General features: G+C 37.8%; 1 protein-coding gene across 1 annotated transcript; it reads right to left on the bottom strand.

Annotated features, from left to right (window-relative positions):
* Positions 1-29706: 29706 nt before the first annotated feature.
* On the bottom strand, positions 29707-66192 carry muc13b (mucin 13b, cell surface associated). The gene is made up of 24 exons (XM_036571841.1): positions 65912-66192; positions 61415-63334; positions 59938-60057; positions 59617-59723; positions 59403-59461; positions 58990-59120; positions 58671-58799; positions 58433-58478; positions 58276-58313; positions 57654-57741; positions 56643-56832; positions 56209-56557; positions 39081-39473; positions 36438-36467; positions 36185-36304; positions 35852-35958; positions 35632-35690; positions 32498-32625; positions 30985-31113; positions 30800-30845; positions 30631-30668; positions 30254-30341; positions 29966-30158; positions 29707-29865 (listed from the first exon to the last, which is right to left on the bottom strand). The coding sequence occupies exons 1-24, from the start codon at positions 65982-65984 to the stop codon at positions 29707-29709; spliced, it is 4740 nt and encodes a 1579-aa protein (XP_036427734.1). The 5' UTR covers positions 65985-66192.
* Positions 66193-72089: the final 5897 nt, after the last annotated feature.

Genomic DNA, 72089 nt, shown 5'->3' with positions numbered 1-72089 from the left:
GTGCTGATAGTCAACCACTCTATCAAAAACACCACATTTGGATACAAAGTTGGGGCTGCACAGACTTTTGCTGCCTTTGGGAGCATCGAGACCCCAGTCCACGCTTTTGCTGTCCTGGATCCCTGATCTTCTGCTGTGTTTGGCAAAAGGATGTGATCCCTTCAGGATACTAAACATTCTCTGTTGCTGCTGTAGTTTAGTGCACAACTCCTTGTCATTGTTGCTTTCTGCTATAAAGAGTGCTGGTTTATGTCACTTTCTAACCTGTGTGCGCATCTCTGTGATCACAGAAACACGTCTGTACGAAGCCAAAATCATCAGGGTTGGTATAGTTACTGAAAAATTAGTAGTTAACTACTTTGTAGCTACTTTCCCAAAAGTTGTAGCTGACTACAATTTAGCTACTTTTCCAGAAAAAGTAGTGGCTACTTTCTAGTTACTTTTTGAAAAAAAACTTTCAACGCACAACTGTCAGAATGTTTGTGAACCTCCACCTGACAAATAAGCCCAACTGAAAATGTGAACAAGACACATTTAATCATGTGACAAAGAGACAAACAATTGAAAAACTGCAAATATACAAAAAGATCACCAAAAAGTAAGTTTAAGTGTAACCAATAATCAAACTTACACAACCAAAGGCGTGATATCCAACAGAAATTTAGACTAAATTCAAAATCAATCATTCCAGGTTTTTCCTTACAAAAAAAAAAGATAACCGAATATAAACCATTTCATTTTAAACATTTCAGCAAGATGTACAGACAGACATGACATTCAGAGTCCTTTGTTAAACTTCAGCAACGCTTTAGCCTCAAAATTCTCATCAGTGACCCTGGCTCTGTTTGGGGTGAGAATAAGGCCTGAATAATCTCTTCACGGCTGCAGAGCTGTTGCGGCTCCACAGCAGAACTAGATCTTTAGGTAAAATAATACAATCCTCCTTTACTGTAAAATCATTATAACACACAGTTTTAACACAGTTTTCACAATAAATGGTCTTAAACGCTGGAGTTAACACATAAGTGCCAATTCACCAACCTTTAACGCTGAAGACTGACGTGCAGACTGCTGGACACACAGCAACACAGATAACGAAACGGTAAATAGAACGTTTAAAGACGAACATCGATCATTTGGAGATGAATGGACTTATTCACATTTATAAGCACTCAGCTGGTTTCCTGATACGTTTAATCTGCAGCAACTGGCAAAGCTGATGTCGGCTTCTCATTCTCCAGCTTCTCGTTGAATTGTCCCGTTCCACTTTAAATGGCGCAGCAGTACAATCTGGCACCTCTGGCACCATTTAAGGTGGAATGAGACAATTTGAATGAGAAGCTGGTGAATGAGAAGCGACTGAAAAGTCGAACATGGATTACCCCAATAAAGGCTTTAATTTACCACAATAAATGCATATTTAATCAACAAATACCTTTAACGTTCTCTTGGAAATGTTCACAGTTAATGAGCAGCACAGCAACTGTTAAATGAGCATCACTGGCCGATGTAATGCTGTGGTTCAAACCACACACTTCTGTACTTTACCTACTACACAAATGAGTGCACTTCTAATGGTATATGCACTATTTTTACACACTGTTTAGTGCGCTAGTATGTGGTTTGGGACAGGGCGCTAGTAACGCAGCGGAAAATCTCCACAATTTGAATTTCAGCTTTCGTTATTCATTACTATAGCAACAAATCAAATAAACTCAAGGCAATAAACTCAAATATATCAGTTAGTATGGTTTAAAAATGAGATTTAAAAAGTGATCCAAAAACGTGTTTCACTGTCTTTGCTGGATCAGTTATGCTTTGCTCTGCTGAATGAACTTGATGTTGCCTACCGAAGTGGTGGCAACGCGATTGTGAACGTCATCCGCTGTCGCGTTCGGACAGACGTCAGGTAGGCTGCTCTTCTTTTACCTTTCAGAATGAGATTCACTTCACCTGGTAAATGTGGACATTTTCAAATCTACAGACTGAATATGTGATGTAGCTCTGTTTGCTCTCAGGACGATCATAGGCTAAAACAGAGGAAAAGCCTTTTAGTTCTTCTGCGGGCAGTTAATGCTGGAACACTGTATATTTTCAGATCCATGCAGATTCTCAGTCTTTACTGACTCGCTGTTAGTTTAACTTAGGCGTTAAAGCTCATGTGGAAAAAAGAAACGGATTTTTCAGATACATTTGAAAATGTGTGTTTTTAGCTTAATGTACTTGTATTTGTTGTATTGAAAATGTATCTCACGTATAAAAATACATGCTCATATATTTATTTTCCAAAAAGCATTTAATAGGCAAATCTATTTTTGTAATTTATTTCATACATTAAATGCAATCCAATGAAGGACGACATTAAATAATCATCCTAAATTTGTGTGAATTAACGTACATTAGAAATATGAGGGAAGTGTGATGAAATTATGGAATAATGAACTGAGATTTGTAGATTTAAAGGAAACCATTCTCTACTACAAGTGATGTGATCTTTCCTTCTTTAAACCAATACGTGGAAAATAAAACTCAGAAAAGCGTAATGCAGTTTGTAGACAGAGTCTTATTGCCTAACGCTGCAGTGATCTGCGTTTTCAAGCTTTTATGTTCAGAGAAATTTAAACACGGACAGTTTTTAAATATATTGGATTGTATATGATGAACAAACGAGCCAATATAATCAACAAATGAATGTATAATTGATTAATTTATCAAAACAGTAATAGATAAACAAATCAATGAGTAGTAGGAAAGTAACATAATAATAATAATAATAATAATAATAATAATAATATATTTGAGACAAAGATCCATAAAGAAGTAAATACATTTTTTACTTATTTATAAATTTCTGTAGTTCTACATTTTCTTATTTATGCATATATTTATTTCTGTATCTGATCTGAACCGAGTTTATTTATCTATTTCTTTATTTATGGTGTTCTCATGTTTCATCCTCCTTAATTACAGTATGTTCTCCGTCTTCTCATTGTTAGAAGTTCGTTTCGTGAGAAATTGAGGAGAGAAAGTCGAATATCTAAAGAAAATGACAGAGCCATAAATGTGTGAATGTGAGGTTGAGCTCAGCTTTTTCAGTCCTTCAGTTCTCCAGATGAAGCTGATGGTCATCTTGTTCAGTCAGTCTGTAAAACAGTTCACGGTCCGTTCTGTTCGTTTCTGCTCAGTTCGGTTTGTTCAGTTGTTCTGTCGTCACAGTAGATTGGTATAAACGTAGTAATGGTCACTGCAAAGGAGCCGTTACTTAGCAACCCAGCGAAACATCCAGTTACTGTGAAAGCGTCTAGAACCTTCTCAGCCAATCAGATACTTATTATAAATGTTCGTTTTATGCAACTCACGGTTGTATAAAACAAATATTTATTTATTTATTCATTCATTTTTCTATTGTATAATATTATATTCCAATTAGAAATGAACATTTATAGTCTAAATACTGCAAGGCCGACTGATCATAAACATTGGGCTCAGTGTATTTTCGGCTCATTTCCAGATCTAAGAATGGAAAATACTTCACTGTGTGATAATTTGCAAAATATCTGCTAATATTACATCTTTTATATCCTCACACATCCACCGAATGAATGAAAGTCGGAAGTTAGAAAAATTTAGCTGTAAACTTCTCTTTAGTCTCCATAATTAATTGAATAATGAAAATGAGAATATTAGTGTTGTGTAGACCAACAACAGTCAGGCAGTGATCTATATAGTATAGTATCTATATAGGTCATCAGCGGACCAGTCTAACATCATATGTGACAACCTTGAGAACATCTTCAACAAGGTTAAAATGGCAATGTGAGAGGCTATCTGCAGGGTGGCCTCAGGAAAAGCATCCTCCTCAGGATCCAGCATGGGAAACGCTATATTCAGTCCTTTGGCTAATGATTTTCTGAAAGCCCTGTCAGCCAGACGTGAATGTTCTCCCTCTGTAGAGATTTCAGAGAGTAAAATGTTTGATCTGAGGAAGACAAAAATACCAGACACAGAAGCTGTCACTGGTAAGATTGTGATGATTGTTCTTGACTTCATGGAGGGCAACAGTGCTGAGAGTTTTGATCTTAAAGTGATCTGCTGATTACTGCTGCTGAGAGAATCAAACTAATCACCTCAGCAGTGACCTCAGTGGAAGACCTGACCAATAAGACAGGCTCTCAGAAGAAAGCTTACCTGAGTCGTGAAGACTAAATCTTCCATGGCTGTGAGTCTAGTGCTTCTTAGCAGCACTGGAAACAGAATGATGAATGGAAGGTCCTGCAAGTCCTCCAGCAGCCCTGCTAGTGAGCTAGATCAGGACACCATGTTGAAGAAGATACAGCCATCAGAATCTACAAATGAGTCCTTAATATCTCATCTGGACTCCCCAGTTACTGAAATTGTGGACATTATTGTGGAAAACATGGATGCCTTGTCCGCATACAGCATGTCTTGCCCCTCTTTTGACTCTGACCACTCCTTGACCAGTGGCATCTGCAAAGACTGTGGAATTTGCTCAGTCACTAATGCCATGCTCCACACTGTTCATCAGAAGGTGAAGGACTTCTTCAGCATGTCTAGAACTATGATGGACAGCGTCACAGAGAGACTGACTAAAATAAGTGTCCCTAAACAGAGTGGACCAGAAGATCTACTCTCACTACTGGATGAATCCTCATCAAGCAAGAGTGCATCAAAGACCTCAGAGCTGTCAGTGGATGAACAGGTCTCCACTTTGATTCAACCTGCACGTGCTTCCCAGCTAGATCATCTCACGCTAACCTGCACAAATGACATAGTCGGTGGAATCATACAGCTTTATCATGCAGATGTGTCCCAACCTAAACCCTGCACATCTGCAGGAAGTTCAGAAATTTCCCTAGCCTCCCATCAGGAGATTCATGAGGTGATGCAAGAGCTGGAGAAACGTGTCATCATTAGCAGAAGCCCATCCGAGAAGAGTTTACCAGGTAGAGATTAGGAGGACATTGTGTCAGTCCCAGCCGAGTCAGTGTCTGTTAATGAAGAGGCTGCATTAAATCATTGTCCTTCTTCTGAGCTCACTGAGAGACTATTGAGCAATCAGTTTCAGAACAATGCAACAGAATTTGTCAGTGATATCCTGACCAAAACAGAAGAAAAGCTGTCACTGCAGACATTTAGGGATGTTAAGACACAAAGTCCAACTGCTTCAGGCTCATCATCATCATCAGCAGCAGCAACAGCAGCAGCCTTGCCATCATCATTACCATCACTGTCATCGTCCATGCATGTTCATGAAACAACGTCATGCATTATTACAATCTTTCTGAAATGGTTTAAGAAGCTTTTTTCATCTGACCATTCAGTTACTGATGATTTTAGGAAACCTCCTCTATCAAAAAGGTACAGTCTCTCTGCTCGTAGGATGTACAGAGGTGTGCATAAAAGGGTGTTTGAATTCCTCTCGAGGCTCCAACAGTCAAATTTTAAAGAGCCTGACAGTGAGAGTCAGTGTCTGCTAAAAGCCTCGCCCCAATTAACTGAGGATAAAACACCTCCAACAGTGCAGGAGGATGTTGACGCTTGTAGCGATGAGGCCACATACAAGATCCGGGAATTATATAAGGATCAAGAAGTGTTGGCTAAAGCTGTTGATGTTGTTAGTGACACTGAACACCAGAAGGCATCATTTCTACAAAGTGATCCATCCAGTCAGATACATTTTGATCTTGACATGCAGACGTCTTCTTCATCTACGTCTTTAGAGAGTATGATTGCAGTTCTCAATGCTATGGACAGTCTTGATAAGTCATCAGTGTTGTGTAGTGACTCTCCTACTCTCCTGATTGCTCGTGATGAGTTTTCGGCAGTCTCAAGTAAAGAGGGTAAGAGTCATTCGTCCTACTTTAGCATGTATAAAAAGATGCAAACTTATTTTCATGCCTTTTTCACGAGCTATTTACGACAGCATTGCTCTCTGAAATTCAAAGGTAAGAAAGTTTTTCCAGTTCTGGATGGCTCCACATCTAGAGAGAGTGCTCCACTGATTTTAGAGGCTGCATCGCTGATAAATGAAACAGGCCTCAGTGCTAGTTTGACCTCAGCTGTCAGTGATGGTGTTTCTCAGATAGAAAGACCAGCCTCCTCAAAACATTTATGTTTAGCTGATAGTAATGTGTCAAAACTAGTAAGAGATGCAGCTGTTTCTACAACACAGTCCTCTGCTAAGTCAGAGAAAATCAATGACCGAGTTGTGGAAATCTCTATCAGTGAAGATCGCTCCATTTCTAAAAGACCAGCTACAACAGCTGGAACTGTGGAAGCCACCAAACCACTTTATCAGGAAGAATCTGACTTAACACACCTGGAAAATCTGATTCCTACAGATTTCACAGCCAATGTCCTTCAGACCAAGACAAGTGGACCATTAGATGTTTGTTTGAGCTCTTCTGGTTCAGCTCTAGATTCGTCACAGAAGAGAAACATTCTGTTGAGCGACTCAGTCTACTTATTTACAGAGGAGTCTATTAAAGACTTCTTGCTGCGTTTGTCCAGTGATAACCTAACACTGTCACCTGGAGCAGGGTAAAGTCAAGTGACGTCAACTGCTTTCTCTGACCAAAACATGCCACACTCAAGTGCAGAAACTCAGCTTCAGAACCTTATCACAGTCCAGTCAGCTGACCATCAACACGTTTTTACTGATGCAGTTTTACTCAAACCCTCATAGACGAAGTGATGATGGAGGCCTTTCATTCAAAAACTAGCTCCAGTCAATCTAACAGTTCCATATCTAGAAAGAGTGATCCACTGATTTTGGAGGCTGCATCATCATCAAACACACCAGACCACTGTACTGGTTTGCATTCAACTGCTGCTGATGGTGTTTCTCAGATAGAAAGACCAGCTTCCTCAACACATTCAGTATCAGCTGTCAGTAATGTCTCAAAACTACTAAGAGATGCAGCTGCTCATACAACACAGTCCTCTGCTGAGTCCGAGAATATCAAGACAGTGTTGTGAATCTCTATCAGTGAAGATGCACCATTTCTGAAAGATCAGCTTCAACAGCTGAAACTGTGGAAGCCACCAAACCTCTGTTTCAAACAGACTCCAAAATAGCACAGCTGGAATATATGATTTCTGATGAATCCATACACAGTTGTGCACCTGCTGTAAAAGATTTCACAGCCATCATCCTTCAGACCAAGACAAGTGGACCTGTTACTGTTATTGTTTGCTACCCGGTGTCAACCAGAGGAGGAGGGGTTCCCCTTTTGAGTCTTGGTTCCTCTCAAGGTTTCTTCCTCTCACTCTTAGGGAGTTTTTCCTTGCCACTGTCGCCATTGGCTTGCTCATGGGGGCTCGGACCCCGGGTTTTTTTCTGTAAAGCTGCTTTGTGACAACGTCTGTTGAAAAAAGTGCTATATAAATAATCTTTGACTTGTCTTGACTTGCCTATCTGGTGCTCAGTCCATAGTATCTGGTGCTGACACCTTCATATCTGGTGATCAATCTATAATACCTGGTTCTCACTCAGTAGAAGCTGGTAATCAGCTGGTAATACCATATGGTATTCAGTGCTCACCTGATAGTATCTGGTTCTCATCTGACAGTACCTGTTGTGCACCAGTTTTTAGCTTAAAAAAAGTTCACCACATTCTTTCAGAGGCTCTGCACTAACAGCCTGAACATCAATAAAACTTTTAAAATTTTTAAAATGTTTTGAGTCTTCATTTGAGGCATTCCAGCAGTGATTGATATTTCGCTATGCATTCAGTCAATCAATAAGTAATAAAAATTATTAAAATTAAATGATTATTTAAATTTAAACACTTATCAAACATTCTCATCCTCATAATTACAGTTTATGCACACTTAGACAGACACCTCCAGCCCTATAATGCACAAAGTCATTATAGGGCTGGATCTGTGAAGGTTTTGGTGCTGTTTTTCTTCCAAAAACCCCTTAAATCTTGTTAGAATATTCAGCATCATGGACTCCAGGAAGTAACAGTAAATTTTAAATGACCGTCTGACTGTCTCTGCCAAAAAGCTAAAACTGGATCATGTTTGAATCTTCCAGCAGGACAGTAATCTGAAGCATAAGTCCAAATCCACACAAAAGTGGTTTGGTTACCACAATCAAGCTTCTGAGATGGTCATCCCAGTCCCACCGATATCCTGTGGAGTCAGCTGAAGAGGAGACTCCAATAGGGAGGATCCAGGATCCTAGAGTATCTGATGAGATTCAGTATTGAGGAATATTTATCAAGCATTGTAGGAAAAGACTCAGTGCTATTCTATTGGCAAAGGTAGATTTCACAAAGTACTGAATGGAGGGGTGCCTATAATTATGACACCTATGGTTTCATAATTACATAAAGAAATAAATCTCTATCTAGGTTGAAAGATTGAGCTAATTGACCATAGACATTTTTCATGGGACCTTTTATTCACCTTCTCCAAGGGTGCCAAACCTTATGGAGTTGCCTGTATTCATTGTATTCAATTGTGTCATTAAAAAGACCAAGTCACCATGGTGGTAGGTGAGCTGTGTATTCTGATAGAGCTCATCTCATCACAAAGAGAAGTTTAACTAGATTAGTGGACCTGATCCATATAGCCTGCGTATCTCAGAACAATTCAAGCCATGAGATTTTACAAAAACTAATAAAAGTGGTGACCAAAACTGCCAAAGCTCTTCAACAGTAAACTTACTTACATACATAAAGCTTCTTCACCAGCATCTCATTTACGTTCCACCTTAAATGGTGCTGCAGATACACTGAGGTGCCTTAAATGTAGAATGAATTACAGAGGCTGCTGAATAGACCACCAACATTACTGGGTGTGCAGCCAGGGGGCAAAACCTAACTAGCTAATGTTAACTAACAAAAACATACCAGTGTTCTGATGAATTGTGCTGATTTGTTGAAATGTCCTACTGTAGTGCATATTTATTTATTAGAGCTCTACATGGTCAAGCTGATCTGAAGCTGGTTTAGCTGATTGAGTATCAAGGTCAAGCTGGTCAGAGCTGGATGACCAGCATGGCCAGCTGGTTAGAACTCGTAGGCCAGGTTGTCTAAGCTGATGGGAATGACAGACTTGACTGGAGGACTGAAAATAGTTGTGCTGGTTGTTTTATGTGTATTTATATTTACTTTAAATACACCAAACAGCCACTTCATTAAAACTTCCATCTTGTATCTACTTTATTTGTTCATTTTATCAGCTCCACTTACCATATAGGTGCACTTTGTAGTTCTACAATTATAGACTGTAGTCCATCTGTTTCTCTGCATACTTTGTTAACCCTCTTTCACTGGACCACCACAGAGCAGGTATAATTTGGGTGATGGATCCTTCTCAGCACTGAAGTGACACTGATGTGGTGGTGGTGTGTTAGTGTGTGTTGCGCTGGTCTGAGTGGAGCAGAAGCAGCAGTGCACAGGAGTTTTTAAACACCTCAGTGTCACTGCTGGACTGAATAGTCCTCCAACCAAAAATATCCAGCCAACACTGTCCTGTGAGGAGTGTCCTGGGACCACTGATGAAGGACTAGAGGATGACCAACACAAACTGTGCAGGAACAGATGAGCTACTGACTCCGACTTTACATCTACAAGGTGGACTGACAAGATAGGAGTGTCTAATAGAGTGGACAGTGAGTGGACACAGTGTTTAAAAACTCCAGCAGCACTGCTGTGTCTGATCCACTTGTGCCAGCACAACACACACTAACACACCACCACCACGTCAGTGTCACTGTAGTGCTGAGAATGATCTACCACCCAAATTACAAAGTGACATAAGTAATCATAACTAAACATAGGAAGTGTATGAGGTGAATTTGTACCACTGAAAGCTGTGTGTTATGGCATTTCTGATTTGGCCTGACTGCAGTATGAGTTCGTTTGGCGACTATAGACTCGGTTCCCTGTGATCCCATTCACAGTGATTCATACAGGCGCGTGTCTGGGCCTCGTTCTGAAGACGGAGCTGCCCCGTCTTTTAAACTGTTTTTCAGTTAAAGCTCCGTAACTGACATCCTGCTGGCAACAGGTTTTGTCTTTATGTGCCTTTATGGGCCTTGCTGTGTGCACTGGGGTACAGTCATGCTGGAATAGAAAAGCATCTTCCCCAAACTGTTCTCACAAAGTTAGACATGTACAATTGTCCAAAATGTCTTAGTAGGCTAAAGCATTTTTCCTTCACTGGAACTAAGGGTCCTAGGCCAACCTCTGAAAACAGCTCCATAGCATTATCCCTCCTCCACCAAACTTTACACATGGGACATTGCAGTCAGGCAGGTAATGTTCTCCTGGCATTCACAAAACCCAGACTCATCCATCAGACTGCCAGATAGAGAAGTGTGATTCGTCACTTCACAGAATACGTTTCCACTGCTCCAGAGTCCAGTGGCGGCATGCTTTCCACCATACCATCCGACACTTGGTATTGTGTATTTTGATCTTGGGCTTGTGTGTAGCTGCTCAGCCAAGGAAACCCGTTTTCGTGCAGATCCTGATGCGCAGTTCTTCCTGATGTTGCTTCCAGAGGCAATTTGGAACTCTAGTGATTCAACAGAGGATAGGCATTGTGCACTTCTGCACTCAGCGGCATTGGTCTATGAGTCTGCATGGTCCACTGCTTCGTGGCTGAGCTGTTGTTGCTCCTAGTTGCTTCCATTTCACCATAATAGCACTTACAGTTGACGGGGCAGATCTAGCAGGACAGATATTTCACAAACTGACTTGTAGCAGAGGTGGCATTCTATGACAGTGCCGTGTTTAAAGTCACTGAGCTCATCAGTACGACCCACTCTACTGCCAGTGTTTGTTTATCGAGATTATAAGGTTATGTACTAATATCACACTTGCTTGCACACACACACACACATGTTTTAATACTTTTAATATCAATGTAATACTTGATTACTCTTTCTCATTATTATTGCTAACCAGCTATCTGGGTAGTTAGGTTATGTTTAGCAAACAGTAAAATTAAGAAAAGTGATTTTTTAAGGATGTATGACAACATTAACAAATACCTAACTGCTCCACTTATGAGCTTATCTAGTTAGCACACTAGCAAACTTAATAGTCTTTTGCACTGCATGATATGCTGCTTGTTCTAGGTGGGCAATAGCTGCTGATCCTGGATAGTCAACTGGACATTGTTCATCACTGTATTTCTTCTGGAACCTGCATGAAATCCTTTTAATTACTGTGGTAATCTAATTTAGATCTAGTTAATTAATTCTGCTATTATATTAATCCTTGACAGCCAGTTAATCCTAGCAATGACGCTGTTGATTGTGGATAGTTAGTTAATCCAGTTAATGACTGTATTGATCGTGAATAGTCAGTTAATCTTATTACAGACTGCATTGACCCTGGATATTCACTTAATCCAGTTCATGACTATTTTGGTCCTGGATAGTCATTCCATCCAGTTCATCACTGCATTGATCCTGGAAAATAAAAAAAAAAAAATCCAGTATCTGACTATACTGATTCTGGATAGTCAATTAGTCTAGTTCATGACTGTATTGATCCTGGATAATCAATTAATCTAGTTCATGATTGTATTTATCCTTGCATAATCAATTAATATAGTTCATGACTGTATTGACCTCTGGATAGTTAGTTAATCCTGTTCATGACTGTAGTGATCCTGGATAGACAGTTAGACTATACTGATCTTGGATAACTAGTTAACAGATTTCATGACCTTATTAATCCTGGATAGTCATTTAATCCAGTTTATGACAGTATTGATCCTGGACAGAGAGTTAACCCAATTTATGTGTGTAGTGATTCTGGATACCCAGTAAATCCAGTTCGTAACTGTATTGGTTCTAGTTAGCCAGTTAATCCAGTTCATGACTGTATTGATCCTGGATGTTCAGTTAATCCAGTTCATGACTATATCAATCCTGGATAGTCTATTAATCCAGTTCATGAATGTTCAAGGCACCCATTTGGTTTTACCATTATGTAAGCATTACCTATAAAATTTCAGAAGATGTGTTCACTGGTGTTGAATAGTAAATAATGTGACTATATCTACATTGTAGACATTGTGACCCCTGGTTCCTGTCACCACGGCTGTAAAGAGTCTGTAAGTTTCTCTACAATGAACTATATAACATCAAACCAAGATCAAAACAGTTAATAATATGACTAACTGGTCATCCTGGATCAATACAGTCATGAACTGGATTACCTACATATCAAGGATCAGTACAGTCATGAGCTGTATTAAATGACTATCCAGGATCAACAAAGTCAATAAAGCAAGTAACTTGCTATCCAGGATCAATACCATCAGTAACAGGATTAAATTTCTATCCAGAATCAATACTTTTCTAAATTAGATGAATTGGCTGTCCAGGATCAATACAGTGAACAATATGACTAGCTGGCTATCTAGAATCGATATAGTCATTAACTGAATCATGACAGTTTATGACTGTGTTGACCTTCCAATTAATCTAGTCATCACCTAGTTTAATTGACAATTTAGGTTTAATACCATCAGTAATATGATGAATGACTTTCCAGGATCAATACCGTCAATAAAAAGATGAATTTTCTATCTCAGATTAACGCAGTCATTAATTGACTATCCAAGATCAGCAGCTATTGGCTACCCAGGACAAGCAGCTCATCATGCTGTGCAAAGTACTACTAGGTTTGCTAGCATGATAACTAGATAAGCTTTAGTTAGTTCATAAGTTGACCTGTTAGGTATATGTTGTCAAACATATCTGTAAAAAATCACACTAGTTTTACTGTTTGTTAAACATAACTTAACCTAACTAGCCAGATAGCCAGTAAGCAATGCTACTTGGTAAGATAACTGACTAGCCTGTATGAGAGACTCAGCATTATATATCCACACTGTCAGTTGATAAAATTACTTTAGTACAATTTTGTACCCATTTGTTTTATGCTAATACATTTCAATATGGAAAAAGCTCATAAACAGTGTATCTATGGAGTTACCTGTTCCTCTGCATGAGCAGGAGGCGCACTGCAAGGAATTTGAAAAACGGCAAAGGTGCAGGCTGATGACGTCACAAAACATTGACTGGACGACAGTAGTGTTTATCCAGGAAAAAGAAAATAAATGATGATCCAGGATGAGGCGCCACTTATGAAAATCACATTGTGCGGCATCAGGCAGTGTATTTTGTGTAATAATTTTCTGTGAGGGAGCTTTTAGAGACATTACGAGGCGTTTAGAGGATGTTTGATTCCTATCGGCACCACTGTGAACAAATCTGACATGGTAAGTTTCTCTATAGTCTTAAAAAAAAGCATGGTTCTTCAAAGGTTCTTTAGTAAAGACAATGGTTTAATATAGAACCATGAACACTTACATGCTTAAATGGTTCTTTGCATGGTGAAATGGTTTTTCAGATTGATGGAGAGTGTTTTGTATGTGATTCTATATGGAACCTTCTTGAAAATGGTTCTATGTGGCACTAAAAGAGTCCTTTTATTGTAATAAGATTGACTTCATAACAATAGAAAAAAAAGATCAAAAATGATCTATACAACACGTTTTCCATCAATCTGAAAAACCATTTTACCACACAAAGAACCATTTAAGCATGCAAATCGTTCTTTGGGTTTTCATGGTTCTACACAGAACAATTGTCTTTCCTAAAGAACCTTTGAAGCACCATCTTTTTAAGAGTGTAGCATGGAGCATTTCACACCATAGCTATTTAGTTATGCAGAAATTATGAAGAAATTGGTAGAATTCCCTTTTAACATAAGGACAAAGAGCACAGAACCTTTAGACAGCCATTGTGAGTTCAAAATAAGCTTTGTCATTTTCAAAGAAAAATAAATCTGATTTGTATCAGTGTCAGCTGATACTCAAGATTACAGTATCAATATCAGAAAAGAACTGACCAGAGTTCAGGTAATCAGGTAAGATGCCACACTAATGTCACCACACAGGATTCTTAAAGTTCTCCTAAAAGACAGAGGAGTTCAAGGAATGTTTAAAGTACAAGTTCTAAAGTAGGAACTCAAAGCATATTTGCAGAGGCATGTTAACTGCAGACTGAACCCTCTGTGAAGTGCACAGTTATCCCTCCAGGGGGCAGTGCTGGACATGCTCCAGCAGGCAGGCTGAGGGAAGTGTTCCCAGTGTTAAAGGCACCTAAAGTAACCTCTGCCTTAGCTATATGCAGGCTTGCTGTCTGCATCACTCTGCTTCCTTGAAAATACACAGTCCTTATCAGTGAGTTAGTGCTGTAACTATTGCAAGAGCAGGTGGTGCAATTGCTCAGGCCCCATACTGAGGGGTGGGGCATGGCAATTGGTCCCCCTAATATCTTTATTAGACCTCATATATCACTGCTCACACAATTTTGCACCCATGACTCATGGGGTAGTTTTTGATCATTTAATAATATATTTAAAACATAAGCAAACATTAGATCACCAGCTTGGTTGAGACAAAGCAATAGCAAGTAAACAAGTAAATAACACTGTCATTATTTGTTTCATTAAAGGTCATTTTCATATCAAGTGTCCATTCAGTTTTGCAGTATTGCAGTCAATCGATTTTTCTTTCACACCTGCTTAAAAAGGCTGGTTAAGTTTGTTGACAACACAGAACATTAAACTTTAGCCATACGGAGCCAACAATGAGTAAAAACAAACCAGAGATAAACATCTTTGGACAGTACTGTAGTCCTTCTGCTCTTCCTTGGCCTAATTAGGATTAAGGTAAATGAACTCATTTGTTCCTCAGGTGAGCACCACAGTACAGTTCATCAAACCCAAACCAGGGTTCTTACTGTTTGGATTTATAACGTTACAGAATTAGAACTAAATGAACTAGTGTGAACAGGGTAGAACATTCTTGAACTGCATGAATGGGAGAACATTCTTAAATTGTGTGAATAAGAAGAATATTCTAGAACAGTGTGAATAAGGGGAGAACACCAGAACAGTGTGAATTGGGTTGAATATTCTTGAACAGTGTGAAAAGGGGAAAACATCCTAGAACAGTGTGAATGGGGGGAACATGCTAGAACAGCATGAATTGTGAAAATTATACTAGAACAGTGTGAATAAGAAGAACATTTTAGAACATTGTAAATAAGGGGAGAACACTAGAACAGTGTGAATAGGGGAAAACATCCTAGAACAATGTGACTTGGGGGAACGTGCTTGGATTGGGGAAAGTTTACTAGAACAGTGTGAATAGGGGGAACATTCTGTAAAAGTGTGAATGGGGAAAGCATTCTAGAACAGTTAGAACAAGGAAGAAGATTCTTGCGTGGTGTGAAATGGGAGAGAACTATCTAGAACAGTCTGAAAGGGGGAAAACAATGTAGAACAGTTTAAATGGGGAGGACATACTAGATCAGTTAGAATGAGGGAGACCATTCTGGAATAGTCTGAATGGGGGGAAAACATTCTGGAATAGTGTGAATCGGGAGAACCTTGTAGAACATGTTGAATGGAGGAGAACATTCTAGAACAGTCTGAACGTGGGAAAGCATTCTAGAACAGACTGAATGGGTGGATTCTAGATCTGCATAAATAGTGGCCAACATATAAGAATAATGAGAATCATGGGAAACAGGTGCATATTGAGGCCCATGAAATTACAGTACTCCTCTACTTCAACCTCAGCACCTGCATCAGGAAACAAATGTACACTGGAAACATTCCAAGAGTGTAATCCAGCTGTGCAAGTCTTTCTGTCCATTTGTGCCTCTCCATCAAGATTTGTCAGACTGCACCTGAACTCTTGGGCTGGGCCTCACCCTTTCAGCCTGAGCTTTCTATCCTATAGCCAGAGGCACCCTCCCAACCATAGCATCCTCCAGTGGTCTTGCAGCCCTGTGGGCAGACTGCCTGCTGCTCACACTCATCAACTTCAGCAGGAAGAGAGGCAGAGGTGCTGTTAGACCTGACAGACAGTGCAGCTAGAGTGAGAAACTGGGTCAGACACAACTCAACATCTGTCAGCCAGCATAATTTTTCTAACCTTCAGCAGTCTTTGCTTTCATCTGATTCGTCAAAAGTTATGAAAAGATCAAATGGACAAAAATCTGCTTTATAAAACAAACAGCTCCAGATATAAATTATGACCGGCTGAGCCACTGTCAAAGCAACTGTAGAATAAAGCCATCATTGTATATTGCAAATTTTTAACATTTTGCCACATAATAGTGAATATATAACATAACAGTGTTTAATGCAAAAACCTTTGCTTTATGAGCAGTTTGTGCTACCAAATTCCCCACATAGCAGACAGTGCTAATTTCCTTCAGCACCTCTATGTGATTTCCGGGCTTCTATTAGTAACAAGCTAACCACACTGTACGTCTCTTTTCTCCATCCTGGGGGTAAATCCCAAATGGCTACTGCCCACATAGTGCACCACATAGGGATTAAAGTACAGGTTCCTGTAACCAAACAGTGCATGTCTAACAAATAGCCATTTGGGGTTTAGACAGATGTACACAATTCCATACTGGACAAACGGTTTAGAACCATCGTATAGGAAGGAGAGAGCCGTTTGACATTCTGCCTGGGTTTGATGCTGCTGAAGGCAGATCTGCTTAAAACACAGACATTTGAAGCATGTATGACATTGACATATTCTTTAGTCTTTTAGATTGTGTTGTATAGTGAATTATATTGTAAGTACTATAATTCAAAGCCTCCGATATCACTGGAAGAGTTGTTTAGCCAGTTAGCTATGCTTTAGCCTGTCAGCTAGCTGGTTTAGTTAAGTTCAATTGTGTAATTCTGGTAAAGAAAATAAGTTGTCAGTCATTCAGTTTAAACAAACCAGGTTCCCACTTCATCAGCTTTAAATGTCTGTGCTAGTTCTGCCTTAGGTACTATTAAACCCAGTCTGGGTCTAAAATGGCTCCATACTGCCTACATAGGTGCATTATGTGAGTTATAAAATTTTGGAGTCTTCACCCAAATAGTGAACTTTATATCAAGAAGGGAATTGTGCTGAATTGTGGCTGAATCCCAGTTTATTCTTAGACATATTGTTAACTGTTTGGGTGAAGGAGCTATTATTTTAAGACTTACGTAGCACACTACATTTTTGGTGGAAGAATTCTTTATTGTGATAAGAAAATTTTGTAGATGTTATTATGTTTTATGTTGCTGTTTTATAAAAAGACCCTGACTGTTCTTAGGCACAGAGTATTAAACATAATGGACAAATCCCGGTAACACAGTAATGCACAGCCTCTCATGGCTTATTGCTTTAATTACCATATTGTCGCTGTTGACAGTTACTTTATTCTCTTTTGGAAGTGTGGTGTTCCATTCCGCTTGTTTTATAAGTGAACTACTCTGTAGTGAAACACAGGCCAGTCAACTGTAGTCAACTTTTAACATGGGAAAGATCATAGAATAAAGAAGTTGTTGACATTTATAATCAGGTCATGGCTATAAAAAATGCTTCACGTTAGACGCCTGTGTATTTTGCCCCCACATAAGGAAGACATGTTCAAAATCTTCCAGAAGGATTACAGTTGGACAATTACAGGAATCAGTTACATCCTGTGGACACCAAGCCTCCAAAACTACAAATAGACACCACCTACGCGCCGACAGACTATGTGGACGGCTTGTTAGACCAAAGCCGCTGGTGTCTTTAAACCAGACATGTAAATGCCTGGAGTTAATAGATCACTGGAATCACATTCCATGGTTAGATAAGACAAAAACAGAGCTTAATGGCAAACAGGGCCATAACTAGGATCAAAATTTTAGCAAGATCTGTTCTTCAGAAAGGTGACCTACATCAGATTGTGAATATACTAATTGCAGCTTGTGGGAAGGTAGGCTACTCATACAGTAAACCATAAGTAACAAAGCTTAATGTACCTGTTGATTTTTTAATGCCACAAGTTTGAATGTTTACAGTTCATTGTATGTTATGAGTAGGTAACGAAAAACAACTTTAAACTGCCATTCATTTTTCATCTAATTGCTAATATAAGCTAACTACAGAGATTGTAGTCTAAAGCAAGCAGCTACAGGAGCTATGCTAATGTGTGCTGATTTTGCTAGCGATGTTAAAAGTGGTCCAAATAAAAAATGAACTATGGAGTTTGCATTTTACAAGCATAACATGTTAATTCCCCTCATGAACTCTCACATTTTTACTACAGCTATATTGTACATTAGTCTTTAGAATGTGTGCTACATACCTGATCATTTCAAGAAGTCAAAGTCACTCTGGGTAATGTTAGCATAGCGTCTTGCACAGTGATAAACAGAGCAGGTGGTTACAGCTGTTCTGTGAGAGACTAAAAACCAGGCATTGTTAATTGAATAGTTTCATTGCTGTTTCCACACTAAATCTCACAAAACTCTTCCAAATCTACATTCACCTCAGACCTTGGTGTCCGTATGCTAGTTACAAACATAATGGGCACTGATAACGAACTAGCTTGAGGCAGTAGCAGATAGCAACAGTTGCTAAGCAGTGACTGAAGGGCTGAGAAAACTGAGAGGGCTGAGAGGAGCTTGGTGGAGAGTGTAATGATTTTGATCGGCCTTAATACAAATAAAAAATCAAAACAAAACAAATTGAATGCAGCTTAATTAATATTCCATCCCTATTTGATTGGGGTGATCAATCAAGCCTAGCTGTGGCTACGCCCCTGAGCAGGCTGCTGTGTTATCAAAACAGCACTGTTCCAACATCAAATATCATGAATTGAGATATGTGTGAAAAAACCTGTCTGGAACTACTGAGCAACTGAGGTCTGGACTTCAGTGTCCTCATAGCTAGTCACGACCATGATGGCGACAAACATCACAGACTGGTTTGGCAAAAAAAAAGTTTGGTCAAATAGAAAAGAGCTTCATCCCCACTGGTGAAGTATGTTCTTTCTCTGAGGTTCTGTGAGCTTTCAAATGTCCTTAAAAATTAGGATTCATGGCATTATGGACAAATACCATATTTTAAATCTCCCTCTGCCACAAAGCAGACGGCATAGAGGTTGGCTCTTCCATCTTGTTGGTGGTGTAGTCAAAGGTTCAAGAAATATGGCCTCTCTTGTCTGAAAGCGATAATAGCACATCCTGAAACTGAAATTTAACCCAGTGCTTTTTAAAGTATTGGGACAAGGCCTTACCACTTTTTAGATCAAATCACTTATTTAGAAAAAATACACTTAGACCACTGCCCGATAAACACGAATGGACAGTCAAACTCAGTGGCAGAAGCAATTAAAATCTCCATTTTGGTGGGGGTGTGGAAACCTGAAACAAAAAAAGTACAAAAAAATGAACTCCAAGATGACCACGCCAGGCCCACAAAGGTTGGAGGGAATCCACAAAGGCGTAGAGGAAAGGTTACTCTCAGTAAAGGAGAACAGGGGGTGTTGACATTACAGTGGATCACACCCATCCTGGCTCCGTCACTTTTGCATTTCTAATGCAAACAGACGTGATGGGTGAAGCATCTGCACTATTAATCATTGTCAGGATTTCACAATATTCACAGTAAAATCATTTTAATGCGAAATCATTACAGCTAATTGCTGTGAGGATGATTTTAAGCTGTGTCAGACAGCGTTATGAGATATGGTAGTGGCTGAGAGTTAAAAAGGCATAAACTTTTAAATAAAATGCTTTTATTCAGATTATTCAGGTTTTGGAGTCTCTAAGACTTATTTTATTTATTGTTTAAATGCTGGAAAACTGAGATGTTGACAAAAAGTTTATTGATATTGCCACATATTAGTGTAGAGTTAAACTGTCTGTGAACTGTGTATTTGCATATTTAAAAATGTATATTTGAGATAGTCTGTGCATGTACAAAAACACGGAAAAGATAGCATGCAAAGCCGATTAACACAAGTAAAAAATGGCAATTTTTTTTTTCAGCAACATGCATGAACATGGATTCAGTGTCAATCCTGTCTTACAGTTTATTCTATCACATGGATTTATGTAAATGACTTATCCAAAGGCAGCTCATTAGAACAGAGAATACAGGGCTAAACAGCTTAGAAAGTGAATAATTTCACACATTTACATATATTTTTTATTTTATTTGCTATTTATGGTCTGAGTAGTGAAGTGACAACACAACTTGTTAAAAAAAAGGAGAGTGTATAAAAACAAATGACCACAGAACACTTTTCTCCACATTTCAAGTTCAAAACTGATGTGTATCATGTATTCAGTGTCCACAGTGCTGGTGAAAAGTGGAAACGTTTAGTGTCAGTGCTACTGTGAGACAAGACAATCACTTTGAATTAACCTACCCACAAAATTTAGCTCTGAGGACAAAAAAAACAAAAAAAAACAACAAAAACAAAACAAAAAAAAAAACCCAAAGCTCATCATGAAAGATCCCTCAGAGTGCTCATTCATTTAACCATTTTTGAATATGCCAATATATACTAATATATGCACATATATGTCAGTATGTTGAAGTATGTGCAAACACATAGATGAAATGTGTGTTATAGCATCATTTTTAGTGGTTACATATTGTGTCAAACATATGAAAAGATATTACAAATTATTATTTTGAAAAATATATGCAAGTATGTCCCTTGAATGTGGGTTGCTTATGTTAGTTTGTATGTGTAGACCTCTGTTAGCAAGAAATTTGATGGAACTGGACCCTCACAAGATTTAATTGAATACCCCTTCTGTACAGAATTAATAAGGGGTGGAGTCAAGTCTCAGACCCACCCACACGGTGGGATCTCTCACTGTCCATAGTGTGGCAATCATCTGAATAGAAGCGTTTTATTTAAATGTTTATGCCTTTTTAACTCTCAGCCTCTACCATATCCCATAATCCTGTCAGGACATTAAGGGTGTGACATCACTGCTTCCAGCTTATAGTAGAGAGTCCTATTTACAGGTAACAACACGTGCTTAGCACGTTTCCTGCTATACATACATCAGAACAAACATGAACGTGACGTGAGATCCAACTATAAAAGCTATTTTTGGAACATAATGGTTACTATCGTAAACATAACACAACAGGTTTACCGGAACATAAGTCAGTGCAATAAAATATAGTTGTCCATAAAATGTGATCAAGAATCACGGCCTCTGTATTTCAGCACAGAGGAACAATCAAGATAAAAACTGATTTAAGAGTGTGATACAGGATTTAGAACTTCTGAATTGACACGATATTCACCTACAAACCGGTGACGTTAAATATGAGACGGTTGTTATAAAACCTCATCTATCTAAAATGGTGACTTTCTAGTAGAACTGAATAAGGTTCTTAACTCAACTGCATCTTTATTTAGCAAGATTGTACAAAAATAAAAAAGGGTAAAAAGTCCAGCAACGTGGATGCCACACAAAACCTGTTAATTAACAGTAAATGTGCGTTAAAAAAAGAAATTAATCTATGAACTTAATTCAAAAATGTCACACGTTTCCATTTAGTCAAATAGAGTAGAGTGAGTATACACAGATTGTGTTACCACAATATAAAGTTTAATTGCTGATGGACCAAAATTGAACTGTTTCAGTGCCATTTATTTGTATTAGGAATGGAATTCTCTTTGGATCAAAATGAACAGTTTTCATTCACCGAAATGTACTTTTATGCATTTTTGTCCACTTAATGTAAACAAGTTACTTAAGGATAACATAATTCTTTTATTTTTGACATATGTTGATAAAAATTATTATAATGATACGGTAAGTTTTCTCCATGATGGAATGATGGTCAAAATCTATAAAATCTATCTATGAAGTTTGTTTTTTTGTCAGTTTACATTATATTTCTGTAAATTAAAAACAATAGTGTTAGGTTCATTTGCATACAGTCAACTTTTTTTTTTTTTCAAAAAACAGCTATTGACCATTATATTTTACAGTGAAAATACTTTTTTTTACAGTGTGCTGATATACAGTATATTTAACCATAATAACTTAACGACTATTAAAACTGTTGGAAACGTCTGTGAAATGAAGGTGATCACTTGTTTCTGTGAATTTGCATTTTATTTCCATAAATAAATAACTGTAATGTTTAACCTTTTTTCCCAAACAACGGTATCGACCATTAAATTTTACAGCACTTTGATGAAAATATATATTTTTTTAATATTGTAAATAAATATACAGAATTAGGAGGTTTTCATATGACAGAGATGAGATGTAACATCCACAATTCTATTACTTATTCATATCTCATTCATATCTCTTAACCCCTTGACAAGCCCAGTTTTATTACACACTTCTATAACCTAAGAATAGCTCATTCATTTGCACTGAAGTCCCTGTAGTTACTGAATAACAAGCCTTTGTATAAAATAAACCTGGATTGTTAAGGGGTTAATATCGCATGAGTCAAAAGCATTTTGTTGATCTCAGTTTAGCAGATTAGCCATGCTCTGGTGTTAATCACATCTGTCAGTAGTCTGATGCATGTTGGGGACAAGAGGGCAAGGTCACGTCTGCGGAGAGCTGCATCTGAAATACTGATAAGATTGTAATGGAATGTTTACCGTATCTAAGTATCAATTAAAGCAGAAGCAAAGGTCCTCTCCATATTGTCGTCACTGTTTGAGACCTAGTTTCTTTCAGTATCATAAAACAGCTTTAAATCAATAAAAGTCACTATGAGGAAATAACAGTATGATAATCGAAGAAGAGAGAATAGGTTGAGATGCGTGCTGAATGCTGCAGTTGGTGTATTATTTATATTATTCATTTGTTATTAATGTTATTATTTATTTACTGTTGTTGTCATCATGTAAAGTTAGTATCTCATGAGTAAAACTGGAACATTTCAACATTTCAAATGTTTCTTCTGTAATTATTTCAAAGAAAAGTTCCCTAATGTCAAAGCACATGTGTAGTGTGGAAAGTTATGAATTACATTTACTCTCCTTACAGTGCTTGAGTACATTTTTCCCTGTAACCTTTTTGAGTAGAATTATATTGTTTATTTTTACTTGATTTCATTTCAAATAAATTACTTTTACTTCATTTTAATAAGCGTTAAAGAGAAAAGAATTTAAAAAATGTGCCTTTCAGTTCATAATACAAATAGAAGAAATGTGGTTACATTTAAAAGATTCGGTTCTGAAAGCCAAACAATACACAGCAAATCAGAGCAGCTCCCCAAAACACTTCAAGTTCAGATTCAAGAGGCTTTATTGTCAGTACAGTAGCACAATATTTTCAATTTTACCTTATGAACATCATTGCTTTTTAAATATATGCCCATTCCAAATTTGATGCCTGCTTCATGTTCCAAAACAGCTGGAACAGAAGCAGGTTTAGCTCTTTCCTTTTCTTTTAACAGCACGTAATTATTGTTTGGGGACTGAAGACACCAACTGATCCAGTTTTAAAACCGGAATGTTTTACCATTCTTCTGTTATACAAGTCTTCAGCTGCACACCTGTACAGGGCCTTTCTTGTTGTATTTTGAGCTTAATAATGCAAGACACTTTTTCAGTGAGAGACTGTTCTGGGCTGCAGGCAGGCCAGTCTAGCTCCTGCACTCTCTGATTATGCTGATATGCTGTTTTAACACAAGCAGAATGTTTGTGTTTTTCTGCCATTTCGTTTATGCATGGAGATTTCTCTCGATTCCCTGAACGTTTTGATGACAGTATGCACTGTAGAGGGTGAAATACCTAAAATCCTTGCAGTCTCTGGCTGAGGTGCGTTATTTTTAAACTGTTGGATTTTTTTTGCTGATGCATTTTTGACAAAGTGGCAAGCCTCAACCCATTCTCGCTCTCTCCTTTGATCTCTACTGGACACCACGGCGTTAGTTAAAAAGGCACAACAGCGACTCTACTTTCTAAGAATCCTCAGAAAAAACAACCTTCAAGAGAAGCTTTTGGTGTCTTACTGCCACTGCTCCATTGAAAGCGTGCTTACATATGGCATCTCCACATGGTACACCAGCAGCTCATCTGTGGACAGGAGAGCCCTTCAGAGAGTCATCAGTACAGCCCAGAAGATCATCGGCTGCTCGCTGCCCTCCTTGGAGGAACTCTTCAGATCCCACTGCCTCAGCAGGGCAGCTAACATCCTGGAAGACCCATCTCATCCTGGTCATCATCTGTTCGACCTGTTACCCTCAGGCAGACACTACAGGTCCATCACATCATGGACAAACTTAAGAACAGCTTCTACCCCAGTGCAATAAGAGAACTAAACACTGCACGTTGACATTGCACACTGCCATACAGCCAACAAAAACACAGGAACAGAGTGTCTACCAGCACCTTTCCAAAACTACTGAGGGGATATTAAAGATGTTTACATTCATCTGCACTTTATATTTATCATTAAACTGCACTGTAAATAGAAACACTTCCGTTCACGTATGTGCAATACCCTCATGTGCAATACCCTCGTTTGCAGTAGTATAGCTGCTTTCATATCCATCCTGTTTATTTTACTTATTTTACTTTTTTATAATTTTATTTTAAATTATTTTATAGTTGAATTTTGTATTTTAAGAAATATTATATAGTCTTTCTTTTAATATCTTGCATTATATATTTTACATTAGCCTATATTTTTGCTTTATTCCTAGTTTAATCTTTTTTGTTTAGCACTGTTAGGATTGCTACCCAATTTCATTGTACCCTGTGCAATGACAATAAAGAATCTTGAATCATAAAGGACTAGGTCTTTCCTGAAGGCTCCTTTTATATCCAAGCATGATTATATTACCCGTTTTAAAACATTTTCTGAACATTTAACAATTAAATTAAACTTTTTTGGAACATGTTGCAGACATCGATTTCAGAATGAGCAGATGCTCCCAAAAAAACAATGAGTATGATGAGGTAAAACATGAAATTTCTTGTCTTTCTACTATTTTCTTCTAACTACAGATCAGAGGAATTGTATTGATTCAAATAACGTGAATTTTCATGAAAGATGGTAACAGAAGAGTTATAAGAGAAAAATATATAACAGTTAGGAAGAGTATAAAAAGACAACAGCATAATTTTCACGTCTTCACATTTCACAAAGGGAAATTCCACTGATTTTTTTAATGTCTGCACAACTCAATCATTGAGATGTACTCAAAGTCATTCAGAGTGCATCGAATATGTGTCTCTGTGTTTTATATGTAATGTTGATACTGGTAAAATACTGGTAAATGATTACTATGAGTACTACTTTGCCTTTGAAAGCCCCATGAATGGGTATAAAAATCCATTTTAAGCCAAAACTTTAGTTCAAAACTATCATAAAACAATGTCTCAGACATCAGGTAGCTTATTTGTAACAAGTTTTTGTAATAACTTTTTGTGTGGGAGCTTTTAGAGGCATTAAGCACTTCAGCCATCAGGCGTTCCCATCACCATCACTGTGAACAATAATGATTTAATGAAGCTAGAGAAATCACATTGTCTCAATAATTTAATTATGAAGAAATTTTACCCCCAAAAAAGTACATTCCCTTTTAACAAGATTCAATCTACATTTAATCTAAATGTATTCTGAACATGTCACTTTTTATGATATAGTAACTGAATGTCACCTTCACTTTATCAAAATATTCTGCCCGACTCTAATGGCAATAGTGAGAAAAAAACAACAAACAAACAAAACAAAAAACATAGTCCAGTTTCTTGACTTCTTACATATGTAAGGACTCACTCTTGTATATTCCTTAGATCAGGGTGCTCAATCCTGGTTCTGTAGCTCTACCACCCTGGAGAGTCCAGATCCAACACACCTGTGTCTATCAGTCAGAATTCAGAGTCCCTGAAAGCCTTCAATACCTAAATCAGTTTTGTGAGGCTTAATAGTTAAAATACTTTTTTTGCCATATAAATCAATCATTACTAGACAAATAACAGGAACAGGAATGGATGTGGTCTAAGAAAACAAAAATCTTTATCAAACCATGTTTTTAACAAACCTACATGTCATAAATATTCACAAATCTAGAAATTCTATTGAAGAAAATGCAACTAAAGCATCTTCCCTTTTAAGAAGTCTATAAAATAGCTCCATGCCTATCTACTGTTAGAAGTTTTAATTTAGAAATAAAAAAAAAAAACAGAACTGTAGTGAACCTGCCTGGAAGAGGATAAAAGTGTACTTTGACCCCTAACACAGTAAGGAGAATTGTAGAGAGGCAAAATTTTCTACAAGATTAACGACTGAAAACCTGTGAGCTGAGTTTATGAGGAAAGTCGAAAAAAGAGGACCCACACTGGATAAAAAACAGATAGAAATGGAAAATGTACTGACAAAAAATTACCTGTACATGTACTTTAGACCTAAAAAGAATTCTAGAACACTCTTGTGGATTCCTGACCATTTTTGGAGTTAGAGGATGACTGACTACTGTTTTAAACAAAATATTGAATCATAAAACCAGGTAAAAATGACAATTACAAGCTCATTTTAAAGGTGAGCCCTACCTCTCCGATATGAAAACAAAACCAAAAGATAGAAATCAATACAGATCTGTCAGTTCAGGGTCGAAGAGAAAATGAATAAGCACTGAAGTTACAGAAGGCATTGTAAGAGTAATACTGACAATACACAATAAAAATTAGAATAGTTAGAAACAAAGAACAAGGATATGAAACAAACTGACCACAACAACTAATGAAGTTCTTCATCATTATTTCTTATCAATGAATATGATAAAAATCACCACATCATACCCTGATATATAAGAACTCTCTCCTCCTTCTTTAACTTGAGATGAGCTGAAGACTGAAGTAAGAAGTATTAAGTAATAAGAGATAACCTGTGTTTACACAAAAGAAAAAAAAAAACAAATATAAGTTCATTAGGTTTGGCTGTGGTTGAGGCAGTGTAGTGTTTGGTCAGTGTAGCTGAAAGACTTAGACTCACCTAAAAGTGAAAACACAGATATCAGACTACCTAACCAGTTTAGCCAATTCATAAAGGCTCTAAATTGTCCCTATAAACTGATACAAATAGGTATCAAACATGAAAATAATGTGCCATCAATACTGAACGAGATTTCCGTTTGTCTACTGAAGTTTGTCACTTGTGTTGAGGCATGAACTTGGCTGTGCTCAGTAAAGCAGCTAAATAACTATGAAAACACATCGCTAAACAAAGAACAAAGAAATCCTGTCAGACTGCTCTGTCTCCGTATCTGACAAAAAGGACACTTTTAAAGGCTGTGAGTCTCATCCTTGTTGTGGCATTCATCGTGAAAAACATTGTATGTACATATGTATGTAAATCTGTAAAACCTTTTGTTACAAATCGAGTATTCCGATTAAAGGCTGTGGGGGTATCTAGAAGGTTAACAGAAAACTCTGCGCATATACAGGATGACTCCTTCACTTCGTATACAGAACATTTTATAATTTTACAGCTTTATCTGTATTCCTTCACCTCATAACAATCATCTTCATGCTCCACTAAAGCAGTGATTTCCCAACCCTGGTGCTGAAGGCACACTGCCTTTCACATTTTAGTGCTTTTCCTGCTATACTACAACTCAGTAAGGGGTTGGTAATGAGCTGAATGGCTCATTCAATAGAATCGTTCATTCAAAGTATTTTTATTTGAACAAAACCAGTTGATTTACATATTTCCACATGAAGTAAGTTTTTAGATTAAAATGATGAGCCATATTTACAGTATGGAGGATCTGGAGAGATTCTAAACTGTGGAGGGGTTTCAGATTCTTTGCTCTGTATCTTCAGTCTCATTAAGCATTATAGCAGAAATGATGCATAAAGTAGGAGTGCCAGTAACTGTGACACTTGTTTTGTTTTTCAAAGGGTTTTTCTTCAACTAGATTTATTTCAATATCTTGCATATTCTCAGTGTGAGATTGAGCCAGTTAACCACAAATACTTTTTTTTCTTTAATAATGATTACCAAGGGTGCCAATAATTATGGGGTTAAATGTTCAGCCTACTGGAAGAATACAGAAAAAAACTGAATAATGACATGATTGTAATATCTGTGCCTCAAAATTGTCGAGTTTGAGGGGTGTTTTTACTGCTAAATATGTTTAGTACAACTAGTTTAACTGCTTGTTACCAGTTTTCTTTTTAGTATGTTAAACTGATTAACCATTTTTTAGTGTACAGTTCAGACAGTAATGGCTAGTTAATTATGCACTTACTATTTCTATTGTCATTACTGCTAATGATGAACAGTCCTATCTGTTTTTAATAATGTAATAAGTAATAAACATCTGTATTTCTTTATGCATATTTATTCAAACATAAACTCATCTCTTCCACAAAAGCCAAACTGGCACATAAATCACAGCACACTGTACATATTTCATATTTATTTACACTGTTTACATAAAGTTACAGTACACCATAAAACATGGAACAGAGCAGATGTTGATTTAAAGTGTTTTTGAGGTTTGCATTCATGACAATTTGGCTTCATCTAAAATGTTGCTTTCAACTAAAATGTTTTATTCAAAGTATGGATTTGAATTAAATAAAAATGTCTAATTTCTTGTCAGCACATGAAGGATTTTAGGCTGAAGTGACAAATCATTTTTTACAGTCTGAGTTCTATTGTAAAGTTCACTATATTCAGTCCACTGAAACGTCTTCTTTTACCCAAGATCCAGCCTAGGCAACATTAAATCATAAAAACATGCGAAAGAAAATAAATGAAATGTCTCGTACAACTTACACACTTTTACACTGAATTACGTCAAACATTAAACCACGACAAAGATGATCTGAAATCCCCAGCTTTACTGTTTATTCTGAGAAATAAATGATTTAACACCATTTTACAGAATTATTTTGTCTTTGATTTTTTGTTCACCAAAAACAGATATAAAATTACATAAACTGACTTTACAGTACTTCATCATACAAATGCACACATACATGCACACTCTCCCAACTTACACATGCGTTTAAGTGAGTTCTTTCTTTGCTTGTGTATTTGTTTTGTGATACAATATACAATACTTTGTATATGGATCAATCTGCTGAATCGGTACAATGTCAAGTTGAAAAATGATCCTATGCCTTAATTATTTTTATTTTATTGAAATACGTAACCGAACATTGCAATCTGTCACTACCAAAACAATCATAACACTACAGAAACTTACCAAATGTTTGAGTAGTCACTGTTTTGGTAATGGCCATTTTAGCTAGTTTTGAGCAACTCAAAAATGGTGGGCACATTGTTAATATTGTTAATAAAACACCAAAAAGGTTACTTAATTGCAGAAAATTTGTGTTTTGGGAGTGACAATTCTTAAATCTTGGGACACATCTACTTAAAAATAATGGCATCTAACTGCTCATCATTTGACATTTTTAAAATAAAGACATGATAAACTCATGATAAAACTAAGTCTTCCAGCTTTAAAAGAAATCAAAAAGGTCATTAAAAAAAACTTTAAAACAAACAAAAATGCCATTAAATGTGGCATTATTTTGTCAAGTTAAAATTTAGGGGATAGGGTTTGAGACAGTTACCTCCATTTAAAAATGACCCTATAAATGATGATGTATATATTGAGCTTATTACTATTCAATTAATGCCTTGGGTTTAAATAGATCATACCATAATTCTTATAAATATATAAGGTCTGAATACTTCAATATTTTTTTTTTTAACCACAGATGCACAGTTTAAACTAATTCAGTAGAATGGTCCATTTATAGGGCCTCAATTTAGAATCCATTAACATGTTAATTTTGTATATAATTATGGGTAGACTGTGGAATTAATAACCTCAGATTCTGTCTTCGTCTGGATCATAGTAGGGATTCCTCGTGCCTCTGGAGCCATACCCATTCCCATACTCATTCCTATTCCCATACCCATTCCTGGAGGGGGTCTGGCTCCTATTGCCCCTAGTGTCATAATCGTAGGGATCATAGTACTTTTCCATCTGTAAAAGAAACACCGTATAAGTCAAACAAGCCTCCAGCAAAGTGCAGAAGTAATGATCATTTTGGTGATGTTCAGGCTGCAATGAACAGTGTTCTTACCGCTATGTTCTCTGGCTGGTCTTTAGTCACCAGGGCACGTGTGCTTCCACTGTCTGACGTTTCCAGATTAGCTGGTTCCCAGTCAGAATTATGGTTTGCCCGTGGGATTCTGGGAATTCCTACAGATTTATGGAAATTCATGTCACCAAACGCACCACTGTCGTCTGAAAACTGGGTGCTTTTCTTTGACTCTCTGAAAGGTGAACACACAAATGTGCATAAAATATCATAACATGAAACTGCATATGCATTGCTGAAATGCTGTGTTGTGAAATGATGCAACCTCACCTGCAGCTCAGAACTATAACAGCCACAAGAGCGGCGATTAACAGCGCACCCAAAGCACAAGAGATAATCACCACAGCCAAGAGATAATCTGTAGAGAGAAGTAATTTAAGGTTCATAATTACATTAATAATACTCAGGCATTCTTCTTTTAAAACACAGCCTGTTTTAAATATTGTGTACAAGCATAATTCATATTAAGTTTTATTATAATGTTAACCCTTAAAATCCTTAGCTTACCTAAGGCTTACTATTTAGTTATGTTACTATTTACTTATGTAAACTAGCTAGGTTATTCTTAAGTTATAGGAGTGAGGAATAGAAGTGGACATGCGTGGCTCCTGGCCATTTAAAGGGATAGTAATAATAATATCACTTACATTCATCACAGTTGAAACCAGAATAACCAAAATCACATCTGAAACAAAGAAAGCCCCATAGTCTATATAATATACATTTTGCATCAAGCACAAGTCATCATATTTTTAGTGCTTTCAGTTTCCAAATCTGAAATATTTTCACTGTCCATATGTAAAAGTGTACACTCACGCTTCACACGTCTCCGAATTCACTGCTTTCTCACCGCTGGGACAAGCTACAGAGAGAAAGCATTCTCACCTCAGAGCAGTTCAACAAAAAATTCACTACACTGTAATGGTGAAGACTCAAGACAATGCACTGAAATGTCTGAGGTCCTCAGAAGCACATTCAGACCAACACAAAAACAAACTTACCAACGCAGAACTGTTCTGTTGTAGTCGAAATCACATATTCGGCTTTGCAAGTGCAGGTGGCAAGACCATCTATAGTTTCACAAACTGTGGTCCTCTCATCACAGTATTCCTTACAACTTGTTTTCCTTGCTGAAGATGGACCAAATAGATGAGACTTACAGCAAGGCATACTTTTATAAACAAAACACAATTCTTTGTAATGTTTTCTTGCATAGTACAGTATGCCTGGGTGACATCCAAAAATAATTAACACTATATTTTCTATTAAAAAATATGACTGTTGATTATATGTCCCCCCAACCAATAAACATCATTCGATGCAGCTTTGACCTACTTTCTATTCTGTTTTTCAGTTTGTTTGTTTTTTAACATTACCTGTTTCAATGAAAATATATAATAAAGTTCACATATTACATAATGCAAGACTGAGTAACCCATCATCTGTTGAAAACTACTTCAAAAGAAACTTCAAACTGCAAGTGATTTCCAAAGCCATGTCCACATGCTTTACACTTTAAAAAACATGGTGCTTTCTGTAATATAACCACCAGGACTCTTAAGCTGTACGGAATACTGCAAATTCTACTCAGACAATAAATTACATGAAGCAGAAACAGGGGGAATTTATTCTACCATAGCTTAACGGTGAACACAGTACTTAATTTTATTTATTACCTTTTTCTGACCCTGGACTTCTGATTTCCCACCTAAGATAGGGATCAGAGGAACTTTCTCTCCAGGTTAGAGCTAGCTGCTCTTGGGCAGTGTTTCTCAACCTTGGCCACATTGCCATGCATTTTTAAGTGTTTTCCCTGCTCCCAACACACCTGATCTAACTAATCAGCTCCTTAATAGCCCATGATTGAGTGAGTTAAAGCAGGAAAAGCACTAAAATGTGCAGTGCAAAGGGCCTTCCAAGTTCCAAAGCACATCTGCATTTATTTTTGGTTCTATGCACTCAAGCTAAACTTCACGTAAAGTAAAATAATTCGAAGGGGAAGAGCCGTGTTGTAGGTAAAGCTAACATTGCAAACAGCTTCTTAACAAACCTCCCTTTTTCTCTCTCCTCTCCTAAACAGAAAAAATGACTACTAGGGTGCACTCCTGCACACCTCTTAAGCGACTGCAAAATTTTTAATTTTTGAAATTTATAACAGTAAATTAGTTCTCTCTAGTATCTGTAGACTTACAGCAAGGCATACTTTTATAAACAAAACACAATTCTTTGTAATGTTTTCTTGCATAGTACAGTAGGCCTGGGTGACATCCAAAAAGTATCTGTAGAGAGATACTAGAGAGAACTAATTTCCCAATTTGGTGATTATTAGCTGTTACACATCACCATCAGGTTACTTGTCAGTCATCAACGTTATCCGATTACATCGCTCTATCGCCCAGGCCTGTACAACAGTGTTCAATTAGTTCCAGTTTGGGTAAAGTTAGCAGATTTCACCAGTTATAAATTATTTATTAGAGCAACTAGATCTGAACACAGATAGAGATGAGTACATACGTGCAAATCCAGTAAAAAGTCCACCACTTTCATTTGTCGCACTAGTTAACAAACCATTTACTAATGCATCATTGACCTCTGATGAAGCAAGGAAGAAACTTTCCACGTCTGCGAGCACACTGCCTTTCCTGTGCAATGGCACAACAGTAATGAGAAAAAAACAAAACATGCACGTTCATTCAAAAACAACAGTTTTCAGTAATGCGTATGGCACCATCAAACAGTGCTGGGGTAGTTACTCAAAAAAAGTAATCCATTAAAAATGTCTAATTACTGCTCAAACTTTTATGGGATTAAGAGACTAATTAATAATTAGTAAAGTAATTAGTACATTTCTGTGTCCAGAAAAAGTGATCTCACTACTCATTACTTCTACATTGCTCTCTAAAAACCATACAGATCTGCATCAAAGGAAAATATATAAGGGTAGTCCTTATTCACAAAGACAAAGCCTATCACTGTAAATATCATTTTAAAGGTATACCGCTATCCCCGCTTTCAAACAGGCAGCCAGCAATGCTTGACTGAAACTGATGAAAGCCAAGACTAGCCAAAACAGTTCAAAAAGAACCATCTTGGAATAAAATATTTCAGAATAAAATGTACAGAGCTGTTACTGAGACAACTCTGTCTTGTTTAGGTGAGGTTGGGGCGTGCTCTTTTTAACAAAGGAATCTTTATCCATCAGTTTCATATTAGTGTAATTAGATGCTTCAAAAGATTTTATAGTTATAGTCCTTCCTGTGCTCGCGCTGTGCTACTCACGCTCAGTATAGAATTCTAAACCCATCTTTAGGAAAAAGTAACTGGACACTAGATGTTTCTGCCAGTCTAGATCACATCATTAAAGAGATATAGGTTTAGTATTTTGGTTGAAATAGTCGTGGTTTGAGAAGTTTGACGTTTTGCTGGTTCTTTGCAGTCTCTGTCTTGTTGAAAAGCTTGTTTGGATTCCTATGTCACTATTGAACAGTAGTTTCAATGAAAGTGTCATTGACTTTTAAAAGATGTTGTTATATGATGTTATTAGTTAAGTGTTAGAAAGAGTCTATACCTCTTAGCTTATGAACAAACTCAGTGATGTTTTTAAGCATTTAAAGTGCTAGATTTAGTTCCTTTTTCCTGACTGTTCTTAGCAAACATTCCTGTTCTCCACAGAAATGGTGTCATCTGCAGAAAAATAAATAGGTTTAAGGACTGAGGCTTAAGTACCATTTAAACAGTTGTAAAGGGCAAATCCCTGTTTTTTCTGAAGTATTCATGATAAGGTCTGTAATGAAAACGCCTAGACTTGAGCAGTGCATAGTGTAAGAGATTGAAAAGAAATTTTACTGAAAATAAAAACAGAATACAATGATGTGCAAATCATTTAAACCATGTATTTAATTGAAAATAGTTCAAAGACAACATATCAAATCTCACACTTTTTTGTTGCTTTTTGAAAAATATATGATCATTTTGAATTCAATGCTAGCAACTCGTTTTAAAAAAGTTGGGACATGGGCATGTTTACCACTGTGTTGCATCTTCTTTTAACAAAGCTGTAAGCGTTTTGGATCTGAAGAGATCAGTTGCTGTAGTTTTGAAAGTAAAATATGTTTCCCATTCTTGCTTGATGTAGGATTTCAGCTGCTCAACAGTTCAGGGTCTCCTTTGTTGTGTTTTTCATTTCATAATGTGCGAAATGTTTTCAGTGGGTGACAGGTCTGAACTGCAGCCACCCATCATTTACAACAGAGTCATGCTGTTGTTATACAAGCAGAATGTGGTTTGACATTGTCTTGCTGAAATAATCATGGCCTTCCCTGAAAAAGACATCATCTGGATGGCAGCATATGGTGCTCCAAAACCTCTATACATATCGTTCAGCATTAATGGTGCCTTCACAGATGTGCACTAATGCACCCCATACCATCATGGATGCTGTTTTTTTAACTGTGTACTGATAAGAAGCCGGACGGTCCGTCTCCTCTTTAGCCAGGGGGGCACTGCGATTTGTCGGACCACAGGACACTTTTCCACTTTGCCTCAGTCCATCTTAAATGACCTCAGGCCCAGAGAAGGCGGTGGCGCTTCTGGATCCTGTGTATATAAGGTTTTTTCTATGCATGGTAAAGGTTTAACTTGCATTTGTGGATGCAGCGACGAACTGTGTTCACAGATGATGGTTCTCAGAAGTGTTCCTGAGCCCATGCAGGGATTTCCACTACAGAATCATGTCTGCTTTTAATGTAGCGCTGTCTGAGGGCCCGAATATCATGACTGGCCAATTCAGGTTTTCAGTCTTTTCCCTTGCATACAGAGATTTTTCTGGATTCTCTGAAACTTTTAATGATATTATGTATTGTAGATGGTGAAATCTCCAAATTCTTCTCTATTTTATGTTAAGAAACATAAAAAAACCCTCTTCATCTTTACTTCTAAAAGACTCAGCCTCTCTGAGATGCTCTTTTTGTACCCTATCATGTTACTGACCAGTTGCCGAATAGCCTAATTAGGTGTGAAATTTTCCACCAGGTGTTTTAGTATCACACAGCTTTACCAGTCTTTTGTCGCCCCGTCCCGACTTTTGAAATATGTTGCTGGCATCAAATTCAAAACTGGCATACATTTTTCAAAAAACAATAAATTTTCTCACTTTCAACATTTGATATGTTGTCTTTGCACCATTTTCAATTAAATGTATGGTTTAAATTATGTGGACACCATTGCATTCTGTTTTTATTTACATTTTGCATGGTGTCCCAACTTTTTTGGAAATGGAGTTATACAAGAGCCAACTTTGTGTACCTGCTGCAGGGTAATATGTGGAGTGTTGACCAGTATGATTTGTGCACGGCTATTGCTAAATGATTGTTTACATTAGTGATACTACTGCTCATAACTCTGAAGTAATTAAACAACGTCATGTCAGTTAGCTCACTCAAGAACAGACATTTCTCTAGTAACTTTCGCACATGGATTTATGTGAATGACACTTTTCTTCTTCTTTTTCGGTGAAAGGGTAATAAAAGTTATAGTAATGCCAAAATTTTACGTTAACTGTTCTTACAGTGTTCACAGGACAATGTTCTATCACCTTGATATCAACATTGCTATCAATATTAGAAGTGACTGAAAGGAATGATGCTTACCTTATACTGTAAACTGTAGATCCCATGTATCCTTGTTGACCTTCAAAAATGTTATTGAGCTGTTTTGAATATGAAGAAATTACAGAAACTTGTGTTACTTGAAGAATTTTGTCTCTTTGAAAATTTACCAGATGTTAACCACGTAAAGCAGATGATCCAGAGTATGACTAAAGGTGGAAACATTCTCAAATCATACAACAGGTCAAAAAAAAGGTCTTACCGCTGTAACGATTTCATCTGCTGCTGTTTTGAATACTTCTGACTTATTGTCTTCCATTTCTGGTTTAAATGTTGTATTCACTGTTAGTTCACTGGGGAAAATCTTTCCTGTAATTGATAAAACAGGATTATAATTACCAACAGTTGACATGGACTTAATGCACAGATTACTATTAACTATAAACTAAACTAGAATGTAAAAAATTCCATACAATCCTTTAGTTTATCAAAGGCTTCACATAAATATCCCATTATCCTATAACAAACAGTCCTGCAGTCTGTGTAAAGCAGATCCAAACATTCAGGAAAGGATAAAACAGTAGCTGGAATATACCGAGAATACAGAAATTCACGTTTACGTCGTAGAACAGTCCCTGCCGACACAAACACCTAAAGCCGTCATAGACCTCCTCACATCTGCTGTCTCGAGGGCAAGGGTTTGAACCACAGGGACCTGCCACATTGATAATGAGGAAAAAAAGACAATGTTTCAGATTAAAGAACTGAAGCTTAAAATTCTTCCCTAAAGTCAGCAATAATTTTCCATAGTCTTTAAAAAGTTACATTACTTTCCATTTCTGTCATACCTATTGTAGTGGCAATGGCTGTCATTGTGGCTTCAGGGTTGATAAAGTTCCAACAGCAAAATGAGAGGAGAAAAAAAAAATGATAATTACAACATTAACAGGCATTTTAGGTAAATGAAATGTGTCATATAACAGTACAACAAAATCCAGTGTAGGTACAGCAAGTACCTATACTATAATTGCATATAGTTAAAAATGGAAAATACAATACACTCTCAGAAAAAAAGCTACGAAACTGTCACTGGGGCAGTACCCCTCTTGTCACTGGGGTGGTACCCTCATGGGTACATCTCAGTACCTTTAGTCAGGGAACATAATTGTACCATAATCCACTGAAATAATATTTTCATAGTTGTATTGACTCCACACACCCCGTCTTGTCTCCAGGCTTTTTATTTTATTGTTCTGTTTTAAAACATTAGGATAAGAAAAGGTACAAATGTGTACTTTTCCACTGAGAAAAGCTTATTTAAGGTACACTATTAGATGCCTAAAACCACCATTGTTCCTTTACATTGTTTATACTTTGATGAACAGAAAATGTACCTGCAGAGTACCTTTATTTCTATCAGGGCTGAACGATTTGTGGAAAATATCTAATTGTGATTTTTCTGCCCAATATTGCGACTGTGATTTAAAAGTGATTATTTGCTATAAATTAAATTTGCTTTAATTTTTTTAGCCAAAATGTCCAGCACATCCATTTTTACAAGCTTGAGGCTTGAACACTGACTGCTTACAACTTAAGACAACTGCAAATGATGTAGGACATAATTAAAATTGCAGCTCTTGCAATTTGAAATGGCACTCTTTCAAATAGTGATTTCAATTTAAAAAAAGATTGATCTATCAGGCCTAACACACATCAATACACAAAAATATTAATTAAATAGTGCTTAACTGATTGATATGATTGTCAGTTGTTAACTTGGCAACAGTTTTGCAAGACTCCTGTCTATCGTCATTTATGTTCGATTTTTAAGTCAGACCACTTTTTGTAATATTTGAGGTTTCCTCTTATTCCAGCTGGCCTCTGTAAAAATGAAGAAAAAAACATAATAACTATGATGATTAAAGCAAGGGGGTGTATCTCATTGTCTGTAAGTCATGCTGCAGGTCCACAGCACATAGCCTTGCTGTACACTAGCCTTATTGCTAGCGAGCTACAAACCTGAAAACATCTCTGAAGCTAACAGAGTGATCTCTGGTTTCTGAGACTCAATCCAACAAGGGATTGGGGGTAACTAGCTAGCTGTTTTGTAACGTTTGCAAGCTAATTGACTATGTCAGTGTCTACTTGCTCACTAAAAGGCTGGGTTTATTTTGCATTCTTTGCAATTTTGCTGTTTTCTGTCTATTAACTCTTATTTTCCTTATTTTACTGCCAGCATGGTAACCTGTAAAGGTTGATATTGGAACATAATACTATTAAAATCTTTATAAATAAGTGTTTGTTGTAATTTTTACATGACCATGTTCCACTCTCTCTTAATCCATTAGAATTAAACAGGCTGTTTGTTGCTGTGCCTTTAAGACTGATGTATGTAAAGTAATCTAGGCTGAAATACTCTTTGTAACCACAATTTGAAATAACAGGGCAAAACTGCTGCAAACTGAATAGGCTGATATGTGTAAATACACTGCTTTTTGTGACATCACAAAAACGATGGACTTCAAACCTTGGTTGTTTTTATTGCTTAGTTTCAGTTTATGGACTGTATGGACTGGAAAGGTGATGATATGCTTAGAAACCTGAACCGTATATATTCATATTCATATTACATTATTCTTCTTTCAAAAATGTGAGGAAAAAATGGTTTCTAAAAGGGCCCTTTAACAAGCTGAAGAACCGTCTACTACTACTAAGGTAAGTGTAAGCAAATGTGCAGGGATATCTAGCTTAAAAGCCACTAAATGCTTCAAAGAAACTTTCTAAATGACTTTTTAAGATGTGATGCTATGCATTTTACAAACGTTTCTCAACCACTATAATGTTTCTTGTTGGACAGATAAAACACATTATGCAGAAATTTGTTCACATATGCATGGCAGTAGCCAATCAAAATGGAACTGTGGTTATCACTACAGATATCAGATGTTTCATGCGTGTGTGGGCACGGATGCTGAGACTGAGACTATCCTTCAAGTAATAAGATTTGGTGAGTCAATTTCTCAATCTATCACCCAATAGATGTGGAACTGGGCAAAAGAGGTGTATTTCTTCCATTCCAAACCAAATTTCCTAAAATATTTTTTGACATCTTTTGGGCATTCGATCCAATTATTCACCAAAACTTTCCACTGCAGCCAAGTCTTTGTAAAGTAAGATTTCAACAAACACTTCTTATTCCAGTCATGTTTTCCAAAGAAACCCTGAAAAATGAAGTAGCCTATTCCCCTATTAAATTTAATATAACAGGAATATAACGGCATGTAAACAGAATAACCTCTTTAACCTGATTGTTTTCTTTGTGGACCATTTCTTTAGGTCAGTTAGGGCATCTGCAAAATAACTAATGTTATATATTACATTAGTTTACAACTGAATTGAGACGTTATCTGTTGCATTAACTTCTGAAGTAGCAGTACCTGGAGTAGAAGGGCTTGTGGGGACCAGAGTGCCTGGAGTCGTGGCAGACATACCTGTGACTGGGTCCGTAGTGACTGTGGCTGGGTCAGAAGTGCCTGTGACTGGGTCAGAAGTGCCTGTGACTGGGTCAGAAGTGCCTGTGACTGGGTTAGAAGTGCCTGTGACTGCATCGGAAGTGCCTGTGACTTGGACAGAAGTGACTGTGGCTGAGTCAGAAGTGATTGTGGCTGCATCAGAAGTGACTGTGGCTGGGTCAGAAGTGACTGTGGCTGGGACAGAAGTGACTGTGGCTGGGTCAGAAGTGACTGTGGCTGCGTCAGAAGTGACTGTGGTTGCGTCAGAAGTGACTGTGGCTGGGTCAGAAGTGACTGTGGCTGCGTCAGAAGTGACTGTGGCTGCGTCAGAAGTGTATTGGGTCGCGGCAGACATGGTAGAGTCAGTCATGCCTTCAAAAAAAGAAAGAAAAAAGCATAACTATTACTTTAATTAACATTTTCATGTTTCCACTGCAGCAATGGCCAAGAATATATCTGATATGAGATACATTTTCAGTTTTAAACAGCACAATATCTACAGTTACACACCCTGGTCCAACATTTTCTACTGTTAGATGCCCTTATCATATATTTTTATGTGACTAGAAGCACTAACCAGGGTCAGGTCGATACTGCATAAGGACTTTGGAATGTCATAAAATATCAAATGACACACTTTAAACACACACTTTAAAACAGAGTTCGTTCCTTTTAATATAAAAATAAGACAACTTAAGGTTAACTACAACTGCATTAATCAGTAAGAGATTAATGTTGATGCTGCTAATCCAAAAACGTTCCACATATTTTTTGACCAGAGTTAGCATATTATTATAAAAAATAAGAGAGGTTTTTGTCGATGCAAAAATACTCTACTTATGTATGTGCATAACATATTTAGTAAAATATAGACACAATATAGTACAGTATACAAAACCTAACAAAAGAGATAAAAGCTGGAATAGCAGGGCAAGCACTGTCATTATTAATATAAGACATGAAATGATTTCCTCATGGGCTAGAGCGATAAAGATCTCCAGCTCGCTCACAGTATGAAATATTTGTCATAACCCAACAGGACCTGACTATCAGGTTCGGTCAGGTTTGATCAGGTTTGTAGCTCTTTTCTCAGATATTTCTCAAGCTTGGTCAGGTTCAGATTTCTTGTTCATCCTTCCCCAAACAGCCAACATTACTGCTTTACTTTTCCCTAATTTAGTCTAACACGTTTCCTGCCTTAAACAATGAATCTACTTTTATTGTCTTGAACAATGTTTACTCTGCCACGCTGGAGAACTTTGCACCGAAACTCACGAGGCCATGAGAACAACACATCCTGTACACTTTAATCAGACTAAAGCCTTTTATTGCTTGAAGTCAATGACTGATGAAAACAGTTGTTAAATAGAATTGAAACTTATTCTTGGTTAGCAGAAAATTACGTTACTCATTTTTTAAATTTAGTTTATTGATGATCTGGTGAAAGATATTTAAACTGTCTCCACTGGTGGCAGTCAGGTTCAGGTCAGGTTGGGACAGAATTTTGTCTGAATACAATCAAGCTCAGACAGAGGTCTCCTGGGCTACAATTGAGTTTGGATTCAAAACTTCTGCTTTGCTGTAAGTAGGGTAGGTTCAGGTCCAGCCATCAACGTGGTCCAAGGTATCTAAGGCAACTTGGTGTGCAAATCTAAAATATTGATAAAATTACAATACCTATAGACATCTTACATATCTTAGGTGATAAAACAACAGTAATCTAAAAGGACAGGTAAAGGAAGGATGGAAAAATTTTGCAAACAATAAAACCAACCAAATCAATAAATGTTCCCTCTATTACTACCTCCACTTTTAAATCATGAAAACAACATTCAAGCTAAAAGAATCAGAATTTTCAAACATTCAAATAGTCATGAAAGTTTAAAAAAATAAACAGAGAACATGCAAATTAGCTTGTTTCCAACGTTAGACGCTCGTCTCTGCATTCTCAAAAGAACCATGTCTGAACTCTATCGGCCACCAGAGGGAAGATCTGATCTGAGTATGTCTGAGGTCTGAGTGTTTTGTCTAATGATGGAAGCATAGAAAGATTACTGCATCACGTCTAAGGCAAACTTTCAACAACTTTTAGTGAATTTATCAGGTTTTGTTATGTCTAACTAACCCTTCACAAACTCACTGTTTTCCAGCTGTAAACGTATGAGGTGAAATACGATGTGGCTAAGCTAATAACATGATGAGGTGAAAACAGACAATTAGAAATAATAGAAATATAAAAAATTATATACATTTTTAAGTAGAATATTTTCTATAGCAGTATTTTACATAACTGGACTAAGTGGTTAAAGATGATGAATACATTATTTTATGTAATTATTTTAGAGGCTCAGTATTCGAATGTTTTTTTAAAGAATACTTTACATATTCGAATATGGAATCTGACTGAAATTACTGAAACGGTCCATGTTAAAAAATAATTACCTCAATGAAGTAACATCAGTACATGTGAAATTAGCTACTAAAACCAGCCTTAAATGAGAAAAAAAGTAGCAGGTCAAAACTCTCTTAAGCTCCACAACCCATCAGCATAGAAACTGAAGTCTGTTGGCTCTATTCTTCTCTTTTTTTATTATTTTTCTTCAAAAATGCTAAAGCTCGAATGGGAGACAGACATGTGTCCAGCAAAGCAGTCTAACCAGCAGAACAAGTGAAATAAAACACAACAAAAATAGTATTAACACTATAAGTATTAAGAGCTATAAAGATGTTTGTGAATGACTAAACTGTGAAACACTAAAACATAACTGAATAAAAAGCAGTTATAACTGAGGAAATGTAAATGTAACAAGCTCCAACACTGATACTGTTCACTCACTTGTCGTTGTTGTGCTTGTCACCGCTGCTGTTGTTAAGAGGCAAAAGATGAAGAGCTGCTTCACTGGCGCCATTTCAATAATCCTTATTTAAGACGTTCACAGATAAATAATGTGTTGAATGAGGAGAGAGAGGTCAGTGTTCAGCTGCAACCTCCTCTGGAGCTCCTCTCTGTCTAATGGCTCAGGTGTTGGACACTCTTCAGGTTTTAAGAGTTTTATTCCCCACCTGTTTTCCGCTCTCAGGGCATGTGAATACGATCAAGTCAATCGCAGCGCAGGGGGCGGGGCTTATCTGAATACTAACGGCAAATGAAGCGGTGTTTTTCTGAATAAAGGCTGCGCTGAGTGAATCAGACAAAGGAAAGTTCGGCAACAGAAAGTCTTCCGAAAGCTTTTTCAGACCTAAAGGTCACCTAAAGAAACAAGTAAAGGCAAGACTGAAATGGATAAAGCTAAAGTAATAGTTCATTAACTGGCACAACCTAGACTACTTTAACAGGGCGGCAGTGAAATGTAGTGGGTGGGCATGTGCTTAGTTACTTGGAATATGAAAGTCAAGGCCTACATTCAGTTGTGCACCAGTTTAACCATTGCTGTGTGTACAGTTTGGTCTTTGAATCAATAAGATGAAGACGACAACCTACCATGAGTTCAGTGTCAAGCTTGTGACAACAGAAGAACCCTTTTTGGTGCTATATAGAACCGTTTTCAGAAAAGAAATATATAGAACCATATACACACAACCATATGCACATTCTCCATCAATCTGAAGAACCATTTCACAATGCAAAGAACCAGTTAAGCATGAAATGGTTCTATATAGAGCTCATGGTTCTGAATAGAACCACTGCCTTTACTAAAGTACCCTTAAAGAACCGTCTTTTCTAAGTGTTTCTAAGTGAAGACAAAGTTGAAATGGAAAAAAAAACACTGAATGAACTCCATGTAAACTCAATCTATAATAATAATTACAATTATAGTTCATTCAGACAACAAACTGCTTTGGAAGAACAGGTGAATGAAATGTAAAGAGAAAATATATGGAGTAGATGGAGAAATATAATACCGTAGTGATGCCACCCCCCTGCTGCAGTCCCCCGACTATTTAACGGGGTTCTCACTGCTCCAGTACTCTCAAGTACTCAAGTATCAAATTAGCTTAAATAGCTGAAATAAAGTTGTTGTTTGGTTTATTTCAGCTTCTTATTTATCACCACTGTTCATATATCCTACATATAACTGAAGTGTCAAGTAGAAGACAAGAAAAAAATTTAATGGTAAAAAATTAACAGTAAAGAATCAAAACAGCAGCACCATTTGGGTAAAGTACTGGGACATATAATTTGCTTCCATAGATCAAAACGGGAAAAAATGATGACTTTGAGTAAGGAATTGAGAAAGGAGTAAGGAATGCTGACACGTTTCAGAGAGAGAGTGTCTAGAAAAGTCTATAACCACTTGGCCTAATTCGATCCTATTTTTTAACTGCAAGAGACTGACAGCCCCATATGCAGTGACAAACTAGACACAGTCCAAATATGAACATATGAGGATACAACTGTTCAGGAGGAAGAATAGAGATGTCAAGCTTGTAACAATAGAAGAATCCTTTTTGATGCTATATAGAACTCTTTTTAAAAAGGTTCTGTACACTATTAGAAATAAAGGTGGTGTGCAGGTACATTTTTCATTCATCAAGGTACAAGCAGTGTAAATGTACCCTCAAAGGTACAACAGTGGTTTTAAGGTCCAGTTGTGTACCTAAAGTCAAGTCAAGTCAAAGTTTATTTATATAGCACTTTTTACAACAGGTGCTGTCACAAGCAGCTTTACAGAAAAATCCAAGGGGGGTCCAAGCCCCCATGAGCAAGCCAATGGCAACAGTGGCAAGGAAAAACTCCCTAAGAGCAAAAGGAAGAAACCTTAAGAGAAACCAAGACTCAAAAGGGGAACGCATCCACCTCTGGTCGACACCGGATAGCAAACAGCATTAGTATAAAATATTAGAATACAAAACAGGAAAACAGGTGGAGCAATGGTTAATTAGATAGTCTGAGTTTATGCAGCAGCAACATCAGGAGGGTCAGTTCATGCAAGTGAGGTTTGCACAGCGTTGTACAGCGTGAAGCTCCATGGTGGTCAAAACAGTGCAGCCAACGGAGATGGAGCTCTGGTGACTCTAGCAGCTCTGGTGGCTCCCATTTGGTGACTCAGGCAAACGTCGCTCAGGGGCTCAAATAAAGGAGAGAGAAAGAGAGAGAGAGAGAGAGAGAGAGAGAGAGAGAGAGAGAGAGAGAGAAATTGATTAACAGCACAGGTCTGTTTATGGAGAGAATTAAGTGAGTAATAGTGCAAACAACTGATATCAGCAAGTTTATAAGTTTTTAGTCTAGTTTTAAATGTGGAGAGTGTGTCTGAGTCGGGAGATGATTCCACAATTTCGGGGCAACGTAGGAAAATGCTCAACCACCTGTTGTGGTTTTTCTAATTCTAGGAACTGTCAGCAGGCCATTATTTTGTGTGCAGAGTGTACGTGTGGGTTCGTAAGATACTGTGGGGCCAGGCCATTTAACGATTTGTACGTTAAGAGAAGGATCTTATACTCTACACTAAATTTAACACGTAGCCAGTGTAATGACGACAGGATTGGGGATATATGGTCAAACTTTTTGGTCCTTGTAAGGACTCTAGCAGCTGCATTCTGGACCGGTTGGAGCTTATTTAGTAACGTATTGAAGCATCCAGCTAAAATGGTGTTACAGTAGTCCAACCTGGAGGTTATAAAGGCATGCCCCAGCTTTTCCGCATCGTTTAGGGATAGAATATTACGTAGTTTAGCAATGTTACGCAAGTGAAAGAATGTGGTTCTAACCATGTTGCAAACGTGTATCAAAAGAGAGACTGGAAACGATGACGACGCCTAGATTTTTACAGTGGTGCTTGGAATGTCCGTGTGTCCATCTAAATTTAGTTCAAATTTGGAGAGATGAGGTCTCTCTGCTTTGGGTCCAAGTAGTAGGACCTCAGTTTTGTTAGGATTAAGAAGAAGGAAATTGTTGGTCATCCATCTTTTGATATTTTTAACACGTTCTTCAAGTTTATTTAGATTCAGAGCCTCATTTGGTTTAGCAGATATGTAAAGTTGTGTGTCAACTGCATAGCAGTGAAAACTAACCCCGAATCGGTGAATTATGTTACCAAGAGTTTGCATGTACAGAGAGAAAAGCAGAGGCCTAAGAACTGATCCTTGGGGGACACCATATTGTACTACCCTACGATGAGAGTGTTAATCAGACTATTAACACTGACAAATTGATAACGGTCAGTCTGATAGGATCAGAACCAGGACAAAGCCTGTCCTTTAATACCAATCAGATTTTCCAGCCTATCAAGGAGGATCTTGTGGTCAATAGTATCAAATGCTGCGCTGAGATCTAAAAGAACTAGTATGGAAATATGGCCACTATCGAGAGACACAAGGTGATAATTTACTACTCTAGTTAATGCTGTTTCAGTACTGTGAAAGGGTCTAAAGCCAGACTGAAACATCTCCTGGAGAGAGTTTTCTTGTAGATAGGAGCACAGTTGATGACCACTTTTTCTAAGATCTTTGCAATGAAGGGGAGATTGGAAATTGGTCTATAGTTGGTGAGTTCATTGGGATCAAGATCTGGCTTTTTAAGTAGGGGTTTAATGACTATGAGTTTTAATGATTTTGGTACATATCCCAGACTGAGGGACGAATTTATTATAGACAGCAGAGGTTTAACAACACAGGGGACAATCAGTTTGAACAGGTTTGTAGGCACTGGGCCAAGAATGCATGTTGATGATTTGGATGAGCTAATCAGTGTGACGAATTCATTAGGTTGGATAGGACTAAAAGATAGCAATTGGGCTTTTGGGCTGGCAGGGCACTCATCATGTTGTGATATTAGACCTATAGGCAAATTAATGATTTGTAGTCTAATATTTTCTGTTTTATCATTGAAGAATCTGATTAAATCATTGCTGCTGTATATCATTTGAATATCATCTTCAGACTTTTTAATGTTACCAGTTAGTTTGGATATAGTCGTGAACATGATCTTAGGATTATTTTTGTTATTCTCAATTAGTGATGAAAAATAGATTGCTTTGGCTGTGTTTAGGGTACGCTTATATTCTATGATGCTGTTTTTCCATTAAATTCGGCAACAATCTAGTTTTGATATACACCATTTACATTCCAGACTACAAGCTTTTTGTTTTAGTGTACGTGTATGGTGCCAACTTTTTTCATCTTAATTGGTGCCACATTATCAAGAGATGACTGAAGTGTGAATTGCAGAATTTCAGTATTTCTTTCAAGATCATCGACGCCCAATGGGGGAGGGGTGTTTGATAAATCTGGTAAGCTATTTATAAGATCATCTATAGTGGAGGCAGTGATAGTTCGCTTGTGGTGATAGTGGGATGGTACGCAAACATTATAATCCAAAACAACGTCATGCATAATTAAGTAATAAAAATACTTAAGTAAGTTTTTCCAGGTGAAAAGTACGTAATCTTACCTTTTCATAACCTAATGTTTTAAAAGAGAACAATAAAATAAAAAGACAAGACAGGGTATGTGTAGTCAATACAACTTAGACAATATAATTTCAATGGAATATGGTACAATTATGTTCCCTGACTAAAGGTACTGAGATGTACCACCCCAGTGACAAGGGGGGTACTGCCCCAGTGACAGTTTGGTACTTTTTTTTCTGCAAATGAACCATATACAATACATTCTCCATCAATCTGAGAACCTTTTAGCATGACTTGGGTCTACATAATATGTAATTTTTTGAAATTGCAGAATTAATATCAATTGTATCCACAAACTCTGATACAATTCTTCTTTCTGGGGACCATAACATATATACTGATAACCCATCAGACAGTAATGCAATAGAATTCATTAGACCTCTAGAGACATTTGATTTGAAGCAGCACATGGGCAGTTCTGCCCACGTTATCACTGTTAAGCTATATCATCCATCTGTTAAGCACTTTGAGCTGCCACTGATATGAACAGTGATCTATAAATAAAGATCTGTCACAAGCTCTATTAATTGCCCAAACTTGTTTTTTATTCAGCTTTTTAAAAAGTCAGTTGTCAAGGTTATCACATATTTTAGTAGAGAAAAAGAAGTTCCTCAAACTTTGTTGAAGATACTCTGATTGTTTTTATTGATACTCTGTTTTTATTAACCACATCGCGTAGAGAGAGAGCAGTCAGAAAAAGATGGTGAGCCAAGCACATGAGGATTACATTAGAGCCTCATCTCCAAGAACTGAACTGATACTCACGTCACGAAAACACATACATTTAGACTGATATGAAGTTTTAACTACCTGGGTAGCAGCATTTTGAACTGAGACAGATTTTTTTTAAAAGAGCTCTATTTTATTAATTTATTTCTAAAGGTTTTTTTATTTTTTGAAGCCTCACTATTGACTGTATATTGTTACGTGACTTCACTGTAGAAACTGAAAGTTCCCTGCCATTCAGATGTTAGTATGTAAAAGCATCTGCTTTTTCACTAATTGTACCTTTTGTGGTCAATGCTCCAGATCCTCCAGGAAACCTACTATCATATACTGCTTCATTATTAACAGAGGTGAAGGGAATTACACTACTGTAACACAGGTTCAATGTTCGAAGTTACACTTCTTCATTAACTCTATTAAAGAATGTAAAGGAAAAGCCGAATGCTTTAGTGTCTATCGTGTGAGAAACTGAAGAGAGAAAAGAAAGACTGAAACAGTTTCCTCTAAGTGTGAATGGAAGGGGAATTCCACCAAAAAACAAAATCATTCAGAGTGTTTCGATGTAAAATAGTTCACTGTAGAGCAACTTACTGGCTAAGTGGTGGAGATATGAAAACATGGCCATTTTTTTTGTTCAAAACCACCAGTGAACCTACATGTATCTCAGAGTTTTATATGTAATGTTAATAAAATTCAGATAGAGGTGAAAAAAGTGTTTTCTTTAGGGACTGTTCTGCCTTACAAGTCTCTGCCATGAATGTATTTCAAAAATATATTTATATGTTTTAGACCAGAATTTCTCTCATAATTGTTGTAAAATGTCTCAGACATCAGGCAGCGAATTCCTAACCCTTTCATGTAATACATGTCTGTGAGGGAGCTTTTAGAGGCATTAAACTCTTCAGATGTCTGGTTCCTACATTCATCTTAGTACCTTTAGTCAGGGAACATAATTGTACCAAAATCCATTGAAATTATATTTTCTAAGTTGTATTGACTCCACACACCCCATCTTGTCTCCAGGCTTTTTATTCTAATGTTCTGTTTTAAAAGATTAGGTTATGAAAATGTACACGTGTATTTTCCACCAGTTTTAAGGTTCACAATTGGAACTCAAAACCACTGTTGTACCTTTGAGGGTACATTTATATTGTTTGTACCCTGATGAACAAAAAATGTACCTGCACAGCACCTTTCTTTCTAACAGTGTATCAACACCACTGTAAAAAAGTTTCTCTAGAACTTATCAAACTATTCTGAATGACTTTGTTGACATCATATTGAGTGTGTAATGTATTTTGAAAAATATGTAGATTTCCCCTTTAAGCTTGTCAGCATATACTGACTGTTTAATTGATTTTGAAAACACACCTGGCCTGCTACATTCCTCAAACACCTCAATGAGCAACTTTTAAATCAAGGTCCAAAAAGTCCTATACAACTAAAAAGGAAGGCCATCTGGATTTACCATAAGTGTTTATTACATTCTCAAACTCGTTGACTAAAGGCCTCACAAAGGCTCTGATAAAATTATAAATATGAAATTAGCATATTCATCAAAAGTGTTGTTATTATTAATAACTAATACCTAATAAAATATTTGCTTCTCCTCAACTTTACTCCAATCTTAAAAGGTGTACAGAAGTAAATAGATCACTCTGGGACATACCGTGTTTCAAAATAACAGTATATTACTGCATCAGCAGATAAAATTCTAAATGCTCCACAAAAAAGTTCACAAAACCAACAATTTCTAAGCAACTAAAAAATTGTGCTCCATCATGTGAAAGGTCTTATTAAAATTAAAAAAGAAGGATGGCATCATAAGTAATCATTTAACCATATGTTTTTGAAATATGCCTATTGCTCATGAAATCAGACTGTCTTTCCTCTAAGTGCTAGGTATAAATGAAAAATGAATATTTTTGTTATTTTGAGTTTTGAAATATGTGTTATTTAGTTATTTAATTTTGTATTTCATACTCAAAAGGGAAACATTATTTTCAAAACTTTCAGTAAATACTTTAGAGAAAAGGAAGTAGATCCGAAAACTGTTAATAAAATTCAGATGATGTTTGTGACTTGTGAGAAATTTGATGGCAGTAGTCACCTCTTCTAAGGAAATACGCTGCTGTTGTACTCAAGTCTGGTCAAGGACTCAAGATGTTTTTTCTATTGTCTCTGACTTGTCAATATTATTTGTACGCAGACTTGTTCTTTCCTCCTATCCTCGGTCGCTGCTCTCGCCAAATTCAGTGAGGCTTGGACAAGAGAACGGGTAAGAATGCAAGGTTAAAAGGGAAACTTGACCAGATTTATTTTAAAAATTCAAAGACAGTATACTTATACAAAAAGGCTATTTTTATACAAAATGGTCAAGTCATGGTCAAAAACAAGCAAGCAAGAAAATGAAGAAGGTACAGACGAGGTAGACAACCTTGAAACTACTAAGAAAGACTGAGAAACCGAAGCAAGATTTGCTTCATTTTTCTTAGCCCTCCAGTTTTTGGATATATTTTGGTCGAGAGATGGGCCTATGTGACTTTTAAAAGACTCATACCGTGACAGAGGGGAAGGGTTCCTATGTTTGGTTAAAGGTGAGTCATTTCTTTTTCATTACTTTCATAGTTTTATAGATCAACTTTAGTAAGTTACTGTTTAACCATGTTATCTATGTTGTAAGTTAATTTCATTAAACAGACAAAGTCCGCAAACCCACCTTACCAGCAGGAATGAGAGGCAGTCATCTGGTGAGTTGGAGCATGTTGTCCTGAAGGGGTGTGGCTTCCAGCAAGAAATTGTGGGAAACATAGTTTTCAGAGGACAGACAAGTGTGACACTGTACCATTTAAACAATTATATTTATTAGATTTTTTTTCTTTCTTTTTAACTGATATAGTCCTAAAGTTCAAAGTATTTGACTCAAAAGAGAAATGCTCATAGACACCAAAACTTTTAGCATTAGTAATCTTTCCATTAGTAATTTTAAGGGGACTGTCAGTAAAACATACATACTGACAAATATAAGTGAGTATATGAAAGATCATTAACATGAAAAGAATGTTAATGTAACATGAGCAAGAATAAATGAATAAAAGAAGGTCATGCTCAAAAAATAAACATGCGTAATGATATTTCACTCAATAGTTTTGTTATCAAACTAGAGACATGAAAGTAACAGTAAACATTCGGCTGTTAAGTTGATGTTGAAATCACGTACCTGACTGGTGTTTAATCTACGTTTTATTATGATTGAAAATAAAAAGTTGAAAAGATGTCCAAACTTAGCCACTGAAAAAAGACAATCAAGTCCCAGTAAAGATACACTTTTTAAGGTGTTATTGAAGTCATGACAAACTACTATACCTTACCAAGAAATGTTCAAGTTTGGGTTATGTGTTCTGTTGCACTTATTGCACCACAAATTTTGTCTGAATTCCATCTCCCTCACTGCTACGCTGTGTAGTGTTTTAGAACAGTCGAGCTACATTCCATTCTATGAGGTCCCTAAGCAGCACTCTTATAAATACCCTATGTAGTCTACTTTACAGGGAACTGCTAGCCTAGACTGCAAGACTCCTTCTATGTAGTGATCAGTGAATGAATACATGAGTAGACCATTTCAAGCACGGCTTTGGCCTCATCTTGGACTCGACAAAGGGGGTCGTGACTACAAATTTGCTAAAGTTTGGTTGCTTGATAGTAGTATTTTGTCTCTATATCCTTCCAAATTAAAAACATGAAAGGTCTGTTCACGTTTTCCCAGCCAACTATTTCTGGATCAATAAATAATAAAACCCTCAGTTTTTATTCATATGTCTTGTCTTTATGCAATTCAGTGAACTCTTTTTGCTTTTCCCATATGCAAAGGAAACACATTTCCAAATATTTTTCAAAATACGTGTAAATAAGTTTGTGATATATTTCCATATGTTTGACATACATGTAAATATAAATAATCAACTCTATATTTCATCCACATATGTGCATATATTTCAGTATATTGACATACAGTCATACAAGTGCTGTCACAATATTCTTATCTTCAAGTTTATCATGCTTTGGTTTTGTTTGACCATTTTTATATCACTAACAGTAGATTTCTGCATGAATAACTAGCTTGTGGTGAGTCCTCTAATCACTATACCCTGCATTTGAAAGTCTGGATCGCTATATAGAGGACTATTATAGGGAACATAGTTTGTGATGGTAGTAAAGGATTTCAGACACTATGTCACACGAGTTTGCTCATTACTGCATGGCAGCAGATTCCATCTCATAAACACTATTAATGTCATGCCATCAGTCAAATATAACCACAGAGTTTGACTGCACACAGAAGAAGAGCTGAAGAAAGCTCTGAGGAAACGCTGCTGTTGTAGCTGGGCTCAGTAATCCCCATCAGAGAAGCTGCATGTGTATCTTCAGACCAAACAACTCAGTGTATTATGGGTATCCCCTGTCTCCCAGGGTGCATCGGTTGTACACTACTTATTGCAGTTCATTGTGGGATTATTTGAGTGCACTGAATCTTCTGCACTATTTTCAGACACCATTACAAAATAACAGAACCCCAAAACAGTGCACTATATAGTGAATAGGGCCCGTTTACAGACACAGGTTTGATTATTTTGATTACATGGTTACCTTTCAGCTGGGCGTGTATGGTTGGTTTCTAGGTAACAAACAAGACAGTTGATTCTGTATTACTATTTTGTGAAAAATCTTATCTTGAACTGTCAGATCTTAACTTAAGACAAATAGATAGGAAGTTTCTGTGTTTAGGAGGGCCTCTGCTTGGACTAGCTTAGGTCTATGTATTTTTGCTTGAGTATTTCTGTCACTAATATAATTAAGATTTTGAGATACTTTTTATACTGTTCGTCGCTAATCTGGTGTATACATGTTGCCGTTCAACCTTTTTTGAACCTTTTCACTTTCCATAGTTCCAGTGTTGCTTGGCATTGTTTTCTGTTCAGTGAATGCGCACAGCCGAGGACCTGATTTGTCGAACGGAATGTGAATTTGAGGGAGAACTGAATCGGATAAGCCACAAAAATGGGTGATCCGGGGAGTTGGGAGAATTCCCAATGGGCCAGTTACTGTGAACTAATGTATAAACTCACACACATATGTGCAAGAATGTTCAAACTAAAATGTAATAATTTAAGGGTTAAACTAGTGACCTCCATATGGTCATATGATATGCATATGATATGCATTTGCCTACAATGATTAGGTTCAGGTTTTTAAGATTGCTGTGTTATTTTTCCTCAACTTCACACATCAGCTGTTTGATTTAACTTTTATGTTGTCTTGGGTCTGTACATCTTTAACTTTGTAGGTTTAACTGTCTGTTTTGTCATCTACTCTGGACAGAAGTTGTGTCTTTGCTGAACGCACACATGCGTTATAGTGAAGGTGCTGCATGTTGCTGATGTTTATGTGAATCCAGCTTTCTGATTCTTTGCTGTTGTTGTGTATCAGGGTGGAAGTGTTGGAATATGTACAGTGATGACGGCATGGCTGTTAGGAATAGCCTATAGCCTGATGTAATGACATTGCAGGACATTAGTGTGTTGTATGTGTAAACAAATCTCACTCTGGACCTGGCCTTAAAGGATTTGATCTGGAGTTCAATATTGACTATATTGATGTTGAAATTGACAGTTTGTTCTTAGTAGAGATTCCAACAATAAAATCAAACATGTACTGCAGTTCTGGTATACACCGTTATGTACGCTCAGTTTCATGGATGTGTACCTCTAACTCTCTATAAAAATATATCCTTCCTACAAAAATTTAACTAGAAATGATTTTTGAATAAATACTTTTTTACTTTAAGTACATTTAGGAGCATGTTCCTTTATACTTCTACATGAAGAAAAAATGTAAGTCATACTTCAACTTTTTTTTTTACTAGATTACTAGTACTTTCACTTAAGTAAGGGACTAGTGTACTTCTGCCATCTCTGTCCATTATGGAAATCATGTGGGGTAATAATCACTGCTGTCTAGCTCAGCACAATCCTTCCATCTGGGGAGAATTGACTCGGAGCAAGTACTTCCTCTGCTTGGCCTCACCATGTCGCTTCACCACCATAGAAAGCCCTTACACTGGTGTTGCTGTTTCCATTCCCCCTGAGTAACTTGACTTATCCGAGGTGTTCACTAAAAGCTGGCAAACTCCCTCTTCATCGTCCATAGGACTGCACCATTGATTTGAAGCCTGGCACATCTAATTTCTATTTACAGCATTTGGACAGATGCTCTTGTCTAGAGAGACTTATAAAGTGCTTTTTTGTCCACTCAGAGAATGTATCCTAGCTAATACAAATAGGTTATAGTCCAAACTACCCTTAACCTCAGACACTGCCAAAAAACAAAAGCCACTGCTAATAACTGGAAAGAAAGACACTGGATAGAACACAGAATAAATGCAATACACTGCATTTCCAAAGGTACTCAGATTAATGCTCTCTTTAGAGCTTCATAAACAAACGGGTCTTCAGTTTGTGTTTTAAGACCATGAGGTTACATCTCGGTTACATCTGTCCATCCTGTTTGTATATCTGTTTGTTTATTGAGAAGAAGGATTGGGGGCTTTTTAAATATATATAAGAAATTTACACATCCCTGCTACAACTGAAAACATACAATTTGTTTCCAGCATCTACCCTTTGTGAACAGTTCAGCCAAAAGCAGTGCGAGTGCAAACATTACAACTTACCCCATAATTAATTCAAAAAATACTATGTCGTTTTAAAAATACAGTATTTTTTCAATTAGCTCAATGTTTCAATATCATGCTGAATAGAAACTGTGCACTAAAATGCACAGGAAATATGTAAGTGTGTTCCAATATCTCGTATTCTGTTACAGGAACTGATGCAATCAGATGCATTTTTAAAATCAATACTAGAAGAAAACAGAGAGATAACAGCAGATCATAATTTGGACATTTTGTAGTATTTGCACCTGAACTTGAAGGGTATTTTTGCTGCTTTGTGCAGTCAAATATGCTATGAAGCTCTTGGTAAAATCACCAAAAAAACTGCACATCTAAATACAACACAGAGTTCAGATAAGGTTTATTAAAATCTGTAAGTTATTATGCATTTACCATTTCCACTGTCATTACTACTAATGACGAAGAGTCCTTTTCCTGTTGAAAATAATGTAATAAGAAGCAAACATCTGTTTGTCATGTATATATATTATTTATTCAAACACAAACTCATCTCTTCCACAAAATTCTTCCATATTTGACACATACTTTACATAACGCTACAATAAGCTTCACTGTGAAGTCATTGATGAGTCTACTGAAATCTTCAATATTCTTTTAAATCCCTGTACCTGAGATCCAGCTTAGACAACAGTAAATCATAAAAAAAGACAAACAAATTTAATGCATAAATAAAAAAGAATAAATAAGACTTTTGGACTGAATTATTTATGGAACATCATGAAACAGTGTCATCTGCTGGATCTCCTGAGAAGTGAATGATTTGACTTCCATTATACCCATTAATTTATTTATTTTCCTATTTTCTTCATATTGAAGGTTTTCCAGTAACAGACACAAAATTACATGAATTGATAGTACGCTACTTAACATAATTTAAACGTATATATACGTACTCTCTCCCACTTACATACACCCATACAGCTTTATAGATCAGGTGTGGCTGACAACAATGATTGTGATGTTACTTTTTTATCTGTCAGACACAGTTTACTAAATTCGTTCTTTGCGCATCTATTTGTTTTGTGATGACAAACAACTAAACTGAACAGAGTTTATAGGCTGCTGGACATTAAACCTGCAACACAAAGTAGTCGCTGATGTTGTGTGACGGACCAATTGTGGTGCGCTTCTCTCTGTGATGTATCACTGGCTGGTCAAGGTACCAGCAATATTTATGAGGCATGAATAGGAGTGGAAGCCAACGGCACCCCGAACCATAATGCCTAGCACAGGACCTGCAAAATGCATGCCTCCTTGAGCCTTTTGCTGTGGTGCCTCCATCCGTGGATTTGTCCATCCATGCTGTAAACTGAAGCGGGACCCTTCAGGAACACAACAGGATGCCAGTGATCCTGCCATTGGCCACGTTCTTGGCATTGTTGTAGACATCTGTGGTTAAGGTTAGTTGAGGCAATGTGCGCTGAGTGAAAAGGCCTGATACAGCAAAAGGTACTGAACTGTGCATGTGGACATCCATTGATGTGCAAAACATCCCAACAGTTGGGCTAAAGCCTTTGATGTAGCTTGTTGTTCTTTCACAGTCATGTGCACCAAATATCTGTTCTCCAATTCAGTGGTGTGTCTGGGTAGTCCAGATCCCTCACTTCGGTGAGTCTGACCCTCCTCTACCCACTGATGGCATACTCTCATTATTGTGGTCTCATTCCCTCCAACACGAGTGCTGATGTCCCAGAAGGATAATCCGGCTTCTTGCATTCCTACAATTCTCCCTCGCATAAGGTCCAAAAGCTGGATGTACAGCCATTGTCTTCTTGTTTGGTCCGTAAGAGAACGCTGACTACAAGCAAGCACTTAATGAAGTGCTTTGAACCTGCTCTTTGCAGTCGCCTTTTATACAAAGTCTAGGTGGTGTAAAACGCACGCATATATTGCATATGTGCTGCGCTTGTAATCGCTTTCACACTCTATCATGACTCACCTGATCTGCAAGTTTCAGACACATAGGATATGCTTCTTTCCAGTGTTGCAGTTTTAATGGTCAGCAGTGTGTTTAAAAAGCCTCAATTTGGTTTCCATTCAATATTCCAATTATGTTAGCATTAAGGCTCACCAGGGTCCTACTTGCATATATTTATGTACATATACTTACATATTTAATTGTACATGTAATAGATATCCTATAGTAGACTTAATTTAGAGATAGCTTTTTAAATATTGCATGAATTTTGTCTCATTGTTTTTCCCTTGTGGAATTAATATCTGTGAATTCTGTCATCACCTTGATCATAGTTAGTGCTCCTTGTGTCCCTGGAGCCATTAATCACTGCCCTGGCCCTATAGCCATCGCTACTCCCATACCCATTCCCATTCCCATACCCATTCCCACTCCCATACACTTTGCTTTTCTCATACCCATTCCCACTCCCATACCCATTCCCACTCCCATACACTTTGCTTTTCTCATACCCATTCCCACTCCCATACCCATTCCCGTTCCCATACCCATTCCCGCTCCCATACACACTGCTATTCCAATAACCATTTCTGGAAGGGGGTTGGCTCCCATAGAATCTTGATTCATCATTATAGGCATTATAGTATTTTTCCATCTGCAAAAGAAATACCATATAAGTCATACAAGCCTTCAGGAAAGCGCAAAACCAATGATCAGGCTGTAATGAACAGTGTCCTTACCGCTATACCCTCTGGCTGACCTTTGGTCATCAGGGCATATGTGCTTCCACTGTCCAACGTTTCCAGATTGGCCAGTTCCCAGCCAGAGTTAGGGTTGGCCCGTGGGATTCTGGGAATTCTTGGAGGTTTATGGAACTCCATGTCACTGAACATATCACTGTCATGTGAAGACTTGATGCTTTTCTTTGGCCTTTTGAAAGATGAACACAGACACATAAACAACACCTAGTATTTTTGTACCTCTAGTTAGTGCATTAATATCATAATATGCAGGGCTGGCTCTAGAATTATAAGGCCCTGATCAACAATTTACCTTGGTGGGCCCCCTCCATCCAGGTTAAACTGTCCTATCTGTATTTTTTACTTAATCAGTTATTCAAATAAAAAAATGCATTTGTATTTAGTGTGCATAGAGTGTATAAAATGTCTGGACACAACCAGCTGTTACATGCTTCTCACATTCAGCCAAACAGCCACATTTAAGCAGAGCTACATATAAAAATTCTTCACAAAACTGTTATAGTCTAAGTTGTACAAGTCATCATTCCATACGTAAACTGGTAGTGTTTTAAATCAAATAAACCTAAAACACAAAGATAAACCACTAAATCAAACTCTGAGGTACACGCCATCTCTTATGATAACTGCATGCAATAAACAAATGTTATGCACTCAGAAAAAAGGATGCACATGTGACCATTTTGGTCGCAGTCTAGAGCCCTGTTATATGTTAAATCTTTCTCCTGACTGACCTAGCCTCTAGCTCACTCACACATGTTTAGCATGACACTAAAGGATTAGTGTCTGATTAGTGTTTGATGAGTAGCCTTGGTTAGAGTGACTGCACTTTTGAAAACAAACTATTGTTGAGGCAGACAATGCAAAATATTGCAGATAAATTGACGGGAAGGGAGAGGCACCTTGCTCTACAGGGGGCTATCAGATCTCATTATGTATTAAGAGCTGTCGCCAGCCCTGATTTGAAATGTATTATCAATGATACACCCTCACCTGAAGTTCACAACTATAATGGTCACAACAGCGGCAAGTAGCAGTGCGCCCAAAACAGAAGAGCTGATGACCACAGCCAAGAGATATGCTGTAAAGAGAGAAGAAACACTTGTTATAACACAGAGATATGCTATGTCACATTAATAATGCTCAAACATTTTTGTAAAATACATCTGTTAACATAAACATGCATCACTCACATTAACTTATCGTCTCTGTCGAGCACAAAAACCTTGTGTCACCACTTTTGACATTTTTTATTTTTTTGCATAATTTGAAAACTCCCAGTATCATTTGCATTGTGTTAAAATTTCAGACCAATAGAAATAGCCTAAAAACTTCTTGGAATAAATCTTGTTACACTGACTTCCATTACAAACAAACACAAAAGTAAAAACGTTTTTTCCTTCTCCTGTAATATTACTATTTTGGAGATACAAGGTTTTGTTCCAACAGCGACAATATATTACAGCATTAATCCCTTAAAATCCCAGGCACATTACATCTTCAGGATAATTATTTAGCAACTGAGTCATTCGTCTAGGGTGTGAGATGTAGAAGCTTGACCTGACGACAGCTCCTGGCTATTTAAAAGGTAAACTGTAAAATTAATACTACTTACATTCATTACAGTTGAAACCAGAATAACCAAAAGCACATCTGAAACAAACGAAAAAAAGATTATAGATACTGTTTATCAAGCACCCGTCATACTTTTAGTGCTTTCAATTGTCAAATCGGAAACATTTCACTGTTCATATGTAAAAATGTACACTCACGGTATACACGTCTTTGAATCCACTGATTTCTGGCCGCTGGGACAAGCTACAGAGAGAAAGCATATGCACTTCAGAGCAGTTTGTATGAATTAAGGTTTTCATGCCATTGCAAGAAAAAGGACTCCCAAGAGAATGTAGCCTACTGAAATGCCTTCAGAAGCAGGAAAGATAAAACCAAACTATCTACAGTATGCCTGTTGAGTTGCGGTTATTCAGACCAACACAAAAAGAAACTTACCAACGCACACCTGTTCTGTTGCAGCCGAAATCACATATCCTTCTCTGCAACGGCAGAGAGCAATACCATTTTGAGGATCACAATGTGTGGTTCTCTCATCACAGTATCCCGTAGAACATGCGTTCATTGCTGAAAACAGAACAAATGGGTGAGACTTATAGTAGGGCATACTTTTACACACAAAAGAAACTTTGTGATATTTTCTTCCAGACTGCAATGCTTAACTAGTTCCAGCTTTGGTAAAATTAGCAGATGTTCTTGTGCTGGAAAATTCACCAATTATAAATTCATTTAGCAGAGTAATTGGAGCTGTACATACTTTTAACTTCGACACCAGAAAGAGGTCCACCCTTTTCCGTTGCATTACTTAATAACTCATTTACGAAGGCTTCTGTGACTTCTGATGCAACTTCAAAGAAAGTGTCCACATCTGCGATCACACTGCCTTCCCTGTGCATTGGCACAACAGAACAATGATGAGAAAAAGAAATCGCACGCACATATATTCACAATCAGCCTCTTTATTTTCAATAATGCTTGTTAAACCGACTAACGAAGGGTTCCTCATAGCTCGTTCTGCTTTAACAGAATGTAAATAATCCATGTGTTTAAGTTAAAGGAAGTGAAAAAGGCCTCTAAAACAACCTTTGATTTGTATCTGTAGTTACGGTGTTCACAGGGCAGCGTTCTATCACTCTAACATTAAAACTGACACCCAGGAACAACACTCACCTTAACTCCAAAACTGTAGATCCAAGGTATCCTTGTTGATCATTAAAAGTTTCACTGAGCTGTGTTTTGAATATGGAATAATTACAGAAACTGGTGTTAACTGAAGAATTTTGTCTCTTCAAAAATTTACCAGATGTTAACCACGTAAAGCAGATTATCCAGAGTACAACTATAGATTAAAACATTCTCAAATCATCAAATCAGCAAATCTTACCGCAGTAATAATTTTCTCTGACATATGTTTGAACTCTGGTGAATCCTTATTTTCCATTGCTGAATTAAACGATGTGTTCCATCTTAATACACTGGGGAAAATTCTTCCTGTAATTGATAAAACAGGTTTGTGATTATGAACAGTTGACATGAATGCAATACACACAGCTCTGTTATTACTATTAACTGTAAAGTGAACTAGAATTATTACATTTGTACAAAGTCCTACACACAAATATCCCATTATTCTATACAGTCCTGCAGTCCTGTGTAAAACAGATGCAAACATTCAGGAAAGGATAAATCAGCAGCTGTAATATACCGAGAGAACATATCTTCTGCTTCTCATCATAGTGCAGTCCTGGCCGACACAAACACCTAAAGTCCTCAAAGAGCTCCTCACATCTGCTGTCTCGAGGGCAAGGGTTCGAATCACAGGGACCTGCCAGACAAATGAATGTTAGAGAAAAAAGACAATGTTTCAGATTGACGAACTGCTCCATAGGGCAGCAATAATTTTCCATAGTCCCATTAAAAGTTAACAGGGGTAATGGTATTTAAGAAAATTGGACATACAGCAGGGTCCAATAAAGTCTAGTGTTTGTACAGTATTTGTATAATGGATGAACATAGCAGAACAATGGATACCATACTAGGGCTCAACCGTTGTGAAAATGTCACTAATTCGATATCGATTTAAAAGAGGCTAATAACTGGTCAGTGTAATTACACATGGTCAAATATTAAACATACTCAAAAGTTTTAGTTAAACAGGGTCTTACTGACTGATATGATTGTCAGTTTTGAATTGTGCAATTGTGTCAGAAAGTTATTTTGCTGATTAATGTGGTCAAGACCCACCTACTTTGACAGAAACGATCATTGCACAATAGACTGACAGTTATTTTGCAGTGTGAGACATAATAACCAACCACAGGCTACTGTTTTAATGTGACGTGTATGAGTGAGTACATTTCCAAACGGAGCTGCAACAATACAAACCCATGAGAAAGCTACTAAATTCTATAAAGAAAACTCATGAATAACTTTTAATAAAAAGTAATGCCATAACTTTTTTCAAACCAGCAACTATCCCACTCCGAAATGCTTAGTCAGGATGTGCACTGCGGGGAAAAGCTTGCTATCATGTTCCACTGGTCAGATACAACCTGCTGTTAAAAATATTTGTTTTGTTTTATGCATTCATTCAATTTTATTCTCAATTTTATTCTCACTTTATACCTTGAAAAAACAGGCTACTTTTGAGAAAAAAAAAAAATGTAACTGTGCCTTTAAGACTGATGTATGTAAATCGCCTCCATTCTAAAAGCAATCCAGGCTGTCTTTATAACATAAAAGGTTAACATGAAAAGACAGGACAAAGTTACTTTAGGCTGAACGCACTGATATATGTAATTACATTGCTTTTCAAGACATCACAAAAACAATTAACTCAAAGCAGGTTATTTTTTACTGCTTAGTCTCCATATATGGACTGTATGGACTAGGGAGTGAATGGTACATTCAGAAACTTTAACAAAGTTTACATACTACTTTAAACTCTTATTACAAAAACGTGAGAAATGTTTGGTTTTCCATTTTTCTGTTTGGGCCCTTTAACGTTTGAAAGGAAAGGGCCCGTTGACCGACATGAAAAATAACTAATCACAGACTACTGTGTTTTTTGCAACATGAAGGGGCAGAAGACATAGCAAAAAACATCTTATTCCATTCATGTTTATCAAAGAAACTCTGAAAAATAAGTGGGCTATTTCTCTATTAAATTAAAGTACACGTACCTGGGCTTTCTGTGGTCGTGGCAAGAGCACTCACTGTTGTGGCAAGAGCGCCCGTCGTCGTGTCAGGAGTGCCCGTGGTCGTTGCAAGAGTGCCCGTGGTTGTGTCAGAAGCACCAGTAGTTGTGGCAAGAGCGCCTGTGGTCGAGGCAAGAGCACTTGTGATCGTGATAAGAGTGCCCGTGGTCGCATCAGGAGCGCCCGTGGTCGTGGCAAGTGTGCCCGTGGTCGTGTCAGGAGTGCCCATGGTCGTGGCAGGAGCTCCTGTGGTTGTGACAAGAGCGCCCGTGGTCGTGTCAGGAGCGCCCGTGGTCGTGCCAAGAGCGCCCGTCGTCGTGGCAGGAGCGCCCGTGGTCGTGGCAAGAGCGCCCGTGGTTGTGTCAGAAGCACCAGTAGTTGTGGCAGGAGCGCCTGTGGTCGAGGCAAGAGCGCTTGTGGTCGTGACAAGAGTGCCCATCGTCATGTCAGGAGTGCCTGTGGTTGTGACAAGTGCGCCCGTGGTCGTGTCAGGGGCGCCCGTGGTCGTGGCAAGAGCACCTGTTGTTGTGTCAGAAGCACCAGTAGTTGTGGCAGGAGCGCCTGTGGTTGAGGCAAGAGCACTCGTGGTCGTGTCAGGAGCGTCCGTGGTCATGGCAAGAGTGCCCGTGGTCGTGTCAGGAGCGCCTGTGGTTGTGACAAGAGCACCCGTGGTCGTGTCAGGAGCGTCCGTGGTCGTGGCAAGAACGCCTGTGGTCGTGTCAGGAACGCCTGTGGTCGTGTCAGGAGCGCCTGTGGTCGTGACAAGAGCGCCCGTGGTCATGTCAGGAGCACCCGTGGTCGTGTCAGGAGCTCCCGTGGTCGTGTCAGGAGCGCCCGTGGTCGTGGCAAGAGCGCCCGTCGTCGTGGCAGGAGCGCCTGTGGTTGTGGCAGGAATGCCTGTGGTCGTGTCAGGAGCTCCTGTGGTTGTGACAAGAGCGCCTGTGGTCATGTCAGGAGCGCCTGTGGTGGTGACAAGAGCGCCCGTCGTCGTGTCAGGAGCACCCGTGGTCGTGTCAGGAGCTCCCGTGGTCGTGTCAGGAGCGCCCGTGGTCATGGCAAGAGCGCCCGTGGTCGTGGCAGGAGCGCCCGTGGTTGTGGCAGGAATGCCTGTGGTCGTGTCAGGAGCGCCTGTGGTTGTGACAAGAGCGCCCGTCGTCGTGGCAGGAGCGCCCGTGGTTGTGGCAGGAATGCCTGTGGTCGTGTCAGGAGCTCCTGTGGTTGTGACAAGAGCGCCCGTGGTCATGTCAGGAGCGCCTGTGGTGGTGACAAGAGCGTCCGTGGTCGTGTCAGGAGCGCCTGTGGTCGTGGCAGAAGTGCCTGTCGTCACGTCAGCAGCACCCATGGTCGTGACAGGAGCGCCCATGGTCGTGACAGGAGCGCCTGTGGTCTTGACAAGAGTGTCCGTGGTCGTGGCAAGAGTGCCCGTGGTCATGTCAGGAGCACCTGTGGTCGTGGCAGAAGCGCCTGTGGTCATGTCAGCAGCACCCGTGGTCGTGACAGGAGCGCCCGTGGTCGTGTCAGGAGCACCCGTGGTCGTGGCAAGAGCGCCCGTCGTCGTGTCAGGAGCGCCTGTGGTCGTGACAAGAGCGCCCGTGGTCGTGTCAGGAGCGCCCGTGGTTGTGATGAGAGCATCCGTGGTCATGGCAAGAGCGCCCGTGGTCATGTCAGGAGCGCCTGTGGTTGTGACAAGAGCGCCTGTGGTCATGTCAGGAGCGCCTGTGGTTGTGACAAGAGCGCCTGTGGTCATGTCAGGAGCGCCTGTGGTGGTGACAAGAGCGCCCGTGGTCATGGCAAGAGCGTCCGTAGTCATGTCAGGAGCGCCTGTGGTCGTGGCAGAAGTGCCTGTCGTCGCGTCAGCAGCACCCATGGTCGTGACAGGAGCGCCCGTGGTCGTGACAGGAGCGCCTGTGGTTGTGACAAGAGGGTACATTCACAGTTTCAATAGCCTTCCACCTTTAACAGATTTGGCCTGCATTATTGCTTTAGTTTTCCCTAATCTAGTCTTGTACGTTTCTTGCCTGAAGTTAAAGATTGACAAAAACATGTTAGCCAGATATTAAACTTATTTTTGATTAGCTGATAATTCGGCTATTATTATTATTAATTAGCTGTTAATTTGGGTATAAGTCAGATTTTTTTTAGAATACAGTCAAGCTCGGGGAGAATTCTCATGGCTACAGTTGGGTTCCAATTCAAAACTTGTGATCTGCTGTAGGTAAAGTAGGTTCAGGTTAGATGATCAACTTGGTCCAAGGATCTAAGGCAACTTGGTGTGCAAATAGGAAATATGGGTGAAATTAAAATACCTATATTTGACATCTTAAATGATAAAACAACAGAAATCCAAAAGGGAAGGTGAGGGTGGGATGGAAGGAAGATTTTTTGTTTGCTTGTTTGTTTTGTTGGTTACTTTTTTTGGGGGGGTGGGGTGGGTGGCATAGCTTCACAGTGCCCCCCGAAACGACAACTGAATATAAGTAGGGTTGTAATGGTGAAAAAGCAATGTATCCCTGCTTTTTGGCAGTTTATCACCACGTGTATCCAACCAAAAAATTTATAAATAATTAATTTTAAAAAGCACGCGCACACACACACACACACATACATATATATATATATATATATATATATATATATATATATATATATATATATATATATATATATTTATAGGTATATAAGAATGCTTTTGGCTGTCTTAACACAGTGCACAGTTTTCAATGCACCATTCCATAAATGTCAAACCATCTATCTGATAAATGCTAAACAGTACTGCAAGCAAAACATTAGCTATTAGCATAGCTAGCATGATAACAGCTCTGCTCACAACAGAATATGTTTGATTCTGCTAACTAAAGCCATGACGCAGATGATTAAAAATAGTGATTCAAATCTAAGAGAGTGAAGTCGAGCAACCACTAAAGGCACAGAAAGGCAAAATTTTTGCTGTGTAGATCTGTAGCCTCGTTGGCTAACTTAATGTTAGCTTAGCAAGCAGGCTACAGAGACAGTGCCACACAGCACAGCAAAGGGTTTGATTCTGACTAGGCTATGCTCTGCTGACACAAGTTTAGATTATAAAAACTAATGTCTTGGGAGAGCATAGGTCGAGTGAGTGACAGAAAGCTGAAATCGAGCCTGTTCTGTGGTGTTTGGGATTGTAGCATTTTAGTTAGCAGGCCAAACATGCCACACAGCACAGGCTTTGTTCCTGTTAACTGATGGGAAAATGACACCCATTTAGCATAGAGGATATCTGAGAGCGTGAAGTTGAGTGACTGAGTGAAAGCTGAAATCGTGTAACCGTGTGTAGCTGTTGCTGAGCTAACGTGCTAAAGGTGACTGCACATCACAATGTCCAAACATTCAAAACCACTGTTTTAATTAAGGTATGCACACCAGGTCTTTGTGAAACACAAAGCAATCAAACACGGACAAACATCTGTACAAGAAAACAGGACCAGTTTCAAACAAATACAAACAAACAACAAATAAATCGATAAATCTTCTCTGGTAAAAGTGCTACCTGCCCTTTAAATCATGAAAACTTTTCAGCTAAATGAGAATTTTCAAACATTCAAATATGAACATTAAAAAAAAAATAGTAAATTTAAATGTTCTATATGCAAATTAGCCTGTTTCTAATGTTACACATTCTCATAAGAACTGTGAGATATCTGAACTGTATACGCCACCAGTGGGAAGGAAAGAGACCATGTCTTATGTTTTGGTCAGAGTTTCTTATGTGTTTTGTCCAAAGAAGGAAAGACTACAAAGAAAGACTTCTATTTGGGTTAAAGGCCACTGCACACTGGACGAGAAGTGCCAAGCTGCACCGGCAGAGGGTCTATTGCACTAGGCAATAGAGAGCATCTATAGCACATAAAGCTTTCAACAACTTATAGTGAATTTATCAGGTTTTCTATCATCTTTTTTAGAGTGGGTGATATCATTAGAATATTTTAATGTTTTTCAAATAATGGCTTAGAAATTTGAATATCAAATGGGACTTTAATGCCGATCCCTACTAAAAACAGCCCAAAGCCATGTTCAGAAAAGGATTAACTCAGTGAAATAATGACTTCAGTACACATAAAAGTAGCTTCTACAACTGGCGTAAATGAGGCAAAACACGTTAGCCAGAGTCCTCTGTAAACCTGCATTACAACATACATTATCTATCAGCATAGAAACTGAAGTTTGTTAGGCGCTATTCTTTTTTAATCGTTTTTTTTTCTGAAATAAAATGCTAAAGCTTGTGTCCAGTAAAGCAGTCCAAATGCTAAATCAACAGAACAAATGAAATTAATCACAATAAAAATGTTCTTTACCACAGTATTAACAGCTATAAACATGTATAGTGTTACTCTGTGAATGACTAAACTGTGAACAGCCAAAACATAACTTAATAAAAAGCAGCTATAACTCAGTAAATGTGACTAGTATAGCTGGTTACAACACTAAAAACATTATTTTACTCACTGGAGTCTTCTGCGCTTTCTACCGCTGCTGTTGCTATCAGGCAAAAGATGAAGAGCTGCTTCATTGGCGCCATTACAGTAGTCCTTATTTAAAGAAGTTCAGAGATAAATAATGTGTTGAACGAGGAGAGAGAGGTCAGTGTTCAGCTGAAACCTCCTCTGGAGCTCCTTTCTCTCTAGTGGTTCAGGTGTTGGACACAGGTTTTAACAGGAGGAGACTCAGATTGTCTTATTACCCACCTGTTTTCTGCTCTCACTGCTTGCGAATATGAATTTTGATTGTAGGAGGCAGAGCTTGTCTGAATACTGAGAAATGAAACCACACCCCCTATTCTTCCTTCAACACTAGTATTAATGTTATTAAATTCCCAAGTCGATTCCCACTCCTGGACCATATGGATAGTGTTTCACCAGAATTTGCTATCTTCTGTTTGGGTCTTCAGGCTTGTGAATGGCTGATGATTGACTCCTCTGATTGTATCCATGCATCCTGTTGCTGGTCACCCTCTTCCTATTTTACTTCCAACTGTTCCAACTGTTCACTGATCTTTTCCAGTGAACTGCTTCTTCTCAGAATATGTGCAAAATAAGACATATGATTCAGTTAGGTTACCTGGGTTTCAACTGAGAGCTGAGGCTAGATTTGGTCAAGATCCATTTGTTTCTGTTCTTTGCCATCAAAAGGAATCTCAAAAGTCTTCACCAACACCAAAGTTCAAAGGCATCAATATTTTTCCTGTCTCTCTTGCTTATTGCCCAGTTTTAACATCCATTAAAAACCACAGTGAAGTGCTGTCAAGTCAATTCTGACTCCTGGTGACCATATGAATAGTGTGTCTTCAAGTGTCACACTTAAATGTTTTAGATCATCAAGGTACTTTTAATATAAGACAAAAAAAACCCAAGTAAGCACAAAATTCTGTTTTAAAATGATGATTTCATTTACTAAAAGGAAAAATGTTGTTCAGCCTTACCTGGCTTTTTGTAAAGAAGTAATTTACCCCAATTTCAACTGACTATTAGGTTCAATTTCACCAGCCACACCCAGGCATGATTACTGCCAGACCCCCTGAATCTAAACATTGCTTAAATAGAACCTGTCTGGCAATGAGAAACAGACTAGAATGTCTCAAAAAGTAGCACAAGATGCCTTGTTCTAAAGAGATTCAGGTACAAATGCAAAACAAAGTCATTGAAATCTACCAGTCTGGAAAGGGCCTTCCAAAATTTCACCAAGAGATGAACCCAGATGAACATCTAATGAAGAGCAGGCTTCACTTGCCTCAGTTAAGGTCAGTGTACATGTCACAATAAGAAAGGCTCTGGGCAAAAACAGCATCCATGGGAGAGTTGCAGCATACATACCACTGCTGACCAAAAAGAACACAAAGGCTCAAACACCTTGCCAAAAAACACCTTGCTGACCCCCAAGACTTTTAGGACAATATTCTGTGGACTGATGAGTCAGAGGTGGAAAATTTTGAAAGACATGGGTCCCATTACATCTGGCGTAGACCTAACATCACATTCCACACAACCAACAGTAAAACATGGTGGTAGTGTGATGGTTTGGGGCTACTTTGCTTCTGCAGGACCTGGATGACTTGTCATAATTGATGAAACCATGAATTCTGCTCTGTATCAGAAAATTCTGAAGGGGAATATCTACTCGTCAGTTTGTGAACTAAAGCTTAAGTGCAGTTGGGTTATGCAACAGGATGATGATCCACAGCAAACAAGCAAGTCCACCTCTGAATGGCTCAAAAGAAACAAAATTAAGGTTTCGGAGTGGCTGAGTCAAAGTTCTAACTTCCATTTCTTGTTGTTGCAAGACCTTAAACATCAGCTCATGCTCGAAAACCCTCCAGTATAGCAGAATTAGCACAATTTTGCAAAGAAGAGTGGGCCAAAATTTCTCCACAGCAATGTAAAAGACTCATCGCAAGTTATCACAAACATTTTATTGCAGTTTTTACTGCCAAGGGTGGCACAACCAGTTATTAAGTTTAGAGGTGCAATTACTTTTTTACATGGGTGATACAGATTTTGAATAAATCTTTATCTCTAATGAAATGATCTTTTAAAAACTGCATTCTGTGTTTACTTGTGTTGTCTTTATTGTATATAAAAATTAGTTGGATGATCTGAAAAATGTAAATCTGACAAATTAGGAAAAATAGAACAAATTGGGTGAAAGGCAAATACTTTTTCACAGCCCTGTGTGAGTATGCATGAGCTTCAGGCACAAGAGCTCATTTTATCTGATAAGACTGGACTAAAATACACTAGGAAAACACCTAGTCAGGCATTCCATAAATGTCTCATGGCACTTAATGATTGAATGAATAATTAACTAATAAATCTAAGGGCTCCTTAAATTGTGTAGTTTATTGTAACTGAATTAAATTGTAGTTCAATGTGTATTTAATGAAAAAACAGGTAAGCCTAAGCCTACTAGTAATGAACGCTCCCATCAACTGAGTCAACCAGAGCAAACAGTGTTTATGTGATGCATGTGTTGTGGCAACATGAATCAGAAAACACATCCATGATGTGTGACTTTATGTATTTACTACCTCTTGAGCCATACTTGAGCCATAACTAGTTTTGAACTTTGTATCCAATGAGTGAACACTCTTTTATGAGGACATGATTCTTAAAGCCGTGCATGTTTCCAATCTTGCAACATCTTTCCTCAACAACTCCATATGAACTTCTACTTGACTTATCATCTTCTTATCGCAGATAATGACCTGGAGATGAAGGACACATAACAGACGTGCACAACGTAAAAGACATCACGAACGATAACAGCAGTTTAAACTTTAAGCTGAGATAAGTCTGACTCAACTTAATTTAGTTGATTGCCAACTTAACAAATTAATAAAACAAATTAATAAATTAATTTGAAAAAGTTTGTGTTTTTCCAATGTTTCCTCTTAAATTAAGGGTAAACATAGGGAGTTTGTCTTGCCCTGACAGCAACAGCCTCTACTGTCCTGGGAGACTTTACACTACCTGTTGGAACACTGCTGCTCCACAGCCTAATGCTGGGGGCTTTATACCCCTCTGATGCTAAGCATTGGACATAATGCTCCAGAGTGTCTGTATCAGCAATGGCTGCACCTTAAAGTAACCTATTTTACTAATTAAACAGTGACTGGATATATTTGGATACTTATCACAGTTACCAAAAAGGTTAGAGTATCGAAGTACCCAAAAGGTCATAAGGCCAAAAGTGCTGGTGGGAGCGGCAGAGGAGGGGGTCTCAGTGACGTAGACGGGCAATGTAACTGTCACAATCTCTTCTGTTGCTGTGGGGCTGAGTCCAAAGTTTCTCAAATCAGTGAAGCCATCTTACACCCAACCCTTGCTTTTATGACCCAACCCAACCAAGCATTTATGACCACTAAACTCTGATACCTAGCTAATAAATCTGAGATACAGGGGGCTTAATAGCAAACACTTACCTAGTACCACTTGTACCATGAGTTTAACAATAAAAAAAAAATGATCAGACATACATTATTCACATCAGAACCTTTAAGAACACGGGACTAAATTTGTTGTAAAAGAATGGAGTGTTTTGTAAGACATCTTACAATGCTGGCTTATATAATTTTGACATTCCTGGGAAATGACATAGCCCCTCCTAACAATGGTTACAATAAGCAATGTCATAAATGTCGAACTGATAACTGTAATATTAAATGCAATGTATTTTTTAAAAAAAATAAGTCAGCTTCATCACAGTGTATCCTTTATTATAAAACTCTGAAGTAGTAGAACTTTCATCAGCCATTAAAACTAGATTATCTTGATGGGCCGAAGAATAAAGACAGTAAACACAGTCATAAGTCCATGGGATACAACTGACCAATCCATTGTGCTCTCACTGTCACAAGGTTGGAAATATTACAGAACGCTGGCAAAAATCTAATTCAGTCTAATAATAAACTGTAGCACACATGCCAGTTTATTTCAAATCATATTTATTTTGTATGCATGTGACAAGTTAAAGTTTTTTTTATGAATCAGATGTAGTTTGAGCTAACATTAGCATTGGGTCAAACTTTTTGTTGTCATTTTAAATCTACCTAATTTTAATTAACCACAACTACATAGTCCAGCTAGGTAGCATTGGAAGCTCAACATTGTGTAGTGACTCTGCTACAATTTCTCTTTATGTTTAATGGGATTTTTGCTAATGTTTTGTAAAACTTGTACAAGGAAAAAGTGAATTTGTGAGTGAACTATATATAAATAGGAATTCCATTGATTTCTTAATATTTTTGCATTTTCCAGTCATTGGAGTGTAAACAAACTAATTCAGAGTGGTTTGCTGTGTAATGGTGCATTGTAGAGAAAATTACAGACTCTCATTTTCTTTACAGTGGTGGTGAGAGGTTTCCAAAGTGACAAGTTAACCTATACATGTCTTTTGAGTATTTATAGGTAATGTTAATGATCACAAGCATGTTGGACAGTAGTCATCAATTGATACCCTAATTGACATGAAGTGGTTTGAGCAGTTGGTCATAGCTTACAGGTGTAAGGATACCATAACTTTGAGTTGAACAGGACCTTCTTTCGGGGTTCACTGGCATGCAGCCAAGGGAATGAAATGGCAAAAGTTTTAAACACCTTTTGGAAATATGCAATAAAGATTATCTAATCTGACCATCAGAATTCCAATGTAAATATATATGCCATAGTTTTACTGATTGTTCAAACACAGTTAGAGAACCAACCTTCTTTTTAAGTGACACAGTAAAGCATTTTAACAGACGAATCAAACTGTGGTCCTTTATTTTTACTGGGTTTGATAGTGACCACTTGCATAAGATGTTAGCAAAAAATGCATATATTTCTAAACAACATGCCAATTTTTAGATGTTTTTACTATTCAAAACAGCATAAAGGTTCATTATTTTCTTTTTATCTAAATACCACGTTTCTTAAAAAGGCATTGATTGACGTAGATACTGACGTAAACATTGCGTAATAGAAATGAAATTGTATGGAATGAAAATGGAATGAAGTGAAGTTTGCCCCCCCCCCTTTTCTGCAGTAACAGCCTCTACTCTTCTAATAGACTTTACACTAAATAATGGAACATTGCTTTGAGGATTTGATTGCATTCAGCCACATGAGGATGAGTGAAGACAGTACTGATGTTGGATGATTAGTTCTTGATCACTCCAACTCATCCCAAAGATAGTGGAGCGCCATCACTCCAGAGATCGCAGTTCCACCGCTCCACAGCTCAGTGCTGCAGCTGCTACAGAGTACCTGTGTGAAAGTAACTAAATTCACTAAGAGGTGTCGGGATACCTGGACAAATAATGTAGCTTTACTTTGAGTGACAGTCATATGCAAAAATGTAGGCACGCTTGGTCAAATGACATGTATTGTTGAATTTCCTCTGTAGAGAACACACTTCTGCACATGGACCGGGGGTACTTTTGTATATGCCCGTACAGTGAAGACTTTTCATATTACAATGCAGTACTTCATGTGCTGTTCAGCTAATAAACCCAAAATCTGTAGTAAATTATCACACAGTTTTGAGTATCAGTGAAGTCACAAGGTTCAAGTGCTAGTGGGAGTGACCAAGGAGGGGGCTCAGTGATGTAGACAGACAACGTAACATAATTTCAGTTGCCACAGAGCCGAGTCCAAAGTTTCTTAAATCAGTGAACCCATCTTGCACCCAACCCTTGCTGTTTACAGGTAACCGAGAGGAACAAGCATTTATGACCTTTAGACTTTAGAATGCTGCGCAGGTTATATAACTGCAAATTCACATACTACACATGGTTTGAGTTTAATAATAAAAAAAAACCCAAACATACAATATTTACACCAGAACCCTTACATACTAAATTAGCTGTAAAACAATATTTTACGATGCTGACTTAGATATGGATTATAAGGTTTTTAATATTTATGGCCAATAACATAATCATAATAATAATAATTTTTATCTATATAGCACTTTTCATGTCGGTGGCAGCTCAAAGTGCTTTACAGACAGGTGATAAAAAACAGTTATACAAGAATTTATAAGTATTAATTTAGAATCATAAGAAAATGACACAGACCAAACTGAAAGATAAATACAACGAGACGTAGAGTTTTAATTAAATGCTAAATTAAAGAGATACGTTTTTAGATGC

Source organism: Colossoma macropomum, unplaced genomic scaffold (genome assembly GCF_904425465.1).
Source record: "Colossoma macropomum unplaced genomic scaffold, Colossoma_macropomum, whole genome shotgun sequence".
Taxonomy (NCBI): Eukaryota; Metazoa; Chordata; class Actinopteri; order Characiformes; family Serrasalmidae; genus Colossoma; species Colossoma macropomum.
This window is presented reverse-complemented; position numbering and strand designations above follow the sequence as displayed.

Bases quoted from the DNA above. Each gene is read 5' to 3' on its own strand.
- muc13b (XM_036571841.1), bottom strand. From the start codon at position 65,984: ATGGCGCCAATGAAGCAGCTCTTCATCTTTTGCCTGATAGCAACAGCA. The intron at 39,474-56,208 runs GATATTAATTCC...CTTTTTTTGAAG, and splicing joins AGGTGATGACAGAATTCACA to GCATGACTGACTCTACCATG. The intron at 32,626-35,631 runs GTAAGCATCATT...GCCATTGCACAG, and splicing joins TCTACAGTTTACAGTATAAG to GAAAGGCAGTGTGCTCGCAG.